Source organism: Pleurodeles waltl, chromosome 5 (assembly GCF_031143425.1).
Source record: "Pleurodeles waltl isolate 20211129_DDA chromosome 5, aPleWal1.hap1.20221129, whole genome shotgun sequence".
NCBI lineage: Eukaryota > Metazoa > Chordata > Amphibia > Caudata > Salamandridae > Pleurodeles > Pleurodeles waltl.
This window is the reverse complement of record NC_090444.1, coordinates 1852524542-1852596630: the sequence shown is the minus strand read 5'-3', so window position 1 is coordinate 1852596630 and position 72089 is coordinate 1852524542. Positions and strand designations below refer to the sequence as shown.

The 72089-nt window shown below is 45.1% G+C and overlaps 1 protein-coding gene across 2 annotated transcripts; it reads left to right on the top strand.

Moving 5' to 3' along the window:
* Positions 1–14725: 14725 nt before the first annotated feature.
* On the top strand, positions 14726–65325 carry LOC138296868 (zinc finger protein 845-like). 2 transcript variants are annotated; one of them, XM_069236354.1, is made up of 3 exons: positions 14726–14857; positions 47492–47655; positions 59802–65325. In XM_069236354.1, exon 3 carries the CDS (start codon positions 60842–60844, stop codon positions 63119–63121), a length of 2280 nt encoding a protein of 759 aa, XP_069092455.1. In that variant the 5' UTR covers positions 14726–14857; positions 47492–47655; positions 59802–60841; the 3' UTR covers positions 63122–65325. The 2 variants fall into 2 exon arrangements, with proteins under 2 accessions (XP_069092455.1, XP_069092456.1); XM_069236355.1 differs by lacking the exon at positions 47492–47655 and having other exon boundaries at positions 14742–14857.
* The last annotated feature ends 6764 nt before the right edge of the window (positions 65326–72089 follow it).

Sequence of the window (72089 nt, the reverse complement as noted above, 5' to 3'; positions counted from 1 at the left end):
TGCTCTCCCCAGGATGGCCCAGTGGGCAGGCCACCCACTGTATGGACTGTTTGGACTGTGGCTTTGCTCTCCCCAGGATGGCCCAGTGGGCAGGCCACCCACTGTATGGACTGTTTGGACTGTGGCTTTGCTCTCCCCAGGATGGCCCAGTGGGCAGGCCACCCACTGTATGGACTGTATGGACTGTGGCTTTGCTCTCCCCAGGATGGCCCAGTGGGCAGGCCACCCACTGTATGGACTGTATGGACTGTGGCTTTGCTCTCCCCAGGATGGCCCAGTGGGCAGGCCACCCACTGTATGGACTGTTTGGACTGTGGCTTTGCTCTCCCCAGGATGGCCCAGTGGGCAGGCCACCCACTGTTTGGACTGTGGCTTTGCTCTCCCCAGGATGGCCCAGTGGGCAGGCCACCCACTGTATGGACTGTTTGGACTGTGGCTTTGCTCTCCCCAGGATGGCCCAGTGGGCAGCCCACCCACTGTATGGACTGTATGGACTGTGGCTTTGCTCTCCCCAGGATGGCCCAGTGGGCAGGCCACCCACTGTATGGACTGTATGGACTGTGGCTTTGCTCTCCCCAGGATGGCCCAGTGGGCAGGCCACCCACTGTATGGACTTTATGGACTGTGGCTTTGCTCTCCCCAGGATGGCCCAGTGGGCAGGCCACCCACTGTATGGACTGTTTGGACTGTGGCTTTGCTCTCCCCAGGATGGCCCAGTGGGCAGGCCACCCACTGTATGGACTGTTTGGACTGTGGCTTTGCTCTCCCCAGGATGGCCCAGTGGGCAGGCCACCCACTGTATGGACTGTATGGACTGTGGCTTTGCTCTCCCCAGGATGGCCCAGTGGGCAGCCCACCCACTGTATGGACTGTTTGGACTGTGGCTTTGCTCTCCCCAGGATGGGCCAGTGGTCATGGAGTCCCCTCGTGGATCTGGCGTCGTGTACTCAAGTGGCTGAGGTGCCCCCCCTTCCCTTCCCCCTGAGGTGCCTGTCCTATTTTCTTTCTGATGCCCCTGCAGTGTTCTCTCCGTGGAGTTCTTGTCGTGGGACTGGGCCTTGCCCCTTTGCACAGGACCCCTGTGATCCACGGACAGTGTTTGGACTACATTTAGTAGCTGTATATATTTTGGACATAGTTTATTTATTTATTGGGATTACTGGTGTACATATTTCAATATATCTGCCCGTTTATGATCTCTTCTTTTGGTCTTTGCATTATTTCGGAGGGGGGTGGTTTGTGGGTTGTGACAGTGATCTGTGGGAATGCATTGATGTGTGTGTTGTAGTGGGTGTGGGTGGGTGGGTGTGTGCCGGTAATCTTTTCCCTCCCCTGTGTCGTAGGTGCAGTACTCACCGATGTCTTCCGCGCCGCCGGGCGTGCTCCTGGTATATGAGCAGGAATAGGAGTGCGGGGATGACCTGCAACTCTGGTTCCATACTGCCGGAATCTCGCGTGGAGTGCGTAGAGGTGAGCGTTTTCCCGTTCGTAGTCTGTTTCCGCCGTGTTCTTATCGGCGGTGCTCCCGCCCCGGAAAAGGTGGCAGATTGGTGGGTCGTAATAGGGTGGGCGGTACATTGTCTGCCGCCTGGCTGTTGGCGGGAACCGCTGCGCTGTTTGTTTGTACCGCCGTGGCGGGCGGAGTGTTAAGTTGGCGGGCTGTGTTGGCGGTTCCCGCCAGGGTCAGAATTGCATATTTTAGACCGCCGGCCTGTTGGCGGCTTGGCCGCCGCTTTATCACCGACCGCCAGGGTCAGAATGAGGGCCAGAGTTACCTATCCGCCGAGTTCTAAATCAGGCCCTTATTTTGCCTCTCTTACATGATTATATTTTGCAAATTTGTCCTTGAAATATACAAATTTTGATTGCTTAATGATTTGAATATGTATGTTATGATGATATATTTATTTATATATTTAATTAAGCTATCCTAACTAATTTGGATTGTGATTTGACTAATTTAGTAATGAAGGGCCACATATACGAAAGTTTTTAGTGATTGTAAATGGCCCAATTCGCAGAATCAGGCCATTTGCGACCACTAAAAATCATTTTGGGATGTACCAAGGCCCTATTTGTGATTCGATAATCTACTACTGAATCACAAATAGGGTCTGTGATTTGGTATTAGGAAGGAGCATATTAAGGGCATCCCTTCCTAATAGCCACTCACAGTGGGATGTAAGAATGTTTTGCGACTGAAATGTGGTTGCAAAACATTTGCAGGTTACCATCAATTTCAAATTAGGAGCAACCCATTCGCAAATGGGAAGGTGCCCCCAGGGAACCCCTTCATGAATGTGGGTGACCACATTTTTTAAGAACTGGCAGTGGTCCTAAAGATTACTGCCTTCTCTTAAAAAATTAAAAGAAAGCTTTTCATTTTTGTTTTTGAAACGTCTCCTGTTTTCCTTTAAAGAAAACGGCCTACATTTCAAAAGAAAAAAATCTTTATTTAAAAAAACAATCACAGACATGGGGGTCTGCTGATCCCAGCAGGCCACCATCCCTTTGATAGGGTCCTATTGGCACTCTGCCACAGGCACACCATTCAGCTGTAAGTGAGACCCCTCTATGGCTCTGGTGGAGTTGTTTTATTAGTGGTGCCAATTACTGCAAACTACTCAGGTAACCTTTCCCAAGTGGGAGTGGGTCCCAATGGCCTCTTTTCACCAGATGACACACCTTTGGGGGCTCCAGGGTCAGACCAGGATCAAGATCATGACGTTTCTAACTCCCACTCCTCCTTGGATTTGAACAAGATGGCCAAACTTTCGAGGGACTGGCATCCCTTAGGGGTTCAAAAAAGAAGTTGAAGACCGATTTGTTCATGAACCCCGATGACTGGGACCAAGGTAAGGACCTTTTTGATCCCGAGGATATCTGGCATCCCTACTATTTGGAATGGGAGCCGTTCTCTAAGGTGGAATAGAACCTGAAACAACGCCCCAGGCAGCCCATGGACAAGGAAGTGCGTGATAAATTACAGACGGAATGCCCATGACCTGCCAATGAGGGGAAGGTCGCTGCCACTCCTGAACTGGATGCTACCATGGTCACGTTCAAGGAAAGGCTCATTAAAGCCCCCAGAAGGGGTATTATTAGGCTTTAGCAATCATGCCAGGACAGCTCCTTGATATTGTGGACCGATCATAAAGATCATGGAAATGATGAAAGACGCCAAATGTACAGGAGAAATTATTGACTCTGAGATCCTCTCAGGTTGGGCCCGAAGGGCAGTTTGCCTTTTAGGAAACACCAATTGCACATTGTCCGCTGTGCGGAGATGCTCTCTCCTCCTTTGCTTGTATCCAAAACTAGGGGAGTTGGCCTCCACAGAGGAGGGTCTAGGGGCAAAATGTAATTTGTTTGATGACGCCTTCGTTAAAGATTTGGGAAAGTTCATCCAGGCCTTTTACGGCCCTCAATAAGGCACAAGCCTCACTGTAAAAAGAGGGCAGCTCAAATCTGGCCGTTTCTTACATCAGGGTTCGCATGGAAACCAAGACCCCAGAAGTTCCAGTTGGAATGACCAGAGAGGGTACACCTCCTTTTTCCCCTCCAAGAACAAGTTCAGCCATATATGCACCTCCAGAGGCAGTGGTAGAGGAAACAGCAACTCCACAGATGAGGAACAGGTTTTCCTATCTAGTATGACTGAGGGGGCAGAAAAGGAAAGTGTTTACATAAATGGGAGGAGATACACTCAGACTCATGGGTCCTTCAGACAGTGCAAAGGTTCCATATAGAGATCTGGGGTACCCTGAGACAGCACAGCAGACCGTTTTCCCTTTTCTTTTAAAAAGAGGTTGCCCCTCTAATAGCCCTGGAGATTCAAAGACTAGAAAACAAAAGGGCAATAAAGAGGTCCTTCCTCCACCGAAAGGGTTTTTTGATAATTATTTTTGTTGTAAACAAGGAGGTGTGTCTAGTGATCAATCTATGGGAACTCAACAATTGTTTGGGGTACCATCTCTTCAAGATGGAAGGCATCCATCTTCTGAGAGACTTCCTCAGACGAGGACTGGCTGGACAGGCTGGATTTGAGCAATGCCTCCCCTAGGTGCTTCTCAAAGCTCCTCAAACCACCGGTAGTTGTGGTCACGGGGCTGCAGGTTGAAAAGGTACCAGGACGACTTGATTCTCATGGCCCAGGACAATAATACCCTCGTGTATCCAGCTTTTGGAAGACTTTGGATTCATTCTCAATTCTCCAAATCGGATTTGATACCGAAGCACAGGATAGATTCCCTCCATAGATTCCCTCCCACGCAGCAGGAGAAGTAGGCACAAGGCTGCATGTCACAGGAAGGAATGCTGGGGGCTGGGGCTACCCAGAGCATAAAGATCCCTTGGAGGAGATGCCAACAAGCCTTGGTAGCTGCAAGAGACACAGTGCATGGGGGTACTGTCCTGTTAGGGAAGACATGGGCTTACTTCAACCAAAGTTGGACAACTGGAAGAGAGGAGCAGGAGGACTACTCCAGACCACAACCCATGATGCAGGATCCACACAGCTCGGGATAAGAGGAGATCCATGCAGCCGTCCTTGCTGCAGTTGGTGCCTGCGGATACAGGAGGGTGACTCCTTCACTCCAAGGGAGATTCCTTCTTTCTTCTCATGCAGACTGAAGATTTGCTGCCCTCAGAGGATGCACAGCTGGGGAAATGTTGCAGAAGCTGGAAGGAACCATGGAAACAATGTTGCAAGCAGAGTATTTGTCGTGGATGCAGATTGTCGGTACCTGGAGGGTCCAGTCACAGTTCCAGTGGCTAGAAGTCAAAGCAGAGGTTGCAGAGGAGTCCTGCTGGAGCCAAATCTAAGGACCCACCCCAGAGGAAGACCCTAAATAGCCCCGAAAGGGGAATTGGTCACCTAGCCAGGTGACCCCCTATCAGGAAGGGGCTCTGATGTCACCTGCCTAACCTGGCCACTGAGATGCTCCCAGAGGCCTCTACCCACCTTGGATTCAAGATGGCAGAACCCAGGGACCCTATTGAGGAGCTCTGGGCAACAGCCCTGGGGTGGTGATGGACAGGGGAGTCCCCTCCCCTTCCCATTGTCTAGTTTGACGCCAGAGCAGGGACTAGGGGTCCCTGAACCGGTGTAGACTGGTTTATATACAGAGAGCACCAAATGTGCCCTTCGAAGCATACTAGGGGCTTGGGGAGGCTACCCCTCCCAAGCCATGTAACACCTATTTCCAAAGGGAAAGGGTGTTACGCCCTCTCCCAAAGAAAATCCTCTGTTCTGCCTTCCTGGACTTGAACTGATCAAGCGGCAGGAGGGCAGAAACCTGTCTGAGGGGTGGCAGCATCTTGGGCTGCCTGGAAAACCCCAGAAGGCTGATAGGAGCAATGCTTGGGGTCCTCTGAGGAGCTCCCAGAGTGCATGAAATCATACTTCCAATACTGGCAACAGTATTGGGGTATGATTCTGACATGCTTGATACCAAACATGCCTAGGTTTGGAGTTACCATTACGTAGCTGGACATAGGAAGTGACTTATGTCCAGTACATGTGTAAAACGGCGTAACCCGCACTCACGAAGTCCATGAAAATGGAGCTGGAGTTTGTGGGGGCACCTCTGCTCATGCACGGGTGCCCACACACACAGTTACTTGCACCCTGTCCTCTGAGGAAGAAAGAAAGAAAGAAAGAATAGCAAAGAGGATTTCAAGCCCAACCTTAATCGTGTCAGAAAGTCTGTGCTGGATTGTATATGAAGGCATTCAATGTTTTCCATATGCATTATGTGGTAACGGGGTTGCCGACGCACTTGGATGGGGCAGTGCGCATGCTTCTGAGCTAGTTGACCCACACCCACCATGTGTGGAAGGAGACATTGTTAGTGGACTTCCAGTCTAAGAGGAAGACCTCTAAGGGCAAAGTCCACTGTCTAAGGGAAATGGTGATAGGTAAGTCAAGTAGGGCAGGTTCAAAGCCTTGGTGCTCAACTGCATCATGGATGCATATGGACCAAGCATAACAGTTGGAAAATACAGTAAGGTAGACGTGTTAAAACATTTGCACAATTTGGAAATACTTTCTTCCCAGTAAGAAGATAGCCACTTACATGTGAAATATATATGTTCTGGATCACTATGCACTGATTTGCACGACCACCATGTGTCAGAATCCATTAGTTTTAGTTTAAAAAGTCTAATAGCGGTCTGTTGGAGGAAATTTGAGGCAAAACATTTTGTTTGTGTCAATCATGGAATACGTTTGCAGGCCTCGACAAAATCATAAAAATGTTCCTAGACCTGCAAGTCGAGTAGCTTGAATAATCTATACGACCTAACTGTAACGTACTCGACCTGGAAACGGGTCTCAAGTTGTGTGATCCTGGGCAAATATTGTAATTTACAGTCGCCTTTTTCTTCATTCTCACATGAGTGCACCTTCAAATATGTGAGTTCAGCATTTATGCTGTAAAACATCCTCTTTTGTTTGATTAAATACACTAAACGTTTGCTCCATGTATAATAAATCTAGCCCACATATAGGGCACACATGATCCACACATGACTTGCCTCTTAGTTTACTAATATCTTTGCCATCAGGGCAGGAGTGTTTCTCAGTTTATGTTCAAACACTCACTTTTAATAAATATATTAATAAAGCATGATGTGGTAGCGCACTGTCATTTACAGAGTGTAAATTTCCAAGAAATGTCCAAAAACCTTCCCGCTAACTTGCAGCTTTACTGATAAAACTATATAGTGTATTAACAATAATCTGTAAAAATTGGGTTTCAGAAAACATTTATCATTTGCACGTCACCAAGTAAACTGTTCATCACACGGAAGTACAAAATATGGTCTTTCACAGCTACTGAAATATATTTTGAAATGTTTGTAAAGTTGACTTAGTTATATGAATGTTGTGTGTTAGGAAAAATCTGATACCAACAGCCTTTCATTTCACATAGGTCAGACAGTTCTCCTTACAAAATCCTGGAACTCTGCAGTCACAAGGAAAAGTATTTGCATCGCAAGAAGACAAACTGACTTTTGACCTCTGGCTCTGAAGACAGAGCAAATGTGACAAGAATAAGATTTAAAGGCATCTTAATTGCTAATTCAGTTAAGGGTAGAGTGGAATCTAAAAATAGCTTGACCTCATAAAATAAAACCCACAATAGCGAGTGGTTGAGTAGATTTTTTGAGCCCTGGTTTGTTTTGAAGTAAATGGGAGCAAATTTTAGGCCCGGCCTCCTCCAGAAATAGGTAGACCGTTTAATCTGCAAGTTGGGGGTAAGTTGGCCAGTGGAGCTACATAATGATTTGTAAATCTTGAATGCCACATGGTCCCCTGAGAGAGGAGAATACATTTATTTTTAGAAGAGGTACTAATTTAGACATCTTCACCTTAATTTTTGGAAAATCACAGAAATCAAAATTAGAAAGGGCATGTTTCTCTTGGAAAGTGGCATTGGTTAAGGGTTTGGCATCTGCAAAAGATCTGCCACTAGGGAGATGCATTTGCTGGCCAATTTCAGTTCAGTTGTGAAGGAGATGGTTGTTTGAAACTTTGTATTACTCCATAGTGAGATAGAGTAGGATTTATTTATGTTGGAGGAGAGAGCTTTATATACCATTACCTGTATTTTTATTGTGTCTTTAACAATATTATTGGAGTGACCAAAGGTGTGATGAGACAAAGTCAAATTTGCAATAAATTGAAATTGATAGCTGATATATTGTTCAATACTAAGCCAAGCTGGCATCTTTATGGATCAACTACAAGCCATCATGCGCCCTGCACTGCCAGGAACACCTTCTGGTAGTTGAACCAGTTCGGTAGGTTGCACACACAATCTCTGTAGCTACACCAAAGCTGTTTTTTAAACCTTATTGTGGGCTATGTTCAAGGGATTTAAATATATGAGATCAAAGAAACTGGTGTTTTGAGGAAAGGGAGCTAAAGGGAAGAGGGATGAATTGGAGCTACAGAAGAATCAGTGTAAGGCTGAAGGAATTAGAGCTGTGAAGGTGGAAGATGTTGAAGACAACAACACTTTGAGATGATCTCAGAAGGTTTAACTGTTTTGTGTGATGGCTCTCCTAGCTATCAGAGAGGGGATTGGAGCAGTATAATTTGGAGCTCCACACCTATACATGCAATTTATATACTCAACATGTGTTTAACCATGTTAATCTCTGTACATTTTATTAATCAAAAGTTGTAAGTGCCTATATTCACTTTGACAAGAGCCATTTGTATATCTAGGTGAATTAAAATCAATGTATTGATAATAAATAGAACATGCATACTTTCCTTATATGTAACCAATGTACACACCTATGCTAACTGTGCCAATTTGGAAGCTATTTTAAATCTAATGCTGGCCTAACTTGTAACCAGGCCTGAGTTGCCCATGTGTATTTTCATAAATGTTTTTCCAAAGCTTCTTATTTGTTCCCTTCTTGTTTATTCCCCTCTGCAGATAATCCCCTTTGAAGGTGGTAGCGCTTCAACTTTTATAGTGCCATGTAGTGCAACGGTCTAGAAAGATAGGTTGTATCAAGGAAGATAATAGTGTTACTATCCACGTTGTAGGAAAGTACCATCTTGCCTGGCATGTTACCCCCATATTTCACTGTATATATGTTGTTTTAGTGTATGTGTCACTGGGACCCTGCCAGCCAGGGCCCCAGTGCTCATAAGTGTGCCCTGTATATGTTCCCTGTGTGATGACTAACTGTCTCACTGAGGCTCTGCTAACCAGAACCTCAGTGGTTATGCTCTCTCTGCTTTCCAAATTGTCACTAACAGCCTAGTGACCAATTTCACCAATTCACATTGGCATACTGGAACACCCTTATAATTCCCTAGTATATGGTACTGAGGTACCCAGGGTATTGGGGTTCCAGGAGATCCCTATGGGCTGCAGCATTTCTTTTACCACCCATAGGGAGCTCTGACAATTCTTACACAGGCCTGCCACTGCAGCCTGAGTGAAATAACGTCCACGTTATTTCACAGCCATTTACCACTGCACTTAAGTAACTTATAAGTCACCTATATGTCTAACCTTCACCTGGTGAAGGTTGGGTGCTAAGTTACTTAGTGTGTGGGCACCCTGGCACTAGCCAAGGTGCCCCCACAATGTTCAGGGCAAATTCCCCAGACTTTGTGAGTGCGGGGACACCATTACACGTGTGCACTATACATAGGTCACTACCTATGTACAGTATAGCGTCACAATGGTAACTCCGAACATGGCCATCTAACATGTCTAAGATCATGGAATTGTCACCCCAATGCCATTCTGGCATTGGGGAGACAATTCCATGATCCCCCGAGTCTCTAGCACAGACCCGGGTACTGCCAAACTGCCTTTCCCGGGGTTTCACTGCAGCTGCTGCCAACCCCTCAGACAGGTTTCTGCCCTCCTGGGGTCCAGCCAAGCCTGGCCCAGGAAGACAGAACAAAGGACTTCCTCAGAGAGAGGGTGATACACCCTCTCCCTTTGGAAAAAGGTGTCAGGGCTGGGGAGGAGTAGCCTCCCCAGGCCTCTGGAAAGGCTTTGATGGGCACAGATGGTGCCCATCTCTGCATAAGCCAGTCTACACCGGTTCAGGGATCCCCCAGCCCTGCTCTGGTGCGAAACTGGACAAAGGAAAGGGGAGTGACCACTCCCCTGACCTGCACCTCCCAGGGGAGGTGCCCAGAGCTCCTCCAGTGTGCTCCAGACCTCTGCCATCTTGGAAACAGAGGTGCTGCTGGCACACTGGACTGCTCTGAATGGCCAGTGCCAGCAGGTGACGTCAGAGACTCCTTCTGATAGGCTCTTACCTGTGTTACTAGCCTATCCTCCTTCCTAGGTAGCCAAACCTCCTTTTCTGGCTATTTAGGGTCTCTGCTTTGGGGAATTCTTTAGATAACGAATGCAAGTGCTCATCAGAGTTCCTCTGCATCTCTCTCTTCACCTTCTGCCAAAGGATCGACCGCTGACTGCTCAGGACGCCTGCAAAACCGCAACAAAGTAGCAAAGACGACTACTGCAACCTTGTATTGCTGATCCTGCTGCCTTTTCGACTGTTTTCCTGGTGGTGCATGCTCTGGGGGTAGCCTGCCTCCTTCTTGCACCAGGAGCTCTGAAGAAATCTCCCGTGGGTCGACGGAGTCTTCCCCCTGCAACCGCAGGCACCAAAAGACTGCATCACCGGTCCTCTGGGTCCCCTCTCAGAACGACGAGCGTGGTCCCTGGAACTCAGCAACTCTGTCCAAGTGACTCCCACAGTCCAATGACTCTTCAGTCCAAGTTTGGTGGAGGTAAGTCCTTGCCTCCCCACGCTAGACTGCATTGCTGGGTACCGCGTGATTTGCAGCTGCTCCGGCTCCTGTGCACTCTTCCAGGATTTCCTTCGCGCACAGCCAAGCCTGGGTCCCGACACTCTAACCTGCAGTGCACAACCTCCTGAGTTGTCCTCTGGCGTCGTGGGACATCCTTTTGTGTCTTCGGGTGAGCTCCGGTTCACTCCTCTTCTAAGTGCCTGTTCCGGTACTTCTACGGGTGCTGCCTGCTTCTGTGAGGGCTCCCTGACTTGCTGGGCGCCCCCTCTGTCTCCTCATCCAAGTGGCGACATCCTGGTCCCTCTTGGGCCACAGTAGCATCCAAAAACCCTAACCGCGACCCTTGCAGCTAGCAAGGCTTGTTTGCGGTCTTTCTGTGTGGGAACACCTCTGCGAGCTTCTTCACGACGTGGGACATCCGTCCTCCAAAGGGGAAGTTTCTAGCCCTCTTCGTTCTTGCAGAATCCACAGCTTCTACCATCCGGTGGCAGCTTCTTTGCACCCTCAGCTGGCATTTCCTGGGGATCTGCCCACTCTCGACTTTGTCGCGACTCTTGGACTTGGTCCCCTTGTTCCACAGGTACCCTCGTCCGGAAATCCACTTTGGTTGCTTTGCTGGTGTTGGTCTTCCTTGCAGAATTCCCCTATCATGACTTCTGTGCTCTCTGGGGAATATAGGTGCAATTTACACCTAGTTTTCAGGGTCTTGGGGTGGGCTATTTTTCTAACCCTCACTGTTTTCTTACAGCCCCAGCGACCCTCTACAAGCTCACATAGGTTTGGGGTCCATCCGTGGTTCGCATTCCACTTTTGGAGTATATGGTTTGTGTTGCCCCTATACCTATGTGCTCCTATTGCAATCTACTGTAACTTTACATTGCTTGCATTACTTCCTTTTGCTATTACTGCATATTTTTGGTATTGTGTACATATATCTTGTGTATATTTGGCATCCTCATACTGAGGGTACTGACTGAGATACTTTTGGCATATTTTCACAAAAATAAAGTACCTTTATTTTTAGTATATCTGTGTATTGTGTTTTCTTATGATATTGTGCATATGACACCAGTGGTATAGTAGGAGCTTTGCATGTCTCCTAGTTCAGTCTAAGCTGCTCTGCTATAGCTACCTTCTATCAGCCTAAGCTGTTAGAAACACCTCTTCTACACTAATAAGGGATAACTGGACCCCTTGGTACCCACTACAAGCCAGGTCAGCCTCCTACACACGTCAGTTTGCGCAGGGAGTTGTGATTGGAAGATATAAAGGCCATCAACTCTCTTTTGACAAACTTGCCCATGGGTAGTTCCAGGGTCCGTGCTTGCATTTGAATTTGAATTTTTTTAGTATATGGTTTGGGCTCCCCCAGGGGTCACTATTTCTATTTGCTATTGCACTGTTTTCTATCACTTCTTATGCCTATTTCTGATTACTAGTGTACATATGTAGCGTGTTACTTACCTCCTATTGGACTGTTTGGTAATTGTGTCACTAAAATAAAGTATCTTTATTTTTGTAACACTGAGTGTGTTGTTTCATGTGTGTAAGTGCTGTGTGACTACAGTGGTTTTGCATGAGCTTTGCATGCCTCCTAGATAAGCCTTGGCTGCTCATCCACAGCTACCCCTAGAAAGCCTGGCTTCTAGACACTGCCTACATTATACAAATAAGGGATAACTGGACCTGGCATAAGGTGTAAATACCTTAGGTACTCACCACACACCAGGCCAGCTTCCTACAGCCCTCCAAACAGCGCTTTGCATTCCACCAATTACATTCATGTTACTCTTCACGAACCCCTCAGTACTCTGAGATACCACTCGCTGTATTGCCGTGAATTTATACGTCCTACCACCACTATATGTGTTACAAAACCAAATAAAAAGATGTTTTAACAAATCTGAAGAAACAGAGTATAGAAAATGTCTGCACAGCAAAGAAACAAAGGTTCAATTTAATTGTGGTTTTTCTAGATCGCCGCAACGGCTTTGTAAATAAGCCCATGATGTCAAGGCCGGAGGCTAGGTTTAAGGTTCCATTTCTTTACTGGCATATAAACAATAGACAATCAAATATTTCATAAAGAATGTTGAAAAACTACCAATTCCCTGAGACCCTATAGCCACACCCCTTCATATGTCCACCTATCATAGTAACCTCAGACCATCAAATGGAGAGACACCATCAGCAGCGGCTCCTCAGTTATGGCGGAGGAGCGTCTCCCCACTACTGGAGCCAGGAGATGAATATATGCAAAACAAAATGATAATAAATCAATTAACAAAACTGATTAATTATAATTTTATTTTACGTGATGGAGTCAGAACCGAGTCTTGAGGGCAAGGCCATCCCTCTACAGCAGCAGGAGGAGTGATGGGCACAGGGCACTGCAAGTGTACATGTTGGCTTGGCCGGCTGTCTAAGAATGGCCAAACCAACATGCGCACTTAGCTATCTTCAGGTTGTTGAATAGAGAATAGCAGGCACAGGCTCCCACTCCCAGTAGGAGCATAAAACCAGCCTGCTGCGTCCAATTCCGACATTTATCTCATGCTGGGTAATACCAGCATGAGAGTAGCATCTCGATTGGTGCAGGGGAGTCTGGGAGCCTGTGCATCTGGAACTGGAGTCAGAGAACACCAAAGCGGCGTGAGGCAGGTAAGTTTTCTTTTGTTTTTTTATTTTATTATTGAGCCCTGCGCTGCCCCACCACTTTTCCCTGCTAGCAGCCACCACTGGACACCATCATGCTGCCTCTTGCTTTGAGAATTATTGGAGTACAAACATTCAGCAATTGCAAATAACAATTTAAAGTCTAGATGCAAGGGATCCCATTGTTCTTGGTTTGATCCTTTCCTGTCACGGGCTGTAGGCCCAGCCACACAAATGGACAGCGTTTTTATCGGCCCAGGTGGGGCAATGCTGGGCTGTAGGAATTTTGCAGAATTCACATGAATTTTGAATGTTTCCATCATAGACATGTAAGGAAAATGTGTGATTTCAGGCAACATTTGAAATTTGAAGGGCATTTTGGGTAAAAAAAAGAAATGAATAGGATTCATGCACGTCATTCCATCCTGGATTACCCCGGATATCTAGTTTTTAAAAATGTACAGGTTGGCTAGATTTCCCCAGGTGACGACTGAGCAATGGTCCCAAACCTTGGAAAAAGAGGGTCAGTTTTTATGGAAAAATGCGATGCATCCTTGTTGCGTTTTGGGCCGTTTCCTGTTACGGGCACTAGGCATACCCACACAAGTGAGGTACCATTTTTATCTGAATCATAGAATAGTAGAACATTTGTTATTACCAATTAGATTTCGCTGCATTTTGTATAAGAAAGATGACATTTTTTAAAATACCCCCAAATCATATGCTAGGACGGGTACCTACATATCTTGTGCCCATTTCAGAAGTACATGTTTCCTTGAGACCTATCTTTCACTCTGCCCATTTCACCTTAAGAATTGCTCTATACTCGGTACTCAATGGAAAACCATTGTGTGGTGTAGCTTGGTTGTTGATTTTGGGTACCTTGGATACTTGGAGAACCTGCAAACCATATATAACACAGCAACCAGGAGGGTCCAGCGGACGTAATGGTGCATTGCTTTTGTACATCAGCCTTTGTGACAAAAAGTTACAGATGAAAATGTTGTCACAAATGCTCTTTTTTCATCTACTCATTTTCAATATTTCTTTATTTCAACAGTTATTTTCCTTGGGAAAACTTTGAGGGGTCTACACAAAAGACCCCATGGTGAATTTAGAATTTTGTCTAGTTTTCAGAAATGTATAGCTTTCCAGGATCCACCATTGGTTCCACACCCATTCCCACGAGAAAATGGAAGTGGATGAAAGCACAAAAAAGTAGGAAAAATAGGCTGTCCCAGTAAAGTGGCAAAACTGTGTTTAAAAAAAAAATTCTGAATCAAGTCTGCGTGTTCCTGAAAGCTGTAAAGATGGTGTTTTTATCACCGCAAACCTTTCGTTGATGCCATTTGCAGGAAAAAAACAGACAAAAAAGACACTTTCTTCTGCAACATTTTTTTTCCATTACCCCTACCCCCCTTCCCCCCCCCCCCCCCCACCAAAAACAGATTATTCCTATATTTTGCCTAATTTCTCAGTCTCCTCAGGGGAACCCACAAAGTCTGTCTACCTTTAGAATCCCCAGGAAGTTTGAAAAAAAGGACACAAATTTGGCGTGGACAGCTTATATTGACAAAAGGTTATGGATGCCAAAGCGCAAACTACGTCTAATAACCCCAAAAAAGGCCTGGGTGGGGTGCTAGCAGCGAAGGGTTGAAGGCATGGTCCCCGCCGATAAAGGCTGCGGTCGCACTAGTTAGTACTGGCGCACTCGCCAGTGCATGGTCCTTGAGAAGGATGCTGCCGAGAAGCATCGGCGCATGCGCAGAGGTGCGGACGCATTGATGAGGGATCCAGGAAAGCATCAGTGCACGCGAACCGCAGAGGCCGCCAACGGGTCCTGGAAGTTTTGTTTCGGGGAAAAACTTCTGAAAACTTGGTATCCCGAGCGGACAGGTAGGTGCGCAGCGCTGCAATGCACGAGGGTGTAAAGAGTGGAATGCACGGTGGCGGCGATCTTGCTTTTATTTTCATGGGTGGTCGCGTTGTGTGTGTTTTTGTTGCTTTGGACTCAGTTGGGCTGTGCAGCTTTGCACTGGGCGAGGTGTGTGTGTGTATTTTGGGGTGGGGGGTGGGGCGCAGCCACACATACTCTTGGGAAGAGAAAAACTGAGACTTTGAAGAAAAAATCGGGAGACTATTTTTTCAATTCAAGTGAATGCAATTTTAGGGGAGGTGGGGCACTAAAATAAATCCTATTTGGTTTTAAAAATCGGAGTCTGGATCGGTGTGTTGGTATGTACGCACAAAATGTCATTTTCGAAGTGTTGTTATTTTTAACACACATACACATATTGTTTTTTGTAAACAGCTATTCGAACACTTCACAACTCCTTTATTTAGATTTTTTTTTATCATGTTGGCTGGTTGAACTCCTAAGTATCTGTATTTCGGGAAGAAAAATTAAGTCCATTTGGAGGACAAAATGTTACAAGCTAAAAAAAATAGAAAGTGGTTGTAAATTAATATTCTTTCAATGAAATTGTTAACACGATGAATAACATGAAGCTCTATTTTTCAAAAATAGTATTAAAATGATACATAATATATAATCGTCGAATTCAGATACCACATTTCAGACACCATGCAGTCTCGGTCAAGTGTATGGTGGCCACTCCTGCAAAGCACAACCCCTAGTTTTCAGACTAAAAATCCAATCCCTGTGTGTTTTTTCTAATGCCCCTCTGGATTACTAGGTTGTCACTTAGGCTGTTTCCTCCTTGTTAATATCATGCAAGAGATCGTGATACCACCAATTAAAAAATATTCCCACGCCTGGGAGGGCTTCCCTTTGTTAGCATAAACCTTGAAAGGGATAAATAATTCATGTCCAGCTGTAACAAACCACTGACATCTATGACACTAACACCACCCTGGATCTCTAATGTCTCAAAGATACATGGCTAAGAGAGTGTGGGGTATAATTACCAAATATGTACCACTAGTTTCCTGTAGTTCGACCCTCGTGAAACCAAATTAGGGGGCATCCTACAGGGAGGGAGGGCATGTGAAGGAGGCAACCGGGGCAACATAGGGAATGTGGTGGAAAAAGCGCTATGACGCAGCCAGCGCTGCCGCATCATAGCACTTTCTTTTATTATAGGGAGGGAGGTAACACAGACGGAGAAGGGCAGGAGGCAACACGTACGGAGGGGCGGGGGCAGGAGGCAGGAGCAGTGCTTAATTTGTAAACAAAAACATGGCGGTGCCCAAAGCTCTCCTCTGAAACACGCGGCTGCTGCAATTAAATGTGGGAACACGGAATACTGAAGCAGCATAATCCTCAAGCCGTCTCGGGCCTCGTCAATCCGTTTACAGCCACTCCCTGCCCCTTAAGCTTACTCTTGCAGCTTTCTGCTTTCTCCCTTTGTGACGCTTTTTCGTTTTTCTCTTCCTCCGTCTTTCCCATGTGTGTCTTTTGTTCGCAGTAAATGCTTGATGCAGAAAAATAAGTCCCGACCCTCAAAAATAAGTGCCGGTACTCTGCACCGGAAAGAGCAAGCACAAATTAAGCACTGGTCAGGAGGCACTACAGGTAATGGAGGGGTGCAGGAGGGGCTGGTAGCAAGGAGTCGAACAGGGTTGGGGGGGTGGCTGGGAGCAAACACGTGGGCAACAAAGGGTGGGAGGGTTGGCCTGGGGCAAGCAGATGGACAATGGCAGAAGGGAGGTTCTAGGGGCAAGCAGATGGGCTGCGGAGGGTCTGCAGGCAGGAGAAACACAGATGGGGAGAAGAACCTGGGGAAGACAGCTGAAGAACAGGCACTGTCCTAGAGTGCTTAAATACAAAGAAATAAGTAGTACTTGAAAAATGAGCATTGGAAGAACACAAGTAATATGCGTCCATGCTCCAGGGGAGGGACAAACCCACTAAGGGGAAAGAAGCCTACAGCTGCTGGCTAATAAGAAGGAAGTAAATATGAGTGACAACAAAGATAACCAAGGGTAAGCAATGGGTGGCCTCTAAACACACTTTTGGAAAATAAAAAATCTCACATGTGACAGTGCATGAACTGTGTTAGCTGTGACCTAAAAATGAATGAAATAAGGTCTACTCCAAATTCACAAATATCAACATCATTAGATAAGATTGTTGTAGCACATGGGTTCCGCCCACCTACTCTACCAGGAGTTTTAGCTTATGACTGTCCAGTTTTATACCTTTAGTGAGGGTGAGTCTCCATACTAGAGTCTCACTCACCGTAAATTCACAGTCCTTGGACTGAGTGTGTTTACCACCAGTGCCCACCTTTAAAAAAAAAAAAAACTGTGGTTCAGCTAGGGTAGGGGACACTAGGCTGAGGTGAGGTAATTGCACACAGGTAGCCTCGCACACAATACACTCTTCAAGGGTTGGCGCTGACCAGGGGCCTTACAATAGTAGTGGGCATTCATAGATAGTTCTGCAGGGCTTACTAGAAAATCTCTTGAGCTTTCACTGTTATACATAGAGGTGAAATCTGCCCTAAAGTACATTTTCGCTCCGCTTAGGCCTACAGGGTCCAGCCAGGTATCAGGTATGCACGCTGAGTTTAAGTTCCCAATACCCTAAAACCACATCTTATGGGACTTCAGGTCATATTTCTCTGGCTCTGTAATTCAACTTAATGATCCCATGTTGGATTGGAGAGTTGGGCAGGGGTTGAGGAATGAGGCGGTATCCTAGAATTGGCTAGAGGTGCCAGCATCTAGAAACTTCCACCCCCAATTAAAACCTCCTGCACACACCCACATATGCCTGGCTGAGCCTTAACTGGTGCGAAACCAGTCTTAGGATGATTGTGTCCCGGTTCAGAGTAGACTTGGTCTGGCAGTTCAGGCTGTTCCCATTGGAGCAGGGTCAAGACTGATTTGCATACGACTGGGTCCAATCTGAGGTGGCATGGTGTGTAAAGTAACAATGGACTGGAATGCGGCCCCAAATTGTGCCCCAGTTCAGATAGGACCTAGCCTGAAATTCAGGCCGGATTATTCCCATTGGAGCAGGGTCCAGACTGATTTGCATATGACTGGGTCTTGTTTGAGGTGGCAAACTTATTTGATGGTGTGCAAACTAACAACGGACTGATGTGCATCCCCAAGTAATTACCAGTGGCTGAGATTAATTCAAGCATTCCATCCATCACTTTTTTATATACTCCAGAATGGGCATGGGCATGGGCACCACCAATGTGCAGTATAAGTAATGTGTAGAAGGGACAGCAGCCCTGCAGAAATGTTGATTAAAAAGTAACCCTTTGCAGGTCAGTCTACCAAATTTATCTGCTGAACAACAAAACCCTGGAGTCACCCATCGCTGAACACACTCTAAGCAGCCATTAAGGGGCAGAAGGTTCACAATGGGCAGGACATGACTGGTGAACTAGTAGCTTGTATATATCTGTCCCTCCTTTTTAGCCCTGGTAGCCTTTATCCCTTTGATTCCAAAGCCAGTGGAGAGGCCATCACAGTGCGCCTTTTATAGGCTGATGCCATTACTGGATGTATACCCTAAGCTCCGCGCTAACATTATGGCCAGTAAAGTAGAGGACATCCTGCAGGGCTTGATTCACCTAGACCAAACTGGATTCATCACAGGCAGACACAAGCAGAACCGTATATGCAGATGGTCCTTTGGGTCGAGAAAGCTACAAAGAACAACATCCTAGCTCTGTTGTTTTATTTGGAAGCTGAGAAGGCGTTTAACAGAGTGGACTGGTCTTTCCTTTTGAAATCCCTGCAAAAATTTGGGTTCGGCCCATCCTATATAGTAATGGCAATGGCCAGCTATTGTTTCCCAACAGCTGTGGTGATGGTTAACGGGCGCTGTTCTTGATTATTTGTAGCGGGGCATTCAGCAGCATTGCTCTCTGTCCCTGCTGCTTTTTGCCCTGAGCATAGAGCCCTTTGCAGCCCAAATTAGGGCTTAGACATGAATTGCAGGAGTTCCTGTTGGACGAGAAGTACACAAGATTTCTTTATTTGCTGATGACCTCTTATTTTCCTGTATGGCTACCCTAACGTCTATTCTGAGAGTCCATATGGACTTTGAAAGAGTAGCTGGCTTCCAAGTTAACTTTACAAAATAGCAGATTTTGAATCTGACTTTACCACCGAGGTTGATCAGTGAGCTGGCCTCGGTCACTGATTTTCAATGGTCTCGCACTTTGGTAACTTCCCAAGAAAATCTTTATAAAGCCAACTCCCCCAGAGACCCCTCCAATAAACACATTATGCAGAGAGTTACGAAGGTGGTGCCACTTTAGCTCTCATGGCTTGGCAGAATCAACTCAGTAAAAATGAGCGCATTCCCCAGGGTGTTTTACCTACTCCATGTATTGCCCTTGTTGATTCGGAAAGAGTTTTTTTTTTTTAATCTCCCTTAAACAACTACTTTAAAAATGTATGTGGCCGGGAAACACGCCAGGCTCTGCTAAGAACAGCTAAATCAACCAGGGGGATAAGCTTTACCCATTTTTCTAACCTATTACTGGGCTGCCCAACTACATGTTACCTCAAAGTCCATTAAAGAAACAAACAAACCATATGACTAGTTTGTGGTGAGGTGGGATTTTTGGGACCGTCTACAGAAACCAAAACATTATAAACACCTGGCAAAAACGTGCCCAGAAGGACAAACAACATTGCAAAGTTTTATTTTCTATAGTTAACTCTCTTTTATTTTGCTAAGTCTTCTTTTCTCCCTTTGCACTCTTGTTTTGTTTTTGCTTGTGGGTGCTGTTCTCAAAATATGAGGATTATCTTGTTCTAAATATTGCAAAAAGACATTGGCCCTCATTCCAAGCTTGGCGGGCGGCGGTTGCCGCCCACCAAGCGGGAACCGCCAATTGGCCGCTCCGCGGTCAAAAGACCGTGGGGGCCATTCTGACTTTCCCGCTGGGCCGGCGGGTGCCCGCCAAGGGAGCGCCCGCTGGCCCAGCGGGAAAGGGCCTGCAACACAGAAGCCGGCTCCGAATGCTAAGCAGACAGTGAAAAGCATACTGGGGCCCTGTTAGGGGGCCTCTGCACTGCCCATGCCAGTGGCATGGGCAGTGCAGGGGCCCCAGGACACCCGTTCCCGCCATCCTGTTTCTGGCGGTGAAAACCGCCAGAAACAGGCTGGCGGGAAGGGGGTCGGAATCCCCATGGCGGCGCTGCTTGCAGCGCCACCATGGAGGATTAGCCCAGCCGGGGCTAATCCGGCGGGAAACCGCCGGACCCGGTTTTCCGACCGCGGCTTTACAGCCGCGGTCGGAATGGGCACTGAAGCACCGCCAGCCTGTTGGCGGTGCTTCCGTTGCCCGCGGCCGTGGCGGTCTTTGACCGCCAGGGTCGGAATGAGGGCCTTTGTTCCTTTCTTATGTATAATTTCTTAAATGATGATTTAACACATAATCGTGCAGCACATCCCAATCCCACCCACTCCAATCCGCCCCATGCCAATCCACTCCACCTCACCCCAGAACAATCCAAACCACTCCAGTCCTCCCAACCCACCCCACTCCATTCTGCCCCACTCCAATTCACCCCACTCCAATCCAAAACAATCTGTCCCATTCCAATCCAAAACAATCTGCCCAGTCCAATCCAGGACAATCTGCCCTACTCCAATCTGCCCACTCCAGTCTGTCACACTCCAATCCAAAACAATCTGCCCCACTCCAATCTGCCCCATTTCCAATCCACAAAATCTGCCCCACTGCAGTCTGTCCTACTCCGATGCAAAACAATCTGTCCTAGTCCAATTCAAAACAACCTGCCCCACTCCAATCCAGGACAATCTGCCCCACTCCAATCCAAAATAATCTGCCTCTTACAAAACAAACTGCCCCACTCCAAGCCAAAACAATCTGTTCCACTCCCATGCAAAACAATCTGACCCACTCCAGTCTGCCCCATTCCAATCTAAAACAATATGCCCACTCCAGTCCGCCCCACTCCAATCTGCTTCATTCCAATCCAAAACAATCGTCCCCACTCCAATCCATCCCACTCCAATCTGCCCAACTCCAGTCTGCCCCACTCCAATCCAAAACAATCTGTCCCACTCCAGTCCAAAACAACCTGCCCCACTCCAATCCAAGACAATCTGCCCCACTCAAATCCAAAACAATCTGTTCCACTCCGATGCAAAACAATCCTCCCCACTCCAGTCTGCCCCGTTCCAATCCAAAACAATCTGCCCACTCCAATCTGCTTCATTCCAATCCAAAACAATCGGCCTCACTCCAATCCATCCCACTCCAATCTTCCCCACTCCAGAACAAAACAATCTGCCGAACTCCAGTCTGCCCCACTCCAATCCAAAATAATCTGCCCCACTACAAGCCGCCCCACTCCAATCCAATCTACCTCACCCAGTCCACCCACTCCATCCCAATTCACCCTACTCCAGTCCACCACAATCCCCCCCACTCCAATCCAGTCCACCCCACACCAATCCAATCCACTCCAACCCAATTTACCCCACTCCAGTCCAATCCACCTCACTTCAACCCAAATCAACCCCATTCCCTCCCCTGTCCACCCAACTCCAATCCACCACAATCTGGCCCATTCCTAATTTGTTCTTTTTCACTTTTAGCGCCATTCAAACTGAAGACGTGTGCCTGGCAAAAATGTGCCCAGCACCACAAACAAAATTGCAAAGATTTAGGGGCTCATTTCCAAGCCCCTAGCACCACCGGAGCGTCGCTTTTTGTGACGCTCTGGTGGTGCTCTGCACTGTGTCATATTTACAAGGCGCAGTTAGGCCACTTTTTGTAGCTTAACACCACTTTGTAAATACAGCCCTTCACACGCAGCACTTTGCGTGCAAGGGGCGAGAAATGGGTGTTGCTGTGGGCAATGCCACAGCAACACCCATTTCATTTTGACGCTGCCCCAGATTCACAAGATTTCGTAAACCTGAGGCAGCACCAATATCTAATGCCACCCCAGGGGTGGCATTAGCATGGCACATCGAGGAGAAATGCTTTCATTTCTCCTCGTTTTTTGCTCTATGTATGCTGCATTCAGCACACATAGAAAGAGCAAGTCGCCATTGAAGATTGTTTTTGTGCAAGGTGTCCTTTCCTGCACATAAACAATCTCTCCCGCAATGCAACCATCTTTGCACCATGGCGCAAGGGTGGCTGCGTTGGCACTCGGAAGCAAATTTAGCACCAGTACAGGTGGAAACACAGGGGTGCATTTCTAAAGTGACGCAGTGAGGCACTGCCATTTTTGGTGCAGCGATGCCCCACTTTATTGTAAATGAGGCCCTTATTTTGTAAAGTTTACTTTCTTTTATTTTGCCCAATCTTCTTTTCTCACTTTGCACTCATGTTTTCTTTTGTTCTTCCTTGTAGGCGCTGTTCTTAAAAGTTGAGGATTATCTTGTTCTAAATATTGCAAAGCGACATTCTTTCTTTCTTCTGTTTAATTTCTGAAATGATGCTTTAACACATAATCATGCAATACACCCCAATCCACCCCAATCTGCCCCAGGCCAATCCACCCCATCTCACTCCAACCCACCCCAGACCAATCCAGTCCACCCCAGACCAATCCAATCCACCCCACTCCAATCCAAACCACTCCAGTGCAAAACAATCTGCCCTGCTCCAATCCAAAAGAATCGGACCCACTCCAATCCAAAAGAATCTGCCTCACTTTAATCCATCCCACTCCAGTCCAAAATAATCGGCCCACTCCAATCCGCTCCACTCCAACCCTTCCCACTCCAATCCAAAACAATTAGCCCCACTCCACCCTAATTCACCCCACTCCAATCCATTCCACGCCACACCAATCCAATATACCCCACTCCAATCCAGACCACCTCACCTCGATCCAATCCACCGCACTCCAATCCAATTCACCACAGTCCACCACATTCCAATCCTCCCAACCCACCCCACTCCAATCCAATCTGCCCACTCCAATCCAAAATCATCTGTCCTACTCCAATCTGCCTGGCTCCAATCTAAAACAATCTGTCCCACTCCAATCTGTCCCACTCAAATCTTCCTAAACCAATCTAAATCAATCTGTCCTATTCCAATAAACCCCATTCCAATCCACCTCACTCCAACCCAAAACAATCTGCCCCAGTACAATTTACCCCACTCCAGTGCAAAACAATCTGCCCTGCTCCAATCCAAACCAGTCTGCCCACTCCAATCCAAAATAACCTGACCCACTCCAGTCCAAAATAATCTGCCCACTCCAGTCCGCCCCACTCCAATCTGTTCCACTCCAATCCATCCCACTCCAAACCAAAATAATTTGCCACACTCCACCCATATTCATCCCACTCCAATCCACCACAAACCCCCACTCCAATCCATTCCACCCCACACCAATCCCATATACCCCCTCCAATCCAATCCAACTCACACCATCCCCAATCCACCCCACTCCAATCCAATTATCCACAGTCCACCCCACTCCAATCCAAAACAATCTGTCCCACTCCAATCTGCCACCCTCTAATCCAAATCAATCTGCCCCACTCCAATCCACCTCACTCCAGCCCATTCCATTCTAATTTACCCCACTCCAATCCACCACTCTCCCCACTCCAATCCACCCCACACCAATCTAGTCCACCTCATCCCAATCCAATCCACCTCACCTCAATCCAATCCATCCACCACACTCCCTCCCCAATCCACCCCACTCCAATCCTGTTTACCACTGTCCACCCCACTCCAATCAAAAAAATGTGCCCCACACCAATTCAAAACAAACTGCCAAACTCCAAGACAAACTGTCCCACTCCAATCCAAAACAATGTGCAGCACTCCAATCCAAAACAATCTACCCCACTCCAATCCAAAACAAGCTGCTGCACTGTAGTCCAAAATAATCTACCCCAATCCAAAACAATCTGCCCCACTCCAATGTGCCCAATTCCACCCGTTCCAATCTGCCCCACTTCATTCCAAAACAATCTCCCACCTACAGTATGTCCACTCCAATTCAAAACAATCTGCCCCACTCCAATCCATCCCACTCCTGTTCCGCCCCAATCCAAAGGAGTCTGCCGCACTCCAATTTGCCTCAACCCAATCTGTCCCATTCCAATCTGCCGCACTCCAATCCTCCCCAATCCAAAACAACCTGCAATACTCCAATCTAAAACAATCTGTCCTATTCTAATCTGCTCCACTCTATTCCAAATCATTCTTCCCCACTCCAATTAAAAACAATCTGTCCCACTTCAATCCGCCCCACTTCAGTCCAAAACAATCTTCCCACTCCAATCCGCCCCACTCCAATCTGCTCCACTCTAATCCATCCCACTCAAATCCAAAACAATTGGCCCACTCCAATCCAAAACAATCCGTCCCACTTAATCTACCTCATTCCAATCCACCTCACCTCACCTCAATCCAATCCAACTCACTCCCTCCTCAATCCACCCCACTCTAATCCAAATCAATCTTCCCCCTCCAATCCAAAACAATCTGGCCCACTCCAATCCACCCCACTCCAGTCCACTCCATCCTAATTCACCCCACTCCAATCCACCACAATCTCCCCCACTCTAATCCACCCTACACCAATCCAGTCGACCTCACCCCAATACAATTCACCTCACCTCAATCCAATCCACCCACTCCATCCCCAATCCACTCCACTCCAATCCAGTTCACCACAGTCAACCCCACTCCGATCCAAAACAATCTGCCCCACTCCAATCCAAAACAGTCTGCCTTACTCCAGTCTGCCTCACTCCAATCCAAAACAATCTGCCCCACTCCAACCCAAAACAATCTGCTCCACTCCAATTTTCCCCATTCCAATGCAACACAATCTGCCCTACTCCAATCCAAAACAGTGTGCCCACTCTAATCCAAAACAAAGTGACCCACTCCAATCTGCCCCTCTCTAATCCAAATCAACCTTCCCCACTCCAATCCAAAACAATCTGCCCTACTTCAATCCATCCCACTCCAGTCCAAAATAATCTACCCACTCCAATCTGCTCCACTCCAATCCAAAACAATTAGCCCCACTCCAGTCCGCCCCACTCCAATCCACCCCACTTGAATCCAATCCACTCACGCCATCCTAATCAACCCCACTCCAATACACCAAAATCCCCCCACTCCAATCCATTTCACCCCACACCAATCCAATGTACCTCACTCCAATCCAGTCCACCTCACCACAATCCAATTCACCCCACTCCCTCCCTAATCCACCCCACTCGTATCCAATTCATCACAGTCCACCCCGCTCCAATCCTAAACAACCGGACCTACTCCAATCTGCCCCATTGTAATCCAAATCAATCTGCCCCACTCTAATTCACCCCACTCCAGTCAAATCCACTCCTTTGCTAATTCACCACACTCCAATCCACCAAAATCCCCCCACTCCAATCCAGTCCACCCCACACCAATCCGGTCCACCTCTCCCCAATCCAATCCACCCCTCTCCCTCCCCAAACCACCCCACTCTAATCCAATTCACCACAGTCCACTCTACTCCAATCCAAAACAATGTGCCCCACTCCAATCCAAAACCATCTGCCCCGCTCCAATCCAAAACAGTCTGTCCGCACTGCAGTCCAAAATAATCTACCCCAATCCAAAACAATCTGCCCCACTCCCTACTGCCTCACTCTGCCCTACTAAAATCTACCCCACTTCATTCCAAAACAATCTCCCAACTCCAGTCTGCCCCACTCCAATTCAAAACAATCTGACCCACTCCAATCCAAAACAATCTGACCTACTTTAATGTTCCCCACAGTAATTCAAAACAATCTTCCCCACTCCAATCCAAAACAATCTGTCCTCTTCAATCCCACCCACTCCTGGCCAAAACAATCTGCCCACTTCAATCCACTCCACTCCAAACTGCTCCACTGCAATCCACCCCCTTCCAACCCAATACTAATGGCCCACTCCAATCCGAAACAATCTTCCCCACTCCAATCCAATCCACCCACTCTAATCCAATCCACCCACTCTATCCTAATCCACCACAATTTCTACACTCCAATCCAAAACAATGTGCCCACTCCAATCCAAAACCATCTGCCCCGCTCCAATCCAAAACAGTCTGTCCGCACTGCAGTCCAAAATAATCTACCCCAATCCAAAACAATCTGCCCCACTCCCTACTGCCTCACTCTGCCCTACTAAAATCTACCCCACTTCATTCCAAAACAATCTCCCAACTCCAGTCTGCCCCACTCCAATTCAAAACAATCTGACCCACTCCAATCCAAAACAATCTGACCTACTTTAATGTTCCCCACAGTAATTCAAAACAATCTTCCCCACTCCAATCCAAAACAATCTGTCCTCTTCAATCCCACCCACTCCTGGCCAAAACAATCTGCCCACTTCAATCCACTCCACTCCAAACTGCTCCACTGCAATCCACCCCCTTCCAACCCAATACTAATGGCCCACTCCAATCCGAAACAATCTTCCCCACTCCAATCCAATCCACCCACTCTAATCCAATCCACCCACTCTATCCTAATCCACCACAATTTCTACACTCCAATCCAAAACAATGTGACCCACTCAAATCTGCCCCACTTTAATCTAAATCAATCTTCCCCACTCCAATCCAAAACAATCTGCCCCACTCCAATCCACCCCACCCCAGTCCACTCCATCCTAATTCAGCCCACTCCAATCCACCACAATCTCCCCCACTCTAATCCACCCTACACCAATCCAGTCGACCTCACCCCAATCCAATTCACCTCACCTCAATCCAATCCACCCACTCCCTCCCCAATCCAATCCACTCCACTCCAATCCAGTTCACTACAGTCAACCCCACTCCGATCCAAAACAGTCTGCCCCACTCCAATCCAAAACAGTCTGCCTCACTCCAATCCAAAGCAATCTGCCCCACTCCAACCCAAAACAATCTGCTCCACTCCAATTTGCCCCCACTCCAATGCAACACAATCTGCCCTACTCCAATCCAAAACAGTGTGCCCACTCTAATCCAAAACAAAGTGACCCACTCCAATCTGCCCCACTCATGTCCAAATCAACCTTCCCCACTCCAATCCAAAACAATCTGCCCTACTTCAACCCATCCCACTCCAGTCCAAAATAATCTGCCCACTCCAATCTACCCCACTCCAATCTGCTCCACTCCAATCCAAAACAATTAGCCCCACTCCAACTCGCCCCACTCCAATCCACCCCACTTGAATCCAATCCAATCACGCCATCCTAATTCACCCCACTCCAATACACCAAAATCCCCCCACTCCAATCCATTTCACCCCACACCAATCCAATGTACCCCACTCCAATCCAGTCCACTTCACCACAATCCAATTCACCCCACTCCCTCCCCAATCCACCCCATTCCTATCCAATTCACCACAGTCCACCCCGCTCCAATCCTAAACAATCTGACCTACTCCAATCTGCCCCATTGTAATCCAAATCAATCTGCCCCACTCTAATGCACCCCACTCCAGTCAAATCCACTCCTTTGCTAATTCACCCCACTCCAATCCACCAAAATCCCCCACTCCAATCCAGTCCACCCCACACCAATTCGGTCCACCTCTCCCCAATCCAATCCACCCCTCTCCCTCCCCAAACCACCCCACTCTAAACCAATTCACCACAGTCCACTCTACTCCAATCCAAAACAATGTGCCCCACTCCAATCCAAAACCATCTACCCCGCTCCAATCCAAAACAATCGGTCCGCACTGCAGTCCAAAATAATCTACCCCAATCCAAAACAATCTGCCCCACCCCCGCTGCCTCACTCTGCCCTACTAAAATCTGCCCCACTTCATTCCAAAACAATCTCCCAACTCCAGTCTGCCCCACTCCAATCCAAAACAATCTGACCTACTTTAACCCCTTCGCTGCCAGGCCTTTTCCCCCTCCTGTGCCAGACCTTTTCTTGCCTATTTGGGGCAGTTCGCGCTTAGGCCCTCATAACTTTTTGTCCACATAAGCTAACCAAGCCAAATTTGCATCCTTTTTTTCCAACATCCTAGGGATTCTAGAGGTACCCAGACTTTGTGGGTTCCCCTGAAGGAGGCCAAGAAATTAGCCAAAATACAGTGAAAATTTCGTTTTTTTCAAACAAAATTGAAAAAGAGGCTGCAGAAGAAGGCTTGTGGTTTTTCCCCTGAAAATGGCATCAACAAAGGGTTTGCGGTGCTAAACTCAGCAGCTTTCCAGCTTTCAGGAACAGGCAGACTTGAATCAGAAAACCCACTTTTTCAACACAATTTTGGCATTTTACTGGGACATACCCCATTTTTGCAATTTTTGTGCTTTCAGCCTCCTTCCAGTCAGTGACAGAAATGGGCATGAAACCAATGCTGGATCCCAGAAACCTAAACATTTCTGAAAAGTAGACAAAATTCTGAATTCAGCAAGGGGTCATTTGTGTAGATCCTACAAGGGTTTCCTACAGAAAATAACAACTGAAAAAGAAAAATATTGAAATTGAGGTGAAAAAAACAAATTTTTCTCTACGTTTTACTCTGTAACTTTTCCCTGCAATGTCAGATTATCGAAAGCAATATACCGTTACGTCTGCTGGACTCTTCTGGTTGCAGGGATATATAGGGCTTGTAGGTTCATCAAGAACCCGAGGAACCCAGAGCCAATAAATGAGCTGCACCCTGCAGTGCGTTTTCATTCTATACCGGGTATACAGCAATTCATTTGCTGAAATATAAAGAGTAAAAAATTGCTATCAAGAAAACCTTTGTATTTCCAAAAAAGGCACAAGATAAGGTGTTGAGGAGCAGTGGTTATTTGCACATCTCTGAATTCTAGACCATACTAGCATGCGAATTACAGGGCATTTCTCAAATAGATGTCTTTTTTACACACTCTCCTATATTTGGAAGGAAAAAATGTAGAGAAAGACAAGGGGCAATAACACTTGTTTTGCTAATCTATGTTCCCCCAAGTCTCCCGATAAAAATGATACCTCACTTGTGTGGGTAGGCCTAGCGCCCGCGACAGGAAACGCCCCAAAACGCAACGTGGACACATCCCATTTTTTTTAAAGAAAACAGAGGTGTTTTTTTGCAAAGTGCCTACCTGTAGATTTTGGCCTCTAGCTCAGCCGGCACCTAGGGAAACCTACCAAACCTGTGCATTTCTGAAAACTAGAGACCTAGGGGAATCCAAGATGGGGTGACTTGTGGGCTCGGACCAGGTTCTGTTACCCAGAATCCTTTGCAAACATCAAAATTTGGCTAAAAAAACACATGTTCCTCACATTTCTGTGGCAGAAAGTTCTGGAATCTGAGAGGAGCCACAAATTTCCTTCCACCCAGCGTTCCCCCAAGTCTCCCGATAAAAATGATACCTCACTTGTGTGGGTAGGCCTAGCGCCCGTGACAGGAAACACCCCAAAGCGCAACGTGGACACATCCAATTTTTTTAAAGAAAACAGAGGTGATTTTTGCGAAGTGCCTACCTGTAGATTTTGGCCTCTAACTCAGCCGGCACCTAGGGAAACCTACCAAACCTGTGGATTTCTGAAAACTAGAGACCTGGGGGAATCCAAGATGGGGTGACTTGCGGGGCTCGGACCAGGTTCTGTTACCCAGAATCCTTTGCAAACCTCAAAATTTGGCTAAAAAAACACATGTTCCTCATATTTCTGTGGCAGAAAGTTCTGGAATCTGAGCCACAAATTTCCTTCCACCCAGCGTTCCCCCAAGCCTCCCGATAAAAATGATACCTCACTTGTGTGGGTAGGCCTAGCGCCCGCGACAGGAAAAGCCCCAAAGCGCAACGTGGACACATCCAAATTTTTGAAAGAAAACAGAGGTGTTTTTTGCAAAGTGCCTACCTGTAGATTTTGGCCTCTAGCTCAGCCGGCACCTAGGGAAACCTACCAAACCTGTGCATTTCTGAAAACTAGAGACCTAGGGGAATCCAAGATGGGGTGACTTGCGGGGCTCGGACCAGGTTCTGTTACCCAGAATCCTTTGCAAACCTCAAAATTTGGCTAAAAAAACACATGTTCCTCATATTTCTGTGGCAGAAAGTTCTGGAATCTGAGCCACAAATTTCCTTCCACCCAGCGTTCCCCCAAGCCTCCCGATAAAAATGATACCTCACTTGTGTGAGTAGGCCTAGCGCCCGCGACAGGAAAAGCCCCAAAGCGCAACGTGGACACATCCAAATTTTTGAAAGAAAACAGAGGTGTTTTTTGCAAAGTGCCTACCTGTAGATTTTGGCCTCTAGCTCAGCCGGCACCTAGGAAAACCTACCAAACCTGTGCATTTCTGAAAACTAGAGACGTAGGGGAATCCAAGATGGGGTGACTTGTGGGGCTTGGACCAGGTTCTGTTACCCAGAATCCTTTGCAAACCTCAAAATTTGGCTAAAAAAACACATGTTCCTCACATTTCTGTGGCAGAAAGTTCTGGAATCTGAGAGGAGCCACAAATTTCCTTCCACCCAGCGTTCCCCCAAGTCTCCCGATAAAAATGATACCTCACTTGTGTGGGTAGGTCTAGTGCCCGCGACAGGAAACGCCCCAAAGCGCAACGTGGACACATCACATTTTTTGAAAGAAAACAGAGGTGATTTTTGCGAAGTGCCTACCTGTAGATTTTGGCCTCTAGCTCAGCCGGAACCTAGGGAAACCTACCAAACCTGTGCATTTCTGAAAACTAGAAACCTAGGGGAATCCAAGATGGGGTGACTTGTGGGGCTCGGACCAGGTTCTGTTACCCAGAATCCTTTGCAAACCTCAAAATTTGGCTAAAAAAACACATGTTCCTCACATTTCTGTGGCAGAAAGTTCTGGAATCTGAGAGGAGCCACAAATTTCCTTCCACCCAGCGTTCCCCCAAGTCTCCCGATAAAAATGATACCTCACTTGTGTGGGTAGGCCTACTGCCCGCGACAGGAAATGCCCCAAAGCGCAACGTGGACACATCCAAATTTTTGAAAGAAAACAGAGGTGTTTTTTGCGAAGTGCCTACCTGTAGATTTTGGCCTCTAGCTCAGCCGGCACCTAGGGAAACCTACCAAACCTGTGCATTTCTGAAAACTAGAGACCTAGGGGAATCCATGATGGGGTGACTTGCCTACGGGGTCGCTCCCCCTGCGTGACATTGGCGCCAAATATCAAATCCACATGCCTAGTGGTTTCTGCCCCCTTGGGGGCAGATTGACCTAAAATCGGCCAATCTGCCCCAGAAATGGTCTAAATACAATTTGCCCCCCAGGGGAGCGACCCTTGCCTGATGGGTCGCTCCCCATCTCTAAAAAAATAAAAATAAAAAAATAAAAAAATTACAATAATTTGCCCTGGCGCCTAGAGGTTTCTGCCCCCCCTGGGGGCAGAAATGGCCTAAAATAAATTTGCCCCCCGAACCCCCACCCCCGGGAGCGACCCTTGCCTACGGGGTCGCTCCCCCTGCGTGACATTGGCTCCAAAAAACAAATCCCCGGTGGCTAGTGGTTTCTGCCCCCTTGGGGCAGATTGACCTAAAATCGGCTAATCTGCCCCCAAGGGGGGCAGAAATGGTCTAAATACAATTTGCCCCCCAGGGGAGAGACCCTTGCCTGATGGGTCGCTCCCCATCTCTAAAAAAACAAACAAACAAAAAAAAAAAAATTGAAAAAAAAAATTGCCCTGGCGCCTAGAGGTTTCTGCCCCCCCCCCAGGGGGGGCAGAAATGGCCTAAAATAAATTTGCCCCCACCCCCCTCCGGGAGCGACCCTTGCCTACGTGGTCGCTCCCCCTGCGTGACATTGGCGCCAAAAAACAAATCCCCGGTGCCTAGTGGTTTCTGCCCCCTTGGGGGCAGATTGACCTAAAATCGACCAATCTGCCCCCAAGGGGGGCAGAAATGGTCTAAATACAATTTGCCCCCCAGGGTAGCGACCCTTGCCTGATGGGTCGCTCCCCATCTCTAAAAAAACAACAACAAAAAATAAAATTGCCCTGGCGCCTAGAGGTTTCTGCCCCCCCCCGGGGGCAGATCTGCCTAATAATAGGCTGATCTTCCCCCGGGGGGGACAGAAATGGCCTAAAATAAATTCCCCTCAACCCCAAGGCCCCCCCCCACCAGGAGCGACCATTGCCTACGGGGTCGCTCCCCCTGCGTGACATTGGCGCCAAATAACAAATCCACGGTGCCTAGTGGTTTCTGCCCCCTTGGGGGCAGATTGACCTAAAATCGGCCAATCTGCCCCCAAGGGGGGCAGAAATGGTCTAAATACAATTTGCCCCCCAGGGGAGCGACCCTTGCCTGATGGGTCGCTCCCCATCTCTAAAAAAAACAAACAAACAAAAAAAAAACTCAAAAAAAGAATTTGCCCTGGCGTCTAGAGGTTTCTGCCCCCGGGGGGGCAGAAATGGCCTAAAATAAATTTACCCCCCCAACCCCCTCCCCCGGGAGCGACCCTTGCCTACGGGGTCGCTCCCCCTGCGTGACATTGGCGCCAAAAAACAAATCCCCGGTGCCTAGTGGTTTCTGCCCCCTTGGGGCAGATTGACCTAAAATCGGCCAATCTGCCCCCAAGGGGGGCAGAAATGGTCTAAATACAATTTGCCCCCCAGGGGAGAGACCCTTGCCTGATGGGTCGCTCCCCATCTGAAAAAAAACAAACAAAAAAAAAAAAAAAAAAAATTGCCCTGGTGCCTAGAGGTTTCTGCCCCCTTGGTGGCAGATTGACCTAAAATCGACCAATCTGCCCCCAAGGGGGGCAGAAATGGCCTAAATACAATTTCCCCCCCAGGGGAGCGACCCTTGCCTGATGGGTCGCTCCCCATCTCAAAAAAATAAATAAATAAAAAAAAAAAACACAAAAAAAAAAATTCCCCTGGCTCCTAGAGATTTCTGCCCCCCCCCCTGGGGGCAAATAGGCCGATCTGCCCCCAGGGGGGCAGAAATGGCCTACAATAAATTTGCCCCCCCCAGGGAGCGACCCTTGCCTAAAGGGTTGCTCCCCTTGCGTGAAATTCACGCAAAGCAAAAACTCCCTGGTGCCTAGTGGTTTCTGCCCCCCTTGGGGGCAGATTGGCCTCATCAAAATAGGCCAATCTGCCCCCAAGGGGGGCAGAAATGGTCTAAATATAATTTGCAAGCAATCCGGCTTTTGAAACCCTGGGAAATACATTTCCTTCCCATTGAAGCCCCTCCGGGCCTCCCCCAGTGATTGAAAGAGAAATGCTTTGCATTTCTCTTTCAATCGCACTGGAAGCTCTGCTTCCAGCGCGATTGGGGAGGCCCCTGTGACAAATCAGCGCTTCCCCTTCCATCCCCGCCTTGGGGGGGAGGAGGGTGCACGGTGGGGGCGCTAGCGCTCCCCCAAGTTCCCTGTGCCTTGGACGAGGTCACCTCGTCCAAGGCACAGGGGAACTGTAGCCTTGGACGAGCTCACCTCGTCCAATGCACAGAAGCGGTTAATGTTCCCCACAGTAATTCAAAACAATCTTCCCCACTCCAATCCAATCCAAAACAATCTGTCCTATTCAATCCGCCCCACTCCAATCTGCTCCACTGCAATCCATCCCACTTCAACCCAATAGTAATGGCCCACTCCAATCCGAAACAATCTTCCCCACTCCAATCCAATCCACCCACTCTAATCCAATCCACCCACTCTATCCTAATCCTCCACAATTTCTCCACTCTAATCTGACCCACTCCAATCCAAAACAATCTGCCAACTTCAATCCACCCCACTCATGTCCAAAACAATCTGCCCACTCCAATCTGCCCTACTCCAATCTGCTCCACTCCAATCCATCCCACTCCCACCCAAAACAATTGGCCCCACTCCATTCCGAAACAATCCACACCAAACCAATGTACTCTCCTCAAGTCCACCTCACCCCAATCCAATCCACTTTACCTCAATCCAACCCACTCCCTCCCCAATCCACCCCACTCCAATTCACCACAGTCCATCCCAATCCAAAGCAAACAACCCCACTCCAATACAAAACAATGTGGCCCACTCCAATCCAAAACAATCTGCCCCCTCCTATCCAAACTAATCAGCCGCATTGCACTCCAAAATAATCTTCCCCAATCCAAAACAATCTTCCCCACTCTTCCGCACTCCAGTCTGCCCCACTTCAATCCAAAACAATTTGCTCTACTCTGATCCATCCCACTCCAATCCAAAACAGTGTGCTCCACTCTAATCCGCCCCACTCCAGTCCAAAACAATCTCCCAAATCCAGTCTGCCCCACTCCAATTCAAAACAATCTGACCTACTTTAATGTTCCCCATAGTAATTCAAAACAATCTTCCCCACTCCAATCCAAAACAATCTGTCCTCTTCAATCCACCCCACTCCAGGCCAAAACAATCTGCCCACTCCAATCCGCCCCACTCCAATCTGCTCCACTGCAATCCATCCCACTCCAACCCAATACTAATGGCCCACTCAAATCCGAAACAATCATCCCACTCCAATCCAATCCACCAACTCTATCCTAATCCACCACAATTTCTCCACTCCAATCCAAAACAATCTGACCCACTCCAATCTGACCCACTTTAATCCAAATCAACATTCCTCACTCCAATCCAAAACAATCTGCCTACTTCAATCTGCCCCACTCATGTCCAAAACAATCTGCCCACTCCAATCTGCCCTACTCCAATCTGCTCCACTCCAATCCATCCCACTCCCACCCAAAACAATTGGCCCCACTCAATTCCGAAAAAATCCACACCAAACCAATGTACTCTCCTCCAGTTCACCTCACCCCAATCCAATCCACTTTACCTCAATCCAATCCACCCCACTCCCTCCCCAATCCACCCCACTCCAATTCACCACAGTCCACCCCAATCCAAAGCAATCTGCCCCACCCCAATCTCCCCCACTCCAATCCAAAACAATGTGGCCCACTCCAATCCAAAACAATCTGCCCCCTCCTATCCAAAACAATCTGCTGCATTGCACTCCAAAATAATCTTCCCCAATCCAAAACAATCTTCCCCACTCTTCCGCACTCCTGTTTGCCCCACTCCAATCCAAAACAATTTGCCCTACTCCGATCCATCCCACTCCAATCCAAAACAGTGTGCTCCACTCTAATCCACCCCACTCCAGTCCAAAACAAACTACCCCACTCCAAACTGCCCCACTCCAATCCAAAATAATCTGCCCACTCCAACCCGCCCCACTCCAATCTGCTCCACTCTAATCCAAATCAATTGGCCCTACTACAATCAAAAACAATCTATCCCACTCTAATCTGACACACTCCAATCAACCCCACTCCATCCCACTCCAATATTCCCCACTCCAATCCAAATCAATTTGCTCAACTCCAATCTACCCCTCTCCAATCGAAAGCATTCTGCCCTACTCAAAAACGCCTCACTCTAGTCCAATCCACTTGTAAACTGTAAAACTTCATACTTGTATAGCGCACTACTCACCCGTTAGGGTCTCAAGGCGCTGTACGCATACCGCTGTGGAACCCCTCCTGGCTTTTCCCTGTGAGGTGCCCACTCCTGGGCAACCTCCAAGGTGAAGCCAGGCATCCCAGGGCTGTTGGGGCCGTTGTGGAGATTAAGCAAGCTACTGCCCAGAGTTACAGAGTGGGACCCATGAATTAGATTAGGCACCGAGGCGAGAATTATCAGGTCCGAGGAAACTGACCCGCCGAGGCAGGAATTGAACCCTGGTCCTGGGCCAGATTTCTGCATCAGGGTCTGCCGCTCTAACCATTGAGCCACACTTCTCCACTTCACTCCAATTCACCCAAAACTCCTAATCCACCAGTCTCCCCACTCCAAACTAATCCACACCAATCCAATCCAATCCAATCCAATCTATTCCACTCCAATCCACTTCATCCCAATCCAGTCCACCCCACTCCCTCCTCAATCTACCCCACTCCAATCCAATACACCACAATCTACCCCACACCAATCTGCCCCACTCCAATCCAAAAGAGACTGCCCCACTCTAACCCAAAACATCTTCCCCAGTCCAATCCAAAACAATCTGCCCCACTCCAATTCAAAACAACCCTCCCCACTTCAGTCTGCCCCACTCCAATCCAAAACAATCTGCCCTACTGTCAGAGTCACCAGATCCTCTGGGTCTGTGCACGTTCCCAACACTTCCACCACAAGACAGCTCCAATACTCTGATTAGAATTGTCACAGTGTCTAAGAGAGTTCAAGTGGGGAAAAGGGGATTAGGAAGGGAACAGCTGGGAAGGAGACCTGTAGGAAGCAAAAAGGTTAAAACACACAATATCAAAATTATATCATATTAATCAGTACTAGGCTATGACTCTAAGCATTGTCATTCTGAAAAAACATGGACAAGCTAAGCATAGGCTCAAATAACTAGACTTCAAGATGACTGGATACCTGTGAGGGAATCAAGAAAGGTTAAATGCAACTTTCAAATTCAAGTATTATCTTTTGCATGAGGATCAGGAAATAATCTAAATGATTTCTAAAACAATCAAATGAATTGTGTCTGAGAAACTAATTATGTACATACAACAATACATCTAAAAACTCTAGAATTTTTTGCTTTCGAAAAAATTGCCGGAACATGAATTGCGCACATTGCAGATGTTCACAAAGGTTGTAAATACCAAGGAATGATTGTGCACCATGAATAACATAAAATAGACTCAAGAAATAAATCACACGTCTTGCCAACTGGAGAGCCACCAAGTAAATGCCATGAAGTGGTAGCGCATAATGAACACTGTGATTTTAAACACAAGAAATGAATTGCGCGTTCTGCTGATTCGAATGTCAGCCAGTAAATGTAATGAAATGGTAACACGCAATGAATATCATGAATTAGACACAAGAAAAAGAATTGTGCGACTAGCCAATTCGAATGTCATCATATGAATGTCAGGAAATGGTAACGTACAATGAATAACATGAATTACACACGAGAAATGAATCGCGCGTCTTGCTGATTCGAATGCCACCATGTAACTGCCAAGAAATGGTAGCGCACAATGAATATCAAGGGTTAAATCACGAGAAACGAATTGCGCGTCTTGCCGATTCGAATGCCACCATGAAACTGCCAAGAAATGGTAGCGCACAATGAATAGCAAGGGTTAAATCACGAGAAACGAATCGCGCGTCTTGCCGATTCGAATGTTAACATGTAAATGCCAGAAAAACCCAAAGCACATTCACACACACAAGGTAAAATCTCTCAATATGAAAATTAGGCCCAAGAACTCGGATGTCTTTGAAAACGGGATCGGGGGCCCAGCCCGACCTCCGTCTTGCCGCCCTGGTCAAGGATCACCAAATGTAAATGAAGGGCACAGGTCTGGAAGATCAAAGTAGGCCACCGGAACAGGAGCTCAGGAAGTTGCTGCTGCTCTGCACCGGGACCTCTGAATAGTGAGCACGTGGAGTTGGGCTTAGAGTTTTAGCCCGCCCACCAACCTCACCCAGGCATGTTGCAGGGAAAGCTTCTAGAAGGCCCTAGAAAGGGACCACACCCTGACACAGTCTGAAAGCCTGCAGTAGTACATTACATGTGAACAGTATTTATATGCATGCTGAACATAAGTCTTCAAGATTAAACTCTGCAATGCAAAAGGTTAAACAACATCATATCAGCACAATGCATAAATTATGTTAGCTTGAAATTGTTAGGTTTTTGCATTCTAGTCACCCGTAGAGCGCGGACTGCCTTGATGTCGCCAGCTACTCCAATCTGTCCCATTCCACCCCAAAACAGTCTGCTGCACTCCAATCCAAAACAACGTGCCCTATTCTAATTGGATCTACTCCAATCCAAAACAATCTGTCCCATTCCAGTCTGCCCCACCCCAATTACCAAATCAATCTGCCTCATTCCAATCTAAAACAATCTGCCCCACTCCAATCTAGAACAATCCGCGCGACACCAGCCTACCCCACTCCAGTCTACCTCACTCCAATCCGCCCACTCCAGTTCAGTCGACCTCACTCAAATCAATCCACCCCACACTAATCCAAGCCATCCAAATCCAACCTACCACACTCCAATCCACCTTAATCCAATTCACCTCAACCCAATGCAGTTCACCTCAATCCAATTCACTCCATCCCACTCAGTCCAATCCACCTTTCTCCAGTCCAGCCCACCCCACTGCAATCCAAATTACTCCACTCCATGCCACTCGAGTCCAGTCCATCCCACTTAATTAATTTCACCCCACTCCAATCCACCCCAATCAATTCCACTTCAATCCAATGCAGCCCGTCGCACCCCACTCCACTCCACTGCAATCCACCCTACTCCAATCCAGTCCATCCACCCCCTCCAGTCCAAACCCCCACTCCACTCCAGTCCTGTCCAATCCACCCCAATTCACACCACTCCAAACTACCCTACTCGAATTCAATCCATCCCACCCGCCCCAGTCCTATCACTCTAATCCAGTCCACCCACCCCAAACCAATGCACTCCATCTCACTCCAATCCATCCTTAGCCAATCCAACTCAACCTATGGCAATTCAACCCACTCCAATCCCCCTCATCCAGTCCACCCACTCCAATTCACCTTACTCCACTCAATCCAACCCACCCCACTACCTCAATCCACTCCACTCTTTTCCATTCCACGACACTCCACTCTACGACACTCTGCCACTAAACCACTGAATTCTATTCCCCTCTACTAAGCTCTTCGACACTCTACTCCCCCCCATTCCTCTCTACAACATTCTAGTTCAATAAATCCAGTTTACGACACTGGTATACAGCATGGGAAAAACACATCCTAAAGCCAATAGCCCTTGTATAGACATGACGTATTGGCTTTGCCAATGCTTGTTTTCTTAACATTGGTGGTCTGGGGCACAATATATTTAGTTTGTCTTGTGAAGATCTATGTGAGAGTTGCAAACCAGCATCCCTTATCAGTTTTTAGTGCGCCTTTCTGCTTTTTCAAGACTGTCATTGGTATATCCATGTGCAGAAATATTTTATATATATATATATGGGAAACATCCTTTTTTACGACTTTTTTTTTGCGAAAGTCGTGGTTAACGAAAGCGCAACAGCGCCTTTTTTTAACCACGACTCCGGTTTTTTGTGCCTTAACTATGTATGTTCTGAACAACGAACATGCGTGGTTAAGGTACAAAGAAGGGAGTTGGCGAAGGTAAGTGGTGGGTTTAGGTTTTGGGGAGGGGGTGGGGGGTCAGGGGGTTTTAGGTTTTTGGATGGGGTTGGGGGGGTGGGGCGTTTTTGGTTTTGGGGAGTGGGTGGGGGGCCAGGGGGTTTTAGGTTTTGGGGTGGGGTTGGGGGGGTGGGGTGTTTTTGGTTTTGGGGAGTGTAAATCCATCCAAATCATTACTCCAGCTAGGCGAGCCATCTATCTCGCTGTAAATAATAAGTTTCCATCACAAAATATAGTTGAAGTGAAGGTTTAATCGGCAGCGCAAAACTCAACACGTTTCGGAAACAGAGTTTCCTTGCTCACGGGTAATTGACCAACAGACATTTGCATTTTTAAATACTAAATGCATAAAGAAACTGCACAACATTAAAAACGTACTCGAAGCACAAGGACATACACATTTAGCAAACATTCTTACTTTCTCACATTATTACTCAAGCTTTTGTCCTCGCTACACATAGTGACCGGGTAGAACACAAATTATGTCAGCCATCTTTAGATCTTTAGACAAGATTTATTCACTAAAAGGACTGAGTATCAACGGGATAAGCAACCCATGAGGTTTGTTACTACATATCACAGTAGTGTTTATAAGCCTAAAAACATCTTTTCCAAAACGCGTTGGGTTTTGTGTTGCAAATTAAACCCTTCACTTCAACTATATTTTGTGATGGAGACAAACACCAAAACCAAAAACGCGGCCCTTTGGCGGCGCAGCGTTTTTGGTGTTTGTTTAAACTATTTTGAGGATACTGGTCATATCCTAACGCGTGCACCAGCAGCTATAGCGTGGCACTTTTTGACTGCATTGTGTATATATGTGGATATATATATATAGCATTTTTTGACCTGCCTGTATCTTTGACACCATTTGATAAATCAGTGGTTGGAATATCCTATAGTAACAAAGATTACTTTACGTTAAAAAACCCATAGAAATTCACTGAAAAAAAACAAAGGTTACAGGGACATTATAGTTAGGAAATAGAATTTAAAAAACATGGTGACCTACGCTGGCCTCTTTTCAATTTTTAATTTAACTTTTTAAGTGGGACTCAGCTGAAGCCGAGTCCTAAGATGGCTGCCAATACTTCCTTGTTGAAGTGTTGGCACCTATTCAGATATCAGAACGGGTTACAATTGGATCTGCGGAGGATTTGTTAATTACTTCATTGTTATTATTAAAGCTGTACAGCTGTACAGATATGACATTATTAATCCCTTAACATCTATTTCATTTTTCATATATGTATTTAAAGAAATAATGTCACTCTAATATTTCAGCATTTTCTTGGTCAACCATTTCTATGTGTCTACAATGATCTTGAGATTTGTTGATTTCATTCATTATTATAGTTTTAGCAATCTTTATCTTTTAATAATCACTATTGAAACTTCGTGGAGTGCAGTGAATACTTTTGGTGATATATATACACAGTGACCACCGCCTCCCCAGGGAAACATAATCAAAATTCTTGGGGGGGGCATGCAGTCTCCCTGGGTCCCAGGGACCACCACATTCCTGGGACAATATTAAAAAATATATATGGGGGTCGCACGGACCCCCATGCCGGGGGCTACCACATTCCTGGGACTAAATTTTAAAAACTATGTGGGGTGTAGAGAAAGAGATGAACACCCTGCTTTAAGTGGAGTGTTTGCTTTTGCTTAGTGTATGTGGTCAGCTCCCACCAAGCAAATGCAAACAGCCTTTTGGGGCACCTCAGGAGGTAGCAGGACCTGATGGATGGTCGTCCCCCTAAATCTTTTCAATGTGGCCTTGGAGAGGTGTGGTTCCCGGGAATCCGCAACAGACCCCCTCATATAATGTTTTCTTTTTAATATTGTCCTGGGTGGATGGTGGCCCTTGGGGGGGTGGGGCTGCGTGGGCCCCCTACCCCTCTGTATACTATGAACAGTTAGCAGGCCTATTATTGTAATATTTTATTCCCCTTGGGAGGTGGTGGTCCCCGGGGGGGGGCACCCCCCATCATATTTTATAATCATAGCCCCAGGGAGGTGGTGGTTCCTGGGGCTACTAAAAGCCCTAGGAGGGTGTGCCCGTGCGCCCCCTCCTATTGTGAGCCCACAATGCCGAAAGGGAGTCCGCGTTTTTTTTTTTTTTTTTTTTTAATCACAGAGAAGTGTGCAGGCGTGTCTAAAGAGTCAACGGGAATTTACATTTTCTGACCACCACCTTTTTCTCGGCCACCGCTTGACAGATCATCCCAAAACTTTCCATGGACAACAAGATCTTTGGGCACACTTTTTTTGGATAATTTTATGAAGATTCGTCAAACGGTGGCAAAGATATAGGCAAGTCAAAAAATGCTTTAGGGCCTAACTATAACTACCTACTGGCGACTGCCAGTAGGTTTTATATTCAAAAACAACATTCGGTTGAGCACTCCACCAAGAATGATAATTCAATTATTTATTGACTGTGAAACAAAAAGAGAACAACGCGTTTCGACCGTTACGGTCTTAATCAAGTTCAAACATTTCATGATTCCATTCCCATTCTATTTATAGCCAATTACATTTGTACTCAAGCAATGCAGGCTGGGACTCGTAGTATTAACTAAGCAATGGAGGAAAGGAAAGGAAAAAACAAAAAGTGCCAAACTACAAAACATTTACTAGCTGAAATCAGCAAAGGAACATATATCTATTTCCTGCGTACTTTTTAACATAAATCTAATTATAATAAAATGTATAAATTGAAAATTAATGAATTAAAAATTGATAATTAGAAGTTTAGTACTTCTGCTATCACATACAATGTTGACTCATTATCCACATCAATTAATCAGTACTCAAAATCTTTTCATCTAAGTCTAAATCTCCCAAAATTATATTAAATTAGGTGTTATTTCATACTAGTCCTAATGTGTTAGAACATCGTACCATATGTAAATAAATGAAGAAATACTCACTAACCACAGTAGCTAATTCATCATCAAAATTTCTCAAAATTCCAATATTACATTGATATATTTTATAAATGTACATGAAGTTCCTCATCATAATTCATTCCATACGGAATTCTCGTTCGCATTTGAATTATGTACCTAGACTCCAGCTGTCGTAACTTTTTAGTACGGTCACCTCCTCTTTCCTGGTCTGGAATGTGATCTATTCCATAATATCTCAAACTTCTCCAATCATTCAATGTATGTGTCTGCATATGTTTTGCTGTTGCATAAGTCATGTCTTTATTAGTTATTGCTCTCATATGTTCTAGTATTCTTTTCTTAAGTTTGCAAATGGTACTCCCAATGTATTTGTGACCACAATGGCATTCAATAATATAAATTACAAATTTGGTATTACAAGTGATTCTGTATTTAATTTTCCTCACCTGCCCATTTGCAAATAGAATATTTTTCATAGATTGACCTATTTTGCACGCTTTACAGCTATTACACTTGAAAAAACCTTTTTGTTCCACTTCCAACCAATTTGAGTCTTTATTAAGAGTGAAGTGACTTCTCACCACTAAGTCTCTAATACTGGGTGCCTTTCTAAATGAAAACTGAGGCTTGGAACCCACTAATGGCCCGAAGTCCTGATCCCTTTCAATTATTTTCCAATGTTTCTCAATTATGTTCTTTATACAGCCGCTTTCTTTTGTGTATTTCATAATCATTCTCACTGGTTCCTTCGGATTAAATTCTTTTTTCTTAAATAAAATTTCCTCTCGTTTTTTTGATTTGATTAAGGTCATATTTTTCTTTAATATGTTTTCATTGTATTCTCGATTCTTAAACCTTCCATAAGTTTCTAGACATTTTATGGATAACTCTTTATCATTAGAACAGATTCGCCTCATTCTAAGAAATTCTCCCATGGGTATACTCCTCATCAAGGGTTTAGGATGGAAGCTTTGACCGTGTAATACACTATTGCAGGCAGTTTCTTTGCGATATACTGTTGTTTCTATTTTGTTGTTCTCAATATAAATGGTGATATCTAAAAAATTGATCAATGTTGTGCTTGTTTCATATGTAAATTTTAGGCCTACCTGATTATTATTAAGGATAGTGAAGTACTCCATAAATTCAGCTTTAGACCCATTCCAAATAATAAAAAGGTCATCAATAAAGCGGACCCACAATAGTACTCTCTCAACATATTGATCATTCATTCTAGTCCATGCTATTTCTCTTTCCCACCACCCCATTACTAGGTTCGCATAATTTGGGGAAAGAGAAATGCCCATAGCTGTGCCGCATAATTGGTGAAAAATTTCGTGATTAAAAATGAAAATATTATTCTTTAAACACATATCAATCATAGATAGTAACATGTTAGAATGTTCTAATTCAGAAATATTCCGTTGTGTCAAAAAATATTCTATTGCTTTCAGTCCAACTGCATGATTGATAGATGTGTAAAGGGAGACTGCATCAATTGTAACCAGTAGATATTCTTCCTGCCAATCGGTGTCTACCAAAATTTTTAGTAAGTCTCCTGAATCCTGAATATATGAACTTAAAGTTCTAACCATGGGAGCTAAATAAATATCAACGTAATCCGACAGTCTTTCAAATAATGAGTCACATGCCGAGACAATTGGTCTTCCTGGTGGTGATATTAATGATTTGTGAATTTTTGGTAGAAAGTAAATTGTCGGTAAGGTTGGATTTTCTTTTCTCAAATAAGTATGTTCTTCACGATTCAATAATCCCTGTTGAAACCATCCAATTTAAAATGTAAATGTGCAGTCATCTCTTTTAGAGGATTTTTCGTCAGTTTTTTGTAATCATGTGGGTTGTTCAATTGTCTATAGGCTTCTTTCAAATAGTCAGATGTGTTGAGAATCACTGTGTTTCCTCCCTTATCCGCAGATTTTATTACTATCTGATTATTTAGCATCAGGTTTTTCAAAGCTGAACGCTCCTTTTTTGTCAAATTTTCCAAGTGCCTGGTTTGTTTTTTCTTGCACAACCGTTCTATATCTTCTAATACCAATTCAGAAAATAATTCCACTTTGTTTCCAGGCGAAAGTATTGGACAGAACTTAGATTTCTCTTTTAATCCAGAAGGTTTGTGAACTTTTGTGTCAATATCAAGTTGTTGTAAAATTTCCTTTTCTGTGTACATCTCGTCCTGTAGATTATGTGATAAATCAAACAAAGTTTTTAAATCAGATACTTGGTCAATCCTTAATTGAATTGCTTCCGGTTCTTCAATAATTTGATTCATCATACTAAATGTTACCTTTTTGGTTTGCTGGGTGTAGAGAAAGAGATGAACACCCTGCTTTAAGTGGAGTGTTTGCTTTTGCTTAGTGTATGTGGTCAGCTCCCACCAAGCAAATGCAAACAGCCTTTTGGGGCACCTCAGGAGGTAGCAGGACCTGATGGATGGTCGTCCCCCTAAATCTTTTCAATGTGGCCTTGGAGAGGTGTGGTTCCCGGGAATCCGCAACAGACCCCCTCATATAATGTTTTCTTTTTAATATTGTCCTGGGTGGATGGTGGCCCTTGGAGGGGGGGGGGGGCTGCGTGGGCCCCCTACCCCTCTGTATACTATGAACAGTTAGCAGGCCTATTATTGTAATATTTTATTCCCCTTGGGAGGTGGTGGTCCCCGGGGGGGGGCACCCCCCATCATATTTTATAATCATAGCCCCAGGGAGGTGGTGGTTCCTGGGGCTACTAAAAGCCCTAGGAGGGCGTGCCCATGCGCCCCCTCCTATTGTGAGCCCACAATGCCCAAAGGGAGTCCGCGTTTTTTTTTTTTTTTTTTTTTTTTTTAATCACAGAGAAGTGTGCAGGCGTGTCTAAAGAGTCAACGGGAATTTACATTTTTTGACCCCCACCTTTTTCTCGGCCACCGCTTGACAGATCATCCCAAAACTTTCCATGGACAACAAGATCTTTGGGCACACTTTTTTTGGATAATTTTATGAAGATTCGTCAAACGGTGGCAAAGATATAGGCAAGTCAAAAAATGCTTTAGGGCCTAACTATAACTACCTACTGGCGACTGCCAGTAGGTTTTATATATATATATATATATATTTCTACGGTTTTGTAAGAGTAAATTCAGAACCTAACTATAATGTCCATGTAACCTTTGTTTTTTTCAGTGGATTTCTAAGGTTTTTAAATTCTATTTCCTATCTATAACATCCCTGTAACCTTTTTTTTTTTTTCATTGAATTTCTATGTTTTTTTTAACGTATAGCCACGGCTACTCGACTGTCTGAATGGGTCTGTGAGTGGGTGCGTAAGTGTCTGAGCGGGGGTGTGAGTGGGAGAATTGATTGAAAGAGAGAGAGAAAAAAAATGAGAGGGAGAGAGATAGAGTTTTTGAGCCTTTGATGTCTGATATACTTAGAATTAATTATTTTTCTCCAATTTAAAATAAAAAAATTATTTGTTTAAAAAAAATATATATAATATTTTTTTATTAAAAAAAAAATTGGAAATGAGGCCTGCTGGACTCGAACCTCCATAGGTCAGTTACACTGAGCTATGGGGGTTTATTTTTTTTAAATCTTTTTTTCTAGCCCTTTATGGGCATTCATATTATTTATCTAAAATAAAATAAATAATCAAAAGCCCTTTATGGGCTATCTGGCACCACAGGGGAAGCCTTAAGGGCTCCCCGCGGTTCCTTTATATATTTTTAATTATAAATAGGGGCGCCCTTTTTTTGGCCCCCACCTGACCACCCCCAAAACTTTCCATGCACAACAAGAATCACTGTGACACTTTTTTTCAGAAAATTTCGTTAAGATTCGTCAAACGGTGCCAAAGATATAGGCAAGTCAAAAAACGCTTTTCCTATGGAAACTAGGTCCTAACTATAACTACCTAGTGGTGACCACCACTAGGTAATATATCATATATATATATGGATATATGTATCTACACACACATACATATATATATATATATATATATATACATACATATATACATTCACTGAATAAACCAAAGGTTTAAGAAACATTAGAGTTAGGTGAAAATTTCAGTGATTTTTAACGTCGAGTAACATTTTATTACCATACGTAAAGCAACCCACTCCTTCCCCCAGAGCGCACAGCCTTCTTCTGTGCGTGGCGGGGGGCTTTATGTATTTCATAGAAAAACGATTTATAGAATACCGTTACTGAGAAACAATTTTATCTAAACGGTTTTATGGAAAGTTTCCCAGATAAGTGGCATTTAGCCTTTCCTAAAAACCAATTCATATAAAGTCTTTTTTTTTTTTTTTTAGAAAGTGGCTTCTGCATACTTATTTTTTGGGGCGTAAATAAAATAGTGCAGGCCAAACATGTATGTCAAAGGTATTTATTTCAGTCCTTTCAGATTTATTTCTTCATCTTTTACATTGTTAAGTTATCACTTTGAATGCTTTTAATTTATTACCACCCCTAAACACCATCCATCCCTGCCCCCTAAAAACGCCTCCCCACATATAAACTGCACACATATTTGATTCCCAGATTTCACCCATCCCTGAACCCTTAGATCCCTTTCTAGTCCTAAACTCTACCCATCTCCTAACCACTAAAACCCCTCACCACTCCTAAACTCCAATCATTTGTGAACCCTAAAAACCCCCACCATCCTAAACTCTACCCAAGCCTGACCCATAAAAAGCCTTCACTGCCTCATAACTACTCCAATCACTGAACCCTAAAAACCCTCACTACCCCTAATCTTCACCCAAGGGTGTGATTTTGAGGTTCAATTCATATGTATTTCCTTACAATTTTTAGGGTGAGGGGTGGCACACAGCTTGATAGGCCCCAGGGACCCAATTCCCAGGGACCGAATTCCATTCAAAAGTGGTGGGGGGAGTAACTATTATTACTAGAGGTAACTATCCTAATCCTGGGTTGTCCAGTCTAATCTCGTGGATGGTTCCATAGCTGGATATATGGATATGAGTTCCCAATTTGAGCTGAAATTGGATTATTTCAATCTTGACGGTGACAGATGAGACCCGATACTGAAGAGACATTTTATTAGGCACATTATCCATACATATTAATAGGAATATGGTATTGCCCTAGAAGGAACAAAGTCTGAATGGGAGATGCCCCAGGAATGTGTGGCAATAGCCAGCTTTAGGTGTCGAGATGGAAAGAGTGAGTCAAGCAGGGGACTAGGAGGACTGCAAAGTAGGTGTGATAACCATGTCTGCTTGATGAGGTGGATGTTTAGCTAACTCCTGAAATCGAGACCGTCACATAGTCTTAGATGTAGTAGTAGAATATTACATACAGCTGGTCTTTCCTCTAAAGCAATTGTAGCAGGTTTGCCATACCGACAATAGGTTGTGATTAGCAGACCTTAATGTTCTAGTTAAGTTTAAGGGTAAACAGTTTGATTGGGTAGTCCAGTGATATGCCATGTAAAGTTTTGTATGAAAACAAACAATTTAACATTTGTTCTTTGCTTCATAGGGAGATGGTGGAGAGACCTTCGAGCACACACAGTGTAGAAGATAAGTGGCATTATCCTGCACTCGTTGGGCTTGGAGATCGAGTTGTTGTGGAGATCAGTAAAGTATTTGTTGCAATGATCTAGGCAGAAAATAAACACATCCAGTGTTAGAGGGAACAGAGAGGTAAGACACTCTTTAGCATAAGTAGGCGATAGAAGGCAAACTTGGAGAGTGAATGTTGACTGTCAAATAACGCACCAGGATTTCAGGCTTTTGAACCAGTTTAAGGGAAAGTCTCAGGAGCTTTGTCCAAGATTAGCATAGGCATAGGGGATGGTGGAACCTAGTAGTAGGATTTCTGTTTTCTTCCTTTTCAACCATCACCAGTTTTTTCTAATAAATTCTTCTACCTGCAGATTCCCCATCTTTTGAAAATCCGAGGTTCCAGGCTGGATCTGGAAACTTGTCATAGCTGTTCTGCACCATTCTGTGGTGATAGCGCTATCTTGGCACTGTAAACGGTGTGCTGTCACTAGAGCCATATAGGCCCACCTATGCACCCTGACATCAGTCCCTTCGATGCTCTGTCAAGAGCTGCTTTCTTTGAATTATTAAAGTTTCATCAATATGATTTTTCCCCCACAAATTCTTATCATGCAGTGGTTAGGGATCCCTCCCCCCTAAGAAATCAGGGTGTAAGCCCTGCCACTCCTGCATGGACAGATGTCAGGATCAGAGTCCCACGTGGCCTTTCTGTGGTGCTTAGGAACCTGAAGCACAACTTGAAGTAATTTTTCCCCATGCATGCAGAGGTCATTATGGACCAGGAGGCCACACTATTTTGCATGCACAATGAGCTTCTGGCTTGATATTAATCCAGGTCAGCCTTGAAGTTGTGCTCTTCTTCCTCCTGCAGTTTGTTGAAAGAGAAGAGGAGGCAACCTATGAAGATACAACAAATCACCTCAACGCCTCTCCCAGTCACGAGCGAGGCCACCTTGGTGTTTCCCTTCAATTCAATCCTCCTAAAAGCCAGAGCTCATTAACATCACTGGCAGTGCACCTGCTCTGGTGATTGCCCCAGTGTCTCTTTTGGGCCCTTTGTTGGTTCAGGTGCTGACACTGATACTATTGTCTATTTCCGATGCAGCACGGTTCCTCCTTTCTAAAATGACGTTATTCAGGGATGCAGCAATCCCCTCTGGTACATCACCAGGCTTGTGGGACTGTTTAGGTCTCTGTTTCAGGTAGCACAGGTGGTTCCACACTCAGCTTTACCACTCCAGAAACCTTCTTCAAGGCACACCTCCAGTGCTAGCCGGAGTTGCACCTGTGCTGATCTCCTTCCCGGTGGTCTAGCCACCAATAACAGCAATATTGACACTTGTGCCACCACTGAAGTCAATTCCTCTCCATGAACAGCCTACAAATCTCAAAGCCATCTTGAAGTATAGGAGGGAGGCAGGTAGGATTGTCGAAGATGATGGGTACAAAGAGGAATCCCAACGTGAACCCATACGACGCTACTGTACTGGCAAAGAATAGAGAATATTTTCTGCTCAGATTCAAGCTACATCCAATATCCTAAAGTGGTTCTGCATGATGGTAATAGAAGCTTTCTTCTGCCTCTTCAGATAAGGTTAACTACTTGCCATTGCAGAATGCACTTCACATGTCTCCAGAAACGGAGTGCCCCCAGGTCCACCTTTGTCATAAGTAAAATAATTTCATACAGCTCTGAGGAAGGCTGCAGAGGTGCTGGAGGTGCTCCTACCTACTGTGCAGGGTAGGCCTAACATCCTTACTGAGGTGCTAAAGTCCTCTTCAGCTGTATCAAAACCATTGCTTCTGTTCAGTTTAGCCTTGCTTGACCCCATCAGCGTGACTTGTGGCAACCTACTTATGCCTCACCTGTAAACAAATTAGTTGCCCATTGATACAGGCCAGCTCCAAGGGGATCTCTCTTTTCTGTCAACCCAGACTTTGCCTAAAAGCTTAGTGGTTTAGACCTCATCTGGCATTAAGCAGAATCTACCAACATTTCCTACTGCTTTCTCAAATAGGGAACCTAAGAGTTTGGAGGTGATAGGAAAGAAAGCGTTCAGTGGCATGTGTGGCTGTAGATACACATGCTCTGTATACTCCTGCCATCTAGTGCTGGGCTCGGAGGGGTACAAGTTGTTTTTCTTCGAAGAAGCATTTTGAGTCATGAGATCGAGTGACTCCTCCTCTCAGTGATATTGCACATTGGCATTGACACCTTTGTTTGATTGTTTTCTCTCCACCGTCGGGTTCGAACGTGTTTGCCTCCTCTCCATCTTTCGACTCTGTTCGGTTTTCAATCTCTTTTTTCTATTCAGACGGTATTGTATATCGTTCGCATTTCACTCCAGACCATTGTGTAGCCGACTGCAACACCTGTAAGTCTTTTTGGTAAAAAAAGACCCTTCCGGATCGACGGGCCCATAGGCTAGAAATGGCCCAGGAGACGTCTTATGGCACTCCCGACATCGTTAGAGAAGAACTCGCTCAGGGGGAGCCAACAGCACAGGAGGAGTAAGCTTTTTCTGTCCAGGACAGCTCAGATTCGGAGATGGAGTCCAAACTTGAGAGCCAAGAACTTTCCTCTGCCCAGCGTGTGAGTACTGTGTCCCCTGCTGTCCCACAGAAACCTTCCACGAAGGCCCTTCAGCCTATTATAGAGGTTGCCGGGTTGCCACCCCCATCCGTCCACGGTCGGTACCAAAAAACTGTTCTGGCCGATCTGCCCTCCGGCTCGGCACCAAAAATAGCCACGAAGGCTAAAGTCACTAATTGCTTTCAACCGCAGCCTCTTGGGACTAATAAATCATTTCGGGAATGATCTGAACCTCGCGTCTGGTCCAGCATCCAGCAGCTTCATCCTCGGCACCGACTAAGTTCCTAAAGTACAAGATTTCAGCACCGAAGTCTTCGGAACTGAAAATTTTAGATTCCAGAGAATCAGGGCAGTCTTCTACCAGTCCTTCTCCTGTTGAGCCAATTCTTGAAAAGATGAACGATAGTGCAAACTTCAAGTTCAAGACGGCACAGGCCGCATCATTGCTACATGTTCCTCTCATGTGTTTTCAAAGAGAAAAACTGTCTTTTAAGGAGGCTCTAGATGTTCCTATTCCTGCAAAGAGGAGAACAAAGGGCAAGGCTACTAGCCCAGCATGCTGGCCTTCTCCTGCACCTCCTCCTCCTCCGTCACTGTCTTCTCCACCTCTACACCTTTCCCCTCCCCAATCGCCACCTCCTTCACCCACATAAGGGGATGATGTACTTCAGGGCTCACCACAGGGTTTCAATGAGAGTTTGGGGGTCCTCCTGATGATGAGACCCATGGGATGCTTATGACCCTGATCCCATTGCATCAAAAGCCCATGACCTTTACTTGGCTCAGCCTTCATCGCCAGAGGATGCCACCTCTTATCAACAAGTACTTTCTAGAGAAGCTGAATTTCATCATGTAGAGCTGCGCAAGTAGCCCATGGAGCAAGACTTTTTCTTTTACATCCTTTCCTCTACACAGAGATAACTCAGTATCTTCCCATGCTCCCTGGCATGCTTTGAAATGCAAAGGATAAATTCAAAGAGCCTGTGTGCTCCAGGGTGATCACCCCACGGGTGGACAAGAAGTACAAAATGGCTCCTTCTGATCTACTCTACATCATGACACGGGTACCACATGATTCAATTGTGGCAACCACTGCCCGTAAATGGCCTAACAGCCAAGCCACTGGGGACTCCCCTTATCCAGAAAAGTTGAGCAAAAGGATTGACGCCTCAGGAAAGAGGGTGGTGGAGCAGGCTGTGAACCATTTGCACATCACTAATTCATAATCCCTTTTGGCTCGATACGATTGGGCCCTTTGGGATGAAATAGTGGAGTTACTACAGTACCTCCCCAGGGAACACTGTAAATGGGGACAATAAATTGTCTCTGGGGGCCAAACCAAAACTGATAATTCCATCAGGTGCACCCTCAGTGCGGCAGACACTGTGGTCAGGGGGATAAATACTAGCATCCTTCTCAGAAGGCATGTCTGGCTTTAGAGCTCCGACATCTAACCTGAGGTCCAACAGGCAGTTCTTAACGTGCCTTTTGATAAAGAACAGCTGTTTGGGCCTCAGGCGGATACTTCCCTGGAAAAGCTGAAGAAGGATACTGCCAAGGCCTTAGGTGCCCTCCAAACTCTCGAACAGAGGGGTTGCTTTTGTCGCCCAGGGTACAGGGGCATGCAAATCCTCCACAACAAGGACTTCTACATCCCACAGCCGACCCCAAACTTCTTCTAGTGAGGTTACTTCAGAGGTTCCTACAGGGGCTCCAATAACAACGGGAGAAGAAAGAGCACCATCATATGCAGATCCTCCTCTGCTGCCAAGCAGTGACTACCTCCACCTCCCTCTCAGATTATCCAACACCTGTCAAGGGGAAAACTCCAACAGTTCTATTCCACCTGGGACGCAGTTACCACGGACCTGTGGGTCTTTGCCATTAGCCAATATGGCTATTGTCTGGAGCTCACCACTACTCCTCCCAATATTCCCCCTCGCACTCACAGACTATCTCAGGAACACTTAACCCTTCTCAAGCAAGAGGTCAAGGCCCTTCTTCTTAAAGGAGCCGTAGAGCCCTTTCTCCACGACATCAAAATTCAGGAGTATTCTTCCTAATTCCCAAGAAGGACGGGACTCTCAGAACAAGACTAGACCTTCGACCTCCAGACAAATACATCCTCTCAGAACACTTCCATATGTTTACTCTTCAGGATGACATTTCACTTGTATAACAAGGTGACTTTATAACAGCTCTAGATCTAAAGGACACCTACTTTCATATACCAATTCACCCTGCACACTGAAAATATTCAAGATTTGTCATTGCATGAAAACATTATCAATTCAAAATGCTTCCCTTCAGAATCACTACCACTCCCAGGGTGTTCACAAAATGTCTAGTAGTAGTTGTTGTATACTTAAGAAGACAAAACATCCATGTCTTTCCTTACCTAGATGACTGGCTCATCAAAGCCAGTACATTATGCCAATGCCAAATGAACCCTCAGATGACAGTGGATCTCCTTCACAAGTTGGGTTTCACTCTCAACATTCCCAAATCTCATCTCCCACCACTTCAGGTTCAACCTTACTTGGGGGCAGTTTTGAACACAGAGCTAGCGTAATCCAAACCAGCCTGTATCCAGAGTTTTCAGACACTTCTCCCTCAGTTTCGGGAAAGTAAATCTTACACAGTCAGGACCATTATGCATCTGGTGGGAATGATAGCTTCTTTTATCCCACAGTTCCCCATGCAAGACTACACATGCATCCACTGCAGCAGTGTTTGTCTCACCAGTAGTCTCAGTCATGGGTTCACCTGGAAGATCTAGACTTGTTAGACCACCAAACTCAGTGTTCTCTGCAATGGTGGAACACCAAAAATCTCCTGAAGGGGTGGCCTTTTCTCGACCCTGTGCCTCAAATCACATTGACCATAGACGCATCATGGACGAGTTGGGACGCTCACCTCCAGGAACTGACAATTTAAGGTCATGGGATGCCAAACCCTACACATCAACTACTTGGAGCTTTAGGCAATATTCCTAGCACTGAAAGCTTTCCTTCCTCATCTGTCTCACAAGGTTGGATTAGAAGAACCTTTTTTCCAAATTCATAGGGACAAAGTAGCTCTTTGGACTAATCCAAAATTTCTTCCTAAAATGATTTCTCATTTTCACCTAAATCAATCTATTGAATTACCAGTTTTCTTCCCGCAGCCTGACACAGTTGTGGAAAGAGCCCTTCACACACTAGATGTCAAAAGAGCACTCATCTTCTATATGGACAGAAAAAAAGAGTTTAGGGAGATCAAACAGCTCTTTGTACCTTTTTCACTCACTACCTCACAAAGGCAACCCAATATTCAAGTCGGGCATTGGCAGATAGATAGTCAAATACATACAGACTTGCTATGCTAAGGCCAAAAGATCTTTACCTGTGTCTCACAGAGCACATTCTGCTAGAAAAAAAAGGGAGCTAGTATGGCCTTCCTTGGTAACATTCCCATAGCTGACATTGGGAAAGCAGCTACATGGTCCACACCACAGACCTTCTCAAAACACTACTGTGCGGATGCATTAGCACGCCAACAAGCCAGTCTAGAGCAGGCAGTGCTAAGTACACTTTTCCAGTCAACTGCAACTCCCACAGGCTAGACACCGCTTTTATGGAGGGACTGCTTTACAGTCTGTGCAGAGCATGTGTAGCTACAGCCACACACACACATGCCATCGAACAGTTTGTGTTAACATGTAAGCATCTGTTCATGGCATGTATTGCTGTAGATTCACATGTGCCCTCCCTCCTACCCGGACTCCTGTGACCGTTACAGTTACATTATACTTGTATATATATGTACTTATTTATTTACACTTTGCATGGACGTCTCTTTTCCTACTTGCTTCTTCCGCTCTTTTCTCTCCCGCCTGCGGGAAAACAATCTCACAAAGGAGTCAATGCCCATGCACAATATCGTCAAAAGAGGAGGGGGGTCACTTGATTTTGTGACTCGAAATACTTTTTCGAAGAAAAACAACTCGCATCACTCCGTACTCAACACTAGATGGCAGGAGTATGCAGAGCATGTGAATCTACAACACCACATGCCACAAACAGATACTTACAGGGTAAGTAAAATAATCCTTTCTTTGCAGGGAGTTTAGCTCTATCGTCCATGAATGTCACTCCCTTGCAAGATAAAACTAACCCTTATGGGCAATGGTGAACATAGTGGTCCCTAGATTACTGGAAAATTTAAGACCTCACTTTTCTGAGGAAGCGAGTGATAGCCAAGATACCTCCAGACAGACCATCAGGGCCCACCCAAGATACCTCCAGACAGACCATCAGGGAAGGCACGGGTGCAGTGGACTCGATGGCCAGGGCCATAACTCCTCCTTAGCCCTGAGAAGGCATGTGTGGCTAACGTTGACCAGATTTGCTAGTTAAGTGCTAGAGGGACTGATGGACATGCCATTTGATGACTCTCGCTTGGAGAGATTCAAGACACGAAGAGCTACCACCAGATCAGTGGGTCTGCATTCACAACCCGAGTGTATAGACAGTTCGAGAAGTTTTGAAGCTTCTTGAAGGGCTTTGCCTTTTACCGGCATCAGCCGCCCCAACCCTTTCAGCACCATGCCATCCAGAAAACTGTACTTGGTTCCCCTTAAAGGAACGTGTGGCCAGACGCAGAGTAGAGATCTGCCTTTCTACAGGCCTGGAAGGCCATTCCATCAGACCAGTGGTTTTGCAGATCGTAGAAAGTGGGTATTTGCTTCCCTTCCAATAGGCACCTCCCAAGATCCACCTCACCCCTTCTCCATGTCACTTTAGTTGGAGGATCATCTTCGAATCCTGCAGCTGGAGGTGGCAGCCGTCTTGCACAATAGAGCAGTGGAGTTGGTGGCAGAGCAAGAGATTGGGCAGTGATGCTACTCACTGTACGTCCTGGTTCCCAAGAACTCTAGCACTTAAAAAAAGTTCTAGATGCTATCCCTAGCACGTGCTTTCGGCGCTGGTAGCGGAGGCCTGGATGGTGTCCCTTGATTTTCAGAAAGCATATTTTCAAATACCAATCCTCGCATAGACATACCTGCAGTTTGTGGTAGGTTTGGCCCATTACCAATTGATGGTCTTCCCATGTGGAGTGACTTTGGCACCTCAAGTCTTCTTGGTATTGCAACACATCTGTGCAGGTTGGAGATCACAGTTTACCTCACTCAAGGCCGGCTCGCCAGAGGTGGTCTTGGACTGCCTGAAGACCACAGCATCCCTGCTGGTCGACCTGAGCTTCTCCATCAACTTGCCTAACCCTCTCAGCACCTCCTGTTCATACGGCTGTATGGACACAGCATACTTGAGAGCATTCCATTCTCCTTACAGGTATGGAACCTGTGGAATACGATTCTGAAGTTTCAGGATGGAGCTCAAGTTTCGGTCCTAATACTGGTGTGCCTGCTAGATATGGAGGTTTTCTGCATTTTTCTGGTCACTTGCGTGTGCTGGCACATTAGGGATTTCCAGTGGTGCCTGTAACAGCAGTGGTTCTAGCCACCATTGGATACCATCTGGATTGCTGTAGATGCCGGGAAGGCTCTCTGAAGGCACATCTGTGGGATATGATTCTTTTCACCCTCATGTTAGCCTTGCAACGGTTTTCTCCCTAAGGTGGTGGCCCTTTTCACATCTAGTGCAATCCATTGCTCTTCCCACATTTTTCCTTCCACCCCCTCTCACCCTGAAACAGCAGAGGCTACATTGGCTGGGTCTTCCTATGGCAGTCAGTTATAACATGACATGTAGGCATAAAAAAGGGCAAGACGGTGAAGTAAAGCAGGGTATCACTTTGCACTATTTTGTGCTTTAAAATGTGCTGTGCCAGGGGTGTGGAATTTTACAAAATACAGATTTGCTCAAGCAATAGGATGCATCAGAAATCCACTTTTACCTGCAAATAAAAAACCCATTTGTCCTTTTTGGTGCCTAGAGGGCGAAGTGGCAAATTCTCATACCAGAGCATTGATAATGCCCTGTCTGATTATGTCAGGACTCATAACCTTAGGGTTTGAATTTGAGCAAGCCCAATTTTCCGCAGATCGCTATATGGGAGCTGGGAGTAGATGGGAAGTGTAGTTCAAGAATTCACTAAGTCTGTGAATTCACTAAGTATATAAATATATGTTAAATATGCCAGCAGGAAAATGGAAGTTGTAAGGGTTTGCTAGGAGTAGTTTCCAGACCTACTTTTGTAAAGTCTTGTGAATTTCTGAAAGTTGGAAATCTGGACAGTGTAAAGGCTAATTAATACCTGCGAATGCACTTTTGTGACTTTGAGAACCAGACCCCTACTTTTTTCCATGTTGCACATAATGATAACCATAATGCTTTTACGCAGGTTCTCCATTATGGATCTTCAAAAAAATAAAACTGGCATTCATCGAACGTATTAATAAATTATGTTGCAGAGGAATGGCATTTAGACTTTCATAATTGTTCAGCAAAATGTTTTTCCTACGTTGCAGCCATTTTTGTGTACATTTTGCTTCTGCTTGTAGTTGCATATAATTCAGGAGCATTCTGGGAGCATTTTACGTAGGTTTAGATTGTTACATTTTGCAAACTTGTAAATGTTTTATAATAGAACCACTCTCAGTAATGCAGCTGATCTTAGAGCCAAATGCTTTTCCTTAGAACGCGTGCCCTAACATAAAAAAAAAAACTCTTGAATTACTCATTCTTATCTACAAGTTTGATCAAATATTACCATGGGTTCAAATCTTCCTTTGGTTGTTCACAATCCAGTGTTACAGATCCATAATGAGGTACTTGAAAAAAGCTTTCGATACCTTAGATTGGCCATATCTTCTGGCAGTGTTGGAAAGAACAGGCCTTGGGCCAAGATTCATTGCCTGCGTGCGACTATTGTACACGGGACCGATGGCCAGGGTTATCTCTGATAAATTCGATAGACAAAGGGGCACCATACAAGAATGGCCATTATCCTCAATTAGCTTCTTACTAACCATGGAGTCCCAGAAGTGCTTATTAAGGGTGCAAACCCCTAACCGGGGTGTTATGGCAGGAGGTCGATGGCCTAGGATATCCTTATAATTGGATGAAGAGCTAATTTATTTGCAGGCCCCAGTGGCCTCTATGGAAGACCTAATGACCTTACTGATCACTTTTGGTGAAGTCCCTGGTCTGACCCTAGAAACCACAGGTATACCAAGTAGGTATCAGTCATAGACCTTTGGTTGCGACATTACCCGCAAGATTAAACCCTGTAGAATTTGAAAATGACATAATCCCAGCACACTGGTAAAAATGTTGGAAAAACATTTTCATAAAAATTTAGAAAATACAGTCTCATAGAGACTGAGGGGTGCTCTTGTTCTGTGTCTGTTTGCACGGACTGAGAGGAACTGATGTCAGTGCACATTGGTGCACTGACACATCACTTTCCTGAACGGAACAACACCAGGATGGAGCCATTGGCATCTCCTGTCGTAACGCAGTGGTACCGCTTAAGATATTCTGGATCCAGTCTGACAGATTGGGAAGAATTCAAAGGGTGAGGAATCTGTGGTTTTAAGTCTCTATCAGAAATTCTGATGTGTTTGAAAGGGTGTTTTGTGAGGTCAAAGCTCAGTCCCCTGTGTTTGAAGTCTGGATCGAGAGCTAGAACTTCCAAGCTGGACCAGTGTTTGAGAGAACACCAAGAGCTTTATAAAACAGCGATACAATGCTAGGTGAGGTGTTGCAAAGAGACTCAAAAGTAGGGAAAAAGCTTATGGCCATCATAAGATCTTGAGGAAACGTTAGTGCAGATTTTTGGGCTTCTGCAAGATTGTGAAAGTGAGACAGGGTGGGGGTAACTGATCTTGGAAAATATGAAGTAACTCTAGATTGATCAAGTGCGAAGGGCTGGGTAAGGAAGGATGGATGTCAGTAATACAGGGTCCCACAAAATGTTTTTAAAAAGCAGTAGTTAAACACTTTTCCTGTAGTGGTGCTACAAGAAGAAGAGCAAACAATAGGCCTTAGGTAGCACTGGATGAGAGACTATGATATGTACCAATCATCCTTTTTCTGCTTTCATTCCTCTGCTGGTGTGGTTGCACTCCACACTACCTTCTTTAATTGTCTATGCTCTTTGCTTGTTTCATACAAATTTGATACAAATTTGTACCATCTGTTTTGTTATTGGGGTATAATTCCTTGTTGGGTATATTGACTTCTATTTTTGGTCTAAGAATTATTGAGGCCTGTCTTTTACTTTCATGTTAAACTGAGTCATAGCTTCTCACAATATGGGGGAAGCATGTTTGAGTATGAATTGCAGGCACTTACTGTCTGGCTGGAGGATTGGATGAACATTGGTGGTGCTGACTGTTTGGATAAGCAAGCTATCTGCTCAAGAAGGGTTTGTAGCATCTTTATTACCTTGGCACCTGCAACAGTTTGGGCTTAACGTTCCCATGTTGCATTCCCTTCAGATTGCCCTTTGGCCTGCTTTACTGATGGCATGCACCACAAGGCTTTGAGAAAGCTGCACACTTCCTCTGACGTTCCTCGCCCTTTTGTTTTATAAATTAGTTTAACAATAATAATAATGAAAACTGGGGATTGAGACAAAGATGCTCTCTGGTATTGTTTAGCCTTGACACCTGGACAGGTTGCAACACCACATTTCCAGACCTACCTTCAATCAGTGGATATGTCCATGATTGACCCCCTGGTATATCAGGAACTGGATGAACTATTGAGTATAGTGGAGATATATAGCGCAGTGGCATGCGATAAAGCTCAGCAGATTGATGGCTTACCCCTAGAATTTTACAAGACTTACAAAGGATTGATAGCACATAAGCCTTTATCTCCTGGGATACAAATTGGACACCATTGTAGGCATTAGTAGCATTCGGAACATCCCCAAGTGAAAGCTCATTTATTAAGAAATCTGATAACTAGAATGTTGACGGAAGCTGTGCACTTTGCAACCACCTCATTGGAGGAATAATGTACCATCAAGATCACATTCTTAATAGAAATCAAATGGGGCCATAATGTCCAAGTCCATCTTGGACCAAGGCTCTGCTGGCACTTCGTGTTGAGCTAAAGAACCAGCCGTGACTAACCATGACTAGTCATTACTGCCACACCATAATTAAACTCTTCAATACACTCTCCTCCTGATGATCCACTCTGGGCCATCAAAACTGTTCTCTAAACCTGACCTTGATGAGGTTTATGAGGCATACTGCTAACGTCTTATTCAGTCTCACCAGAAAGATCTATTTGTGGCTGCTTCTTAATTCTGCATCTGGGATACTCAACTCTTTTCTCACACTTGAAAGTCATTTTTCTCCTCAGACAGTTCCCTAAAGTTCAGTCACCCTTTGACAGCATGTCCAGTAATGACTCCAGCAATTTTTATTCTTCCCTTGCCTCTGTATCTATTTTGATTTCTCTGTAAATATGTGCTGTTAGCCTGATTGATAAATCCTTCATGGATCTATTTTTAATCCATTGTTTGGGAGGGGGCACAAATGGATTATCTTTCTGTACAGTCTTAATTGTCCTTGCTATTAAAATATTTTCCAGATTTTCTTAAGATATTGCGAACAATTATATTTGGGTTTCACACAGATTATTACAATTCTGTTGTTTGTTTTTTAGTTCTTCTTGCCAGGAAGAACACCAATGGAAGCACTGCCTAATTCATGTTATTTTAATTACAGCGGAAGACCTAGAACACATTTTCTTGGGCACAAAGGCATCAGAACATAACTTGAAGAAACAAATGCTGGAAATAAATGTGAAATGTAACTTGGAGGCATTGACTCATGAAAGAGGATTTGTCAGTATTGTTGATGTGAAAAATGTTTTTAGTGAAAAGAAACTAATCTTTTGAATATCATGGGACTCATACAAATCACGGGTTCTGTGTATGCTAAAAAACACAATATTTTACATACTAAGGGAACTTTAAACCATTCTAAAAGTCACATAAGAGTCAGGAGGCAGTGCTGAATGTGTAAAAAACTGTATAAACAAGTGATACCTATTTTTTGTAGATATGTTGATAGTCCTTGTTTGAATGTTAAAAAGCCTTTCCTACAAATTAATCCCCAACAATGTATCAAAAATCGAATGCAAGCAATACTAATCTTTGAAACATATGAGCTGTCACACCATATCTGTTAGAGTTCTCCTTTGTGCAATCAGGATAATAAGATATTGAGACACCGTGCTACTATTATAATTGTGATAAAGAGGTGTTAGAAATTCATCCTTATAAGACTGAAAAGTCTATGTAATGTTTGTCACTAGGCTTTCAGCACCAATGTATGTTTAATTTTACAGCAGAGAGCCTGGGAAATAATGTAGCTGTACCGATTGTGACAAAGCCCATAATATATAAAAGTATCTACACAAGAAGGTGCTACCCATAATTGTATGTATGTTAAAACAAAACTCAAGTTGGAGACACTGAAATTGTGAAACTTATGTGTAATAGTGATCAGACACAGTTTTTTGAAGAGTGTATGAAGCTCCTTCCCAATAAAGGCCCATCATCAGAAATCCACACAAGAGAACTTACCACTCATAGATGTTATTTTCTCATAAAAATATTATAGAAAAGATGACTGTGTAGGAATTCAACATTGGTCTATCAGAAAATCTCTGTAAAGCGCAACGATTTTAGTTTTATAATTGTGGCAAGGCTTCATCTCAAAATACATTTTGATTTTTTTTTTTAAAGGGAAGTAGCCTTACAATGGAATCCCTTCTTGAAAATACTAAATGTGACAAGGCCCCCATTACTAAGGAACATCAAACTTTACATCAGAAAATCCAAGGGAAAAAATATAATTGTAATGAATGCAACCAGGCTTTTAACAGAAAAGCAACTCTGATGAAACACCAGAGAACCCATATGGTTGAACAAACGTATAAATGCATCGAATGTGACAAGACATTCATTACAAAGGGCAAGCTAATTTCACATCAAAGAAGCCACACTGGAAAAAAATCATTTAAATGTTCTGAATGCCACAAAACGTTTAGTAGAAATGATTTACTAATAGAGCACCAGAGAATCCATACTGGTGCAAAACCATATAAATGTAGTGAATGTGGCAAAGCATTCAAGTCAGAGAGAGAGCTAATGCTACATCAGAGCGTCCACAGTGAGGAAAGACCATATAAATGTACTGAATGTGACAAGGCATTCAAAACCAAACAAATTTTAATGAGACATAAAAAGATCCATAATGAGAAAAACACATTTGAATGTACTGAATGTACCAAGGCTTACATAACAAAGGGAGCTCTAATAGTCCATCAGAGGACCCATACTGGGGAAAGACCATATAAATGTACTGAATGTGATAAAGCTTTCACTTCTAAAGCTTTGCTAATGCGACATCAGAGAATGCACATTGGGGACATGCCATATAAATGTACTGAATGTGCCAAGGCGTTTTTAAGAAAATCAAGTTTAATTCGACACCAACTACACCACATTGGGGAAAGACCATATAAGTGTTCTAAATGCAACAAAGCTTTCATAGCAAAGGGTGACCTAATGTTACATGTGAGAATCCACTCTGGTGAAAGACCATATAAGTGTCCTGAATGTGACAAGGATTTCAGAAAAAAAGGAGAGCTAATAGTGCATCAGAGAGTCCACACTGGGGAAAGACCATATAAATGCACTGAATGTGACAAGACATTCAGAACAAAGCCAGTGTTAATGCACCATAAACAGATCCACAATGAGAAAAAAGCATTTGAATGTACTGAATGTACCAAGACTTTCATAAAAAATCGTGCTCTAATCATCCATCAGATGACCCACACTGGAGAAAGACCATATAAATGTATTGAATGTGATAAAGCGTTCACAGGAAAAGTGGCGCTAATGCAACATCAAAGAATACACACCGGGGACAGGCCATATAAATGTACAGAATGCACCAAGGCATTTTTTAGAAAGGAGAGTCTAATTCGACATCAAGTGGATCACACTGGGGAAAGACCACATAGCTGTACTAAATGCAGCAAAGCTTTCATAACAAAGGGGGAGCTAATGATACATGTGAGAATCCACTCTGGTGAAAAACCACATAAGTGTCCTGAATGTGACAAGGCTTTCAGAAGGAAAGAAGAGTTAATACTGCATCAGAGAAGCCACACTGGGGAAAGACCATATACATGTACTGAATGTGAAAAGTCTTTTAGCAGAAAGAGAAAACTAAATCTACATCGTCGAATCCACACTACTGAAAAGCCATATAAATGTACTGAATGTAACAAAGCTTTCAAAATACATCAATATCTACTGGCACATCAGCGATCCCACTCCGGTGAAAGACCATATAAGTGTACTGAGTGTGAGAAGGGTTTCATGACAAAAACAGAGATAACTCTGCATCAGAGAATCCACACTGGTGAAAAACCATATAAATGTACTGAATGTGACAAGGCTTTCAGGGTAAAAGGAGCACTAATACAACATCAGAGAATCCACACTGGGGAGAGACCCTATAAGTGTTCTGAATGTGATAAGGCTTTCAAAGCCATGCCAAATCTAATACTACATCAGAGAATCCACACTGGTGAAAAACCACATAAATGTACTGAATGTGACAAGGCATTCAGCACAAAAAATCATCTAATAGTGCATCATAGAACCCATACTGGTGAAACACCGTATGCATGTACAGAATGTAACAAGGCTTTCAAGACAAGGTCAGCAATAATTCTGCACCTCAGATCCCACAGTGAGGAAAGACCACATAAATGTACTGAATGTTACAAGGATTTCAAGACAGAAGAAGGACTCATGTTACACCATAAAACACACACTGGAGAAAGACCATATAAATGTTCCGAATGTGACCAAGCGTTCAGAAGAAATGGTCAGCTAATATTGCATCATAGAACCCATACTGGTGAAACACCATATAAATGTACTGAATGTGACAAGGCTTTCATGAGAAAGCCAACACTAATGTTACATCTCAGAAACCATGGTAAAGGAAAGACTACATAAATGTACAGAATGTTATGAGGATTGCCTGGCAAAACGAGGGCTAGTGTTACACCACAAACCCCACGCTGGAGAAAGACCACATAAGTGTTCTATGACAAGGATTTCAAAACAAAGGAACAACTAACAGTCCATCAGAGATCCCATATTGGCGAAAAACCATACAAATGTACTAAATGTAAGAAGAATTTGAAAAAAAGCAAGGGCTTATGCGGCATCAAAGTGCTGTGTAAGTACTATATGCATTTACTGAAAGTGACAAGGCCCGTCCATGCACAAACCTAAAGAAGCATAGCACCAGCATCTAGGTTGCAAAGTCCCAGACTTACACATATATATATAGATACATATTTTACTCATTTATGAGACCAAAGGCCTGATTCAGATGTTTGCTGAAAGGGTATTCCATTGCAACGATAACGGTCTACCCTTTCTGCCAACCTGAAGGTCCACCCTTCTGATGTACAAAAAGGTGGTTCTTCGGTATGTAGAATGTGGAGACAGAATCTCTGTTGCTGCCATCTACATACCCCTCCAACAGCCCGACAAAGTAAGGGCTTGTCGAAGGTTTGACCGTATGTCCACCCACTTGATCTAGAGTGGGTGCACACATAACTAGTTTTTACTTTTACAACCTACCACCTGAAACACAGCGGTATGTAAAAGTAAAAAAAATCAAGGAAGCTGCCCTTCACCAAAAGTCCATAAATATGGGCCATAGTCCTAACTTTACCTACAAAGTGTGGACTCTAGTATGTTCATTTGAAAGGAATAAGAAAAGTGAAAAGAGACAGTCACCTCATTGGTGAGTTGCAGATAACTTTGGGATACAAACAGTAAATTGATTATAAGAGAAAATGGAAGAGAGACGAAACAGGTGGAAAATTGCAACAGAACGCACATTTTGTGGGGACTCAAATATGGAAATTGTTGATGGCAAACAAGGGTAAATGAAAAGAACAAGTGACCGGATTATCAAGGAATTGAAAAAAGTGTGAAAATCATGTGAAGTCAAAACATTGGTGGGAGCTCTACAACAGCTATAAACAATGGTGTGGCCTCTTTCTTCCCATAGATTAAGAATCTGATTTCCGCCATCAGCTGGCAAACGTGTAGCACAGCTTTGCTGGGGACTGAGAGTTGCTCCCGTTAGTTTGTCAAACCAACCAAAAGCCCTACCCAGCTTGAACTAAAAAATATGACTTAACCATTGAAGAACAACTCTAATATACAGCTTGGGAGAGGCAAATAAGAGTCAGGCATCATAGTCTATGGTTTCTGTTGGTCCAGAGTGTGAGGACAGAGGTGATAAAAGGCCTGGGATACTAGAGAGCCAGATTGCATGGAGGTGTTGTACAATCCACATTGCGGATTCAGATGTGACTTGTAGGATGTCCAGTCGACCCGGGGACACCATTGGTGATGGCGTCACTTTGCTCATGTCAGAGTTGTGGAAGAGATCTTCCTGAAAATCCTCTTGAACAGTGTGACATGAGACCTTTGTTCTCTTACATGTAGGCATGGCAACTTGCAAGTCGTGTGTTATCAACTATTACTGAAATACAAAGTTTTATGAATTTGGAAACAAGCCAGTTACTATAGAGCAAGATAATTAGTTACACTTAATAAGTGATAAGCAAATCCTAAAACACATAGCTGGTATAAATTTAATGTGAAAACTTCAAAATATCTTTAAAATCTTTAAAAAAATCTTTTTAAAGAACTGAAATGGTTATCAGTGTTTGAAGTATTTTTATCACTTCGTGACACAAACAAATACCTAAGGTGTTCTCAGTTTCCTTTGATTCAAAGATGTTCTACCTTTGCTCCCTGCTTAGTGACCCTTTACAGGTGCTCGTTCGCACACCTACGTAGCAGATGTCAGTGACTCTTCTGTGGCTCATTTGTTCATTATAGAGCCTTCACCATGGAAAAATCTCTCTTGTGTTCACGATAGGTGATCTCCGAGATGGGTGCTGATGACACTGGTAATTTACTTGCCTAGAACAATACACGCCGGAGGTCAGTGTATAAACATGTTGGGAGTGGTCCTGTATTTATGAAGGAAATGGATACAAAATTGTATATGGTAAAATAGTGTTTACAAATATGTGTGCATACAAATCTAGTTTAAGTGTCAAGATAAATATGTCTTGTTCTTTAATGTCAATGGATTTTACATTGTTAAAGTAAAAACTTGAAACGTTCTCTGTCAGTTCATTGTTACTCTTTGTTCTGGTTGTTTTTATTTTAAGGATCATCAGTCCAGTACTCCTCCTTGCCTCTCTCCCGCACTTCCCTTCCATTCTGCGTCTTCAGCCTTTTCACAAGATGGCAAATCATTGCCTCTTTACCTCCATACTCCTTATCTGTTAAGTGATTTTCCTTTCCCTCTACCATTTTGGCCTTCCAGTGTCTTACCCTGGTGTTAACTCACCTCTTTAATTGTGGTGTCTTCTCCCAACATTTCCATGTTGCATCTCTTGCACTTCTCCACACTCACACTGGCCCAACGTTGTCAGGATGTCTACCATCTTATTTGATAACGATTTTTTTCATTAGCTACTGGCCAGGCCAGGCAGCAAATGATCATGGTTTTCACCTAAGCACTGATATCCTAAACATATATTTACTCAGTGTTCTTGTTGGATATTGCAAGCGGACTGAACGGTCCTCTGTTGCGGCTAATGTGGTGGGATGGCTCTTGGACTGTTTGCTTCCACTTTTTTTCCTTCATGACCCCTTTAGCAATGTTCATGCATTTGTTGTAATAGCAACAACTATTTCTTCAAAAGATGTTGCTTGGCAGTGAAACAAAATCTTGCAGTTGGATGATTCATTCTCCTTTTGGCAGTCTCAACAATGATATGGACCCTCGGAAGAGGGGAAGTAACGGTTTGTGGTCAGTTTACATTTAGGAGTCATTTTCATATCGAGTTAGACTAACCTTTTGGCCATCACACAAGAAAGCAGGATTGTTTACAGGAGGTTTTGAGGGGCCCCAGAAGTAGTAATTCTGAAGGAAGCATGAGTAGCATGTCATCATGTCAAGGAAACTCCTAACTTCGGAGATCAAGTCACACGGGGCAGTCACACTCTTTCACTCAAAAAGGCTAATTCCTACCCTTTACTGTTGATAAATTACAGGCCTGTTTTGCTCTTGACTTTTTCAGCTAAGACCATTAAAACATAAATTAATTCCCTTCCTGATATCCCCCCCTCACTTATTCAGGATTTCGGCCTAGTAATGGGAATTAATCAGTTCTAATAGCTAGCTTGACAACACTTGACTCAACTTAGGGGAGGAGATGTGGCATAAAGGCCAGAGGTGTTTACTGTCGAGCTGGAGACTAGATTTGAGTCCTTGCACTGGTTCAGCTTCCTGTGATTCTGTGCCAAAAAAAGATCTGGTGTTCATGCCAAGTGCTCTAATATCCTTGGGCCAAGTTTGCTCAATATAAAGCTGGGAAAAAAACTATCTTGGATTTAAGAGACTCACCTCATTCTAATGAGACATGCCTCCGCCTTGCTGGAGTGTTTTCTTACTGACAGAGAGCAAGCAGTTGCTATTCTCCCCATTCGCTCAACATTTTGGTCTTTGCCCTGTGGCAATCTGTAGGTGTCTTCTTTAAATCCAACATTGCTTAATGTCTATATGAACTATATTGTATACCTCAGTGACAGGGATCAAGCAGTTGCTGTTCTTCTCCTTAATTTGACATTTTAGTCTTTGCCCTGTGAAGTTACTTCTTGCCAAGTCCTTTTATATTTTTGCATTTTGTAGGAAACACTACTGACCTTACAGGCATCCTGGTGCTAAAAAAACCGGGAACAATATTTATAATAAAGTTGTGCACTAAGTAAACTTGGCGCTGTGTAACAGGGAAATGAGCTGTTTACACAAGAATACGGCGCATTCCTGCCTTTGTCCCTGCGCAGGTGCTGTTTTGGCTGCCTAGTGCACCATGGTGCAAGGGTGTCTGCTTTAAGGAGTATTGTTTTTGTGCGGGAAGGGGTGCCTTTCAGCACAAAAACAATCCCCTAAGGCATTTTCCTCTTTGTAGGTGTACTGCAGAATGTAGCACTCATAGAAAGAGGAAGTAACAAGGAGAAATAAAGATATTTGTCCTTGTTAAGCCTCACTTGGCGAATTCCCAGGACTACCACTTCTGTTAAATCTGGAAATGTGTCAAAATCCATGGGTTTTCCGTGACAACACCCACGCAGTACCCATGTAATGCCTCCCTGAGGTAGAGTAACGTAACACAGAGATATGCAATGCGTTCCTCCAGATTTATGAAGCCACTAAGGAGCACGCAAGGAGGGCCTTGCTCAGCTTCATAAATCATATTTTGGAGTTGCGTCTCACAGCACCAGGAAAGATGCATCACTACGTTGCAGCAGCGATGTGTCAAAACAGCTTACGACACAAAAAATGCATTGTATTTACAATAGGGCACACCATGGCGTAGAGTCCCAAGGATGCGTCAGAAATACTGACGCATCCAAGGTACGGATACTGTAACGCATCCATCCAAAAACGTCAGCTGTGCATCAAAAACACATAGGTGATGTGTCAGTTCTGACTGATGCAAGTAGCCTAATGTGTGGGAACTAATGTAAAAGTACGAAATGGTGGAAAACACACCTTTTACTCTATTGCATTGGTCCTGAATGTAATACAGACAAGGATGGAGTATGGCTATGTGTCACATTACTGGAGGCATAGTCTACTTATGTGTACATCAGTGGTTCCCAATCTGTGCGCCACGGCAACCTGGTGCAACGTCAAATGTATCCAGGGGTGCTGCACACCAAAGACACAGTTTGGGAACCACTAATAGAGAATGAGTTAATGCTGACCATTGAAGTGGCGTTATAAGCGACATCTGCAGTATTTGTGTTTGCAGTCACTAAATAGCGAAACGGTCCAATCCCTAGATGGCCAAAGTCCGCAGCTAACAGAGCCCCTCCAGTGCTGACCGGAACTGACGTATTTGCCTTGAAAGATGGCGCTGGAGTCACTGCATTACCTCCGTGGCTGTTTGTAAGTTCTTAATCAGTAGTTGCTGCTGCGCGCCAGTGCCTATGAAGATGTCACAAACGTGCAGCAGGCCTGGGACACCATTCGATCAATGAAGATGAGAAATGGCGGTTTCGTTTGGATGGAACTTTGGCTCAGATGTGATTTCCGAAGCCTGTGCGACTTGTGTAGAGGCAGGACTTCCTGTGCAGAAATACTCCATGCCATAGTACTGGCATGCACACTGGCGATGATGGGAGATGCATTGACAGTAGCCACCGGGCACCCATCTTAACTGGAAGTTGCGAGTGGTTTTGAAGTCAAACAAAGGGGTCAGAGATGGCTTCACCTCCTCATATGTGGTTGAGTGTGGTGCCTCTGTGCGAGCAGGTGTAGCCAAGCGCTTTACAGATGATGCCCAGAAAACAGAAAGGCCTAGGTAACTTCCAGGCTGGCAGACAGCTCTCTGCCTCCCACTCCTTAAATCCCTGCATAGTGCTGTGGGCGCAGCTAGTCAAACAGAAGAGCCCGGTCGAGAATGATGGGAGTGTTCCCTGCTAGGCCAAGTGACCCACTTTTCATTGCCGGGGAGGGAGTGGAGTTGTAGAGCACTGCAGCATCCTGTGCCCCAGGGGAACTGTCCTGCCTGGCATCTCCCCTAGTGTTCACTAGCAACAGAATGTAGTGCTTGGAGGATGAGGAAAATTGAGCACATAGAAATATCCTCCATTTCATTGGCTTTCCAGAGGGAGTGAAGGGTGCGAACACCAACAAATCCTTGACTAACTGGCTGAAGACAGCTCTCCTCTCGGATAGGTTCTCTACCTGCTTTGTAATAGAAAGAGCACACAGGACTCTCAATGCGAAACCTCCGCCAGGCGCCACACCCCACCCCATAATAGCAAAATTCCTTAACTTTCTGGACAGATATGTTTGTGCGCAAGACCCGTCTCAAGGGAAGCGTATAACACGATCATGCCAAAATCATGGTATTCCTAGACTACAGTCAGGAGGTCCAGCGTCAACGCTGCACCTGTGATTTAATGAAAACAAAATTGTGTGCCCTCCAACTCCAATACCGCCAAAACTGAAGGTTCTGTACAAGAGTAGAGCCCTCTTTTTCCAGACACCAGAGGAGGCGTGGCACTGGCTGGAGGAGCGACCCAGACTTTCACGCAGGCCTGGACCTATGATAAGTCAGGAACTGCAATGGAGAAAGAACTCTAGACCTACGGCGTCTGGCAGAGACACTCCATGGCCCCAGGCAGCACTAGGAGATAATGCGATTAGATGGCAGTAAGATGAACACCCTCCCCCACCCCTCCGGATCTGGGAGAGTGGAGCTGACCCAGGCATTTCAGATATTTGTTGTTATACACGGCTTTGCTCTCCTATTTCCTCCTCTTGTATTTGCCTTTTCTATTCTTTCATTCTCTCCTTCTCTATTCTTATCTTTCCCTGTTCTTTTCTGTTCTGTCTATGAGCTCTAGTGTTTAATGATTTTGAATGTTTTTGGGGGGTGGTGGGGGGGGAGACAGACCTCTCCATATCCTCTCAAGCACAGTTGCTACATGTTGAAGTGTTTTGAGGTGCCTTGGAGGTTGTAGGAGGTGGGGAGAGGTGGTTGTTTGTGGTGGAGGGGTTATACCTATTTTCAGCGCTACAGTGGTGACTTTTGGGGGGCATGTGCGAATTCAAAGAAATGTGTCCTATGGGAGCCGGTATATACAAGTCATGACACCACAACAAATACATTATGGCTGAGACAATCACAGACACCCCCAATGGACTTCGAGTGCTTACGTGGTATGTCAATGGGTTTGGCAGCAAAATCAAACATGGGTTGGTGGCAAACTCTATCAAATGCTTGCAGTCAGATATAGTCATGCTGCAGGAGACCCATTTACAGGGCACCCAATGCCGTTTTCTATGTGGCCCTGGCACCCTCGGGCTCTAGAGGAGTGGCAATATTGATAAAAAAAATCCCCCTCTTCACAGTGATGCAGGAGTGGCTGTGTTGGAATCAGGCGTACATGGGCCAGGCGCAACTCACCCTGATTTCTGTGTATGCACCTCCCTGTCTTCAGGCACCCACCGTGGCCAAAGTGGTAGATATTCTGCTGGAGTCTCCAGACTCCCACCACATCATAGGAGGGGGTTTTAGTGATGCAATGCTCCCATCACTGAATCGATCTGACGCCCAAGGGGAACACCACCCCGGGTACTCCCTTGGCCCGTTTTGCAAAGACCTTGAAGCTGTCCGATATCTGGAGATGCCAACATCGCCACACCTGTCAGTACTCTTTTTTTTTTCCTCACTAGAGCACATAAAGTATACTCCTTACTGGACCATGTCTTTGTCCCAGAGGGCGAGGTAGGAGAGGTAGCGAGGGCAGAGTATCAGGCGAGGGGTTTGTCTGACCATTTGCCACTCCTTGTTCAACTAGGTACTAAACCTAGAGTTCCGGGCCACGGGTGGAAACTGAATGCATGGGAACTTCAGAACAGATACGTTGACAGAGGCCTCCAGAGGGCTCTGTAGACTCAAGAATAACACTATGGGAAGCCTAAAAACAGTTTTAAGAGACAGGGCACAAAATCTAGTGGCCCAGAGAAGGAGGCACAAGGTAATAGAGCTGGAACGCCTAGAGCGACAGATCCTCGACCTGGCAGAGAGGCCGCTCTGCAGATTTGCTGTTACTGCGACAACTGGGGGCCTTGCGCGCAGAATACCATGTCCAAGCACAAGACAAAGCCAGACAGCAAAGACTGTCCACCCTGCACTGAATGTCTGAAATCGAGGATAAATCAGAGAAACTTTTGGCTTGGATAAGTGAAAAAGAACTCAATGCCAGATGGGTTTGCGCGATCCGAGACAACAATGGCACCACCTACACTGTAGATACACAGATAGCTCAGGCATTTGCTGCTTAGTGTATAGTGCCTTTTATGAGACTCGCCCACTGAGCGACCAAGCAGCCATCACCCAATATCTAAATGGTATCCCGGTACTAACACCAGCTGAGGTGGAGGCTCTTGAGAGCGATTTCACTCTCACTGAGGTTGAGACAGCAGTTTCAAAAATCAAAACAGGTAAAACCCCAGGGCCTAACAGCATTTCCACTGAGTTTTTTAAGCGCTACCTCGATACTTTGGGCCCCCACTTGCTAAATCTTTTCATAGACACACAGCAGACTAGCATACGTCCCTCCGACCTTCGTACCCCACTATTACAGTCGTACACAAAGAAGACCAAGCACCTGAGAGGTGGGCATCCTACCGCCCAATATTGCTTCGAAATATTGAGGTCAAAATCTTAGCCACGATTTTGTCTACGAGATTGCTAAAGGTGATACTACCCCTTATCCATAGAGATCAGTCCGGGTTCATCCCAGAGTGCTCTACTCATCTGAATCTGCGTCAAACAAACAACTGGATGTTTGAAGTTTAACACCGACATTCCCCCAATATCTTTCTATCACTAGATGCTGAAAAAGCGTTCGACCCGGTCCATTGGCCTTTTCCAGATAGCACGCTAGTCAAATTTGGATTCTGACCTAAATTCAGATATTGGATATCAGCTCTGTATCGGGATCCGAAGGCGGCAGTCTTAGAGATTGGGGTGCTGTCCTCTGAATTACCCATTGGCCAAGAAACCCGACAGGGATGCCTCTTCCCTCCTATTTGCCGTTACGGTGGATCCTCTGCCATGCCAGGTTAGGATCCACCCTGAAGGCCGTGGCTTTCGAGCCACAGTGACAGATGACACAGGGGAAAAAATATCAATTTATGTCGATGATATCCTTTGAAATATTTCTGAGGCCTTAACAACCATCCCTGCCTTATTTTGGGTATTAGAAGATTATGGCCTGCACCATGGATAGAAAATAAATTGGGACAAATCTACTACATTCTCGCTGGGACTGATACAAAAACACAGGTGACACT

Coding starts and splice junctions, on each gene's coding strand:
- LOC138296868 (XM_069236354.1), top strand. CDS start 60,842: ATGGAATCCCTTCTTGAAAATACTAAATGTGACAAGGCCCCCATTACT.